We start from the raw sequence: 72,089 nt of genomic DNA on the forward strand, positions 1-72,089 counted from the left end.
TTGGCTAAGAGTTGGGAGGATGGGTTCTGTTTCCTAGTTCTGGGTGATCTTGCTTCACTTTTTTGAGCCCCTATCGCTTCACCTATAAAATGAAAGGATGAGATTAGATACTACCGAAGGTCCAACACCAGCGTCCCCAGTGCGTATAAGCAAAGTCCTCTTGGGAAGGTTGATGTATAACCCCAAGGACTGTGTGCCTACAGCTCAGAAAGCCCAAGTCCTGGAGCAGGGGTTGACTAACTATGACCTACCGGGCCAAACCTAGCCTGCACCAGCTTTTTAAAATAGAGCTTTACTGGCACACAGCCATGCATATTCATTTGCTGTTGCCTCAGAGTTGCCTTGGTGCTACAAGAGCAGAGTTGAGTAGCTCTGACCAAAACCACATGAAGGCAAAGCCTGAAATATTTACTACCTTACCCTTACAGAAAGTTTGCCATCTCCTGCTCTACATGTTTGCTGGATGGTTTCAACCAAAATATGAACCAAATCTTGCTGACATTCTTTTTTTTAAAAGACACAGTATGAAAAACTGAGTGACAATCTGAGATACTTTTATTTTAAATTACAATGCACTCCATGAGTGCCTAAACATAATACAATAATGATGAGAAACTTAGTCTGGGGAGGGAAAGGACATTTATACCTCATATAAATGGTACTGTTTTTCACTGGATGGAAAGTTTGAACAGACAGGATTTTTAGGTCATAAGAAATAAGGCCTACGTTATGTTCCAAAGAGAAATACAAATTTCTCTTGTAATTTCTCAGGTAAACTGGATGAGAGGAAGGCAGAATTAGTATCTGGAAGGAAATTAATCCTCATACTCATATACAAACCAACCCTACCCTGGAGTGGACACTTCTCAACATTTTCTCATCAACCCCACCCTCCACTCACAGAGGGGTCAGAGGACGCTTCCTCCCATCCCCATTCTCCCCCCAACACAAACACACACACACACACACACACACACACACACACACAGCAAAAGCAGGAGACACTGAACTCTGAGCTCAACAGAAAGAAGGAAAGGAGGAAAAACTGTGCGTTCTTGAAACATCTGCAGTTTTAGAATTTGCAAAGCAGAAGCATGAACCCGAGAACTAGTACTTCATTATCCTGTAGAGGGGAGAGAGTCCCAGGCGTAGAGTTCCACCGCCACCGCCAACTCCACCCAACACAGAGTCTGAAATAAGAATATAATAGGAAGTAGTAGGAAGAGAGAGAAAGACAGGAATGCAGGCCCAGCGGTCCAGGCGGGGCGTCTCTGCAGGTTTAGCAGGGAGCGTCCTCCGCCTGGTGCAGTGCAAAATAACGCTAGTTCAGCATGGGATTATCTGCCGTGTGAACGTGGGTGTGGGTGTGAGGGTGTGTGGGTGTGCATTTGCTGTTCCTTTGCCTTCCGTATCAGTTATCTGCTGCTGTATAACAAGCCATCTGAATTATTTATTAGCTCACAAATCTACGCATAATTAAGTAGGCTTCAGCTGAGCAGTCTCTCCTGGAATCATGCAACTACAGTCAGTGGGAGGGTCAGCTGGGAGCTGGGGGTCTAAGACGGCATCCCAGCCCTCCTGGTGGTTCATCTCACGTCTCAGCACGAGGCAGAGCAGAAGGAGGTGTCCGGCAGGCGGGGAAGGCAAGTCCCGATGCACAAGCCCTTTCCAAGCCTCGTCTCGAGGCATATCTGGCCCAGATTCCAGGAGGGAAGAGCACGCTTCCACTTCTTGGTGGGAGAAGAGCAAGCTCACAGTGCATGAGCTATCATACAGGGAGAGGTGTGTTTGTGCCTGTTTTGTACAGTCTATCCCACCATCCACCCTAATGTCGAGTTCACAGGGGAGTGTATCACGTATGTGTGATTTGTTAAGTTGTAAGGAAACTGCACGACATCAGACACGCCAGTTAATCTCCAGGAGCGCATTTCGTCCTCTGTAAATCCTGTTGCACAGAGGGAGATGTCTATGCAGTACCTGCCATAGAGGCCGTTGAGAGGTTTGGTTTCTGTCTGCAGATACCCATGCCTGGGGGAGTGAGCGCTTCTTGGCCAGCGGCTATGACTGGGTGAGAGTATGTGGGGCTTTGGCTTTTCTGAGCACTGAAGTTTAGTGTCTGGCAAATAACAACACGATAATCCCCAACAGATAGCTTTTCCCATCAAGAACCACATGCCACACGGAAGTGCTTGGCCTGTGAGGACCTGAAGGCATGGGGGCCCTCCAGACCTTAGTCTCTTCGAGAGGCTGTGACTCAGTCCCCTAAAGGAGGGGAACAGGGTGACCAGGCAAGGAGGCATCAACATCCTCACGCCCCAGCTTCTTCCATTATCCACTCTCACAGACTGGGGGGCCAAGGAACCATATCCCAAAGGAAAGGAGTTTAGCAGAGCGAGGACCTTGATCCTGTATAGATTCTGTTGGGCGGCTTGGGCACAGACATTCCACTTGGGAGCCAGTCACAAGAAGGGGCTGTGGCATGAGAGCCTTAGCACAGGGGCACTTGGAGGGCTTGTGACAGTTACAGGGGATTTTGCCAGAAAACTGAAAGTCACAAAGCATCAGTATTTCATAAGGCAGGGTTCAGGTCCTGGCCTCGTGGATACACAGCTGTGGCTTTCCCAAGCACCATGCCCACAGAGCTGGACCTGGACAGGGGCTGCTGTGGCTTGTGGCGACCAGTGCTGAGAATCTCAGGACCGTTCTACAGCCAGGGTGTAAATGCACTTGCTGGCAGGATGCACGCTCATAACTAAAGGGCTTTGGGGACATTAGGAGGACATGTTTATGCAAGGCTCTGGCTGGTTCCTGGATGCAACCCCAGGGCCTTGCAATGACATGTTTGTGATAGGCGCTGTGTACCTGTTGTATCAATAACCAAGATCTAGGGGGATGTTAAGTTTCTCAGTAAGTCCACCAGAGGTGCCCTCTGTAATGTCCTCCAGAAGTCTGGATACTTGAATAGAGAAAAATCAGCAGCCCAACTTGTGAAAGTCGGGTAGGTTGACCGAATTACTCCTAGGTTTCCCAGTTTTAGCCCTAAACAGTCCACATCCCAGGAAACCCCTCCGTCCCAGGCAAACCAAGATGGTTGGTCACCCGGAAGTGGGGACACAAACACAGTCATTCATCAGGATCAAATTTAATCCTGGACACTCAGTGCGTTGTTCTGAGGACCTTCTTGCAGGGGATACATTAACCAATGAAATAAAGGGCACCTTCTGCTCTGTCCAGATTAGTCCTCGCCTGGTGTATTAGGATTCTCTAGAGAAACAGAAACAATAGGATGTGTAGATATGAACACTGTTGACCCTCGAGCAACACAGGGGTTAGGGTACCAGTCCCCTGTGCAGTCAGAAATCCGCCTATACCTTTACAGTCAGTCTCCATACCTGTGGTTCCACATCCACGGAGGCAACCAACCACAGAGCATGTAGTACCGTAGTATGTATTTATTGAAGAAAATATGCATATAAGTGAACCTGCACAGTTGAAATCCATGTTGTTCAAGGGTCAACTGGAGAGAGAGAGTGAGAGAGAGAGAGACAGAGCGAGAGACATAGAGAGAGAGATTTATTTTAAGGAACTGGCTCACGTGATTGCGGAGACCGGCAAGTCCAAAAACAGCAGTCTGGAAACCCAGAGAAAAGTTATGCTACGATCTCGAGTCTAAAGGCCATTTAGAGGCAGGATTCCTTCTTCCTTGGGGGACCTCAGTCTCTTAAGCCTTCAACTGATTGCATGAGGCCCACTTCCATTATGGAGTATAATCTGCTTTACTCGAAGTCAACTGATTTAAATGTTAATCTCGTCTTTTAAAAAAATACCTTCACACCAACATCTGGACTGGTGTTTGACCCAATACCTGGGTACTGTGGGCTAGCCAAGGTGACCCATAAAATTCCCCATCACACTTGGCCAGGTGCCCGTCGAGCCAAGATACGGTCCCTTACCTGGCAGCCACTTGAATTCTGGTGGAAGATCATAGGAAGGATGTCCTCCAAGAACTAGAGGTTCCTCCTCAAGGGGGCCCTAACATCCACGTCCACACCACCTATTTTTGTAGAGAAGTTGGAGGATTCTGACAGGGCTTCTTCAAGACAGGGAGGATACCAAGGCCAGGACCAAAGTCTTTGCCAGGGCCGTTCTCGGTTTGCTTTATGGTGTTTTGAAGCCACAGCAACACTGGAATGAAAGCCCTGCTATCTCATCTCCTCCCCAGATTGTGGGAGGAATTGGAAAGCAGCGTCTCTGGCCTCTCTGAAAGGTCTGGGTGTGCTAGAGTTCGCTGGCTCTGGCTGCAGCAGTGACAAGAGGAGAGCCTGTCCAACGACTCTGCAGCAAGAGCTTAGAACGTGGCTGGTCCCTGTAGCGAGGACATAAATGGATGGCCTTCGGCCATAATTAGGTTAGACAATTACAGCACCCGTGATTGTAGACAATACACAATTTTAAAATATTACAGCTGCAATATTCTACCAACCATAGAATCTCAGCACTGGGAGGACCTTAAAATTCATCTGGTCCATTGTATCCAGCTGTAACGTTTATTAAAAATGAACTGCAACGAGCCAGAGACAGCATCATTACTTGATTGGCTCCGATTCTCCCACTGTGTATTCAGAGCAGCCCAAGTGAAAAGAATTTGTATTCTTCCAAGGAATTCTAATAGTTCCTGCCTATCGTGGTGTTTATATTCCTTCAGTCTTCTATTGCGGTCTTCCTTACCTGCCCAGTGATCTTCCCAGGTTCCCATTTGATAGCACAGATGCAGAGCTTGGGGGAGACGGAAAGAAGGTCAGGGAAGATGAGCAGCCATGAAGGAGGAAGGCAGCGTCTGAAGACAAGCAGAGGTGAGAAGCAATAGGGAAAATACGGCCAAAAATAAAGTCAGATGGGCGTGAGCTAAGGTGGCACAGACCGCAAGAGCGGAAGACAGCCAGGATCAATAACAAAGAGAGATACGACAGGAAAACAAAGGAAAGAGGAGACCAGGCGTAAGAGTAAAGGGGGTGGAAGGGACAAAGACCAGTTACGGGGCAGGGAAATGCCTCGGGAGCATGTACAGCAGAGCTTAGCCTATGTAGAGAAGCTGAGTTCTATTGGGTGACGGCAGTGCACCCACCGGATGGCCTGGGAAAACAAAGAGGTTGGCATCTTGAGCGTGAGGCCAAAGCAGAGCTAGTTCCATTCTCCTGCCCATGCCCCCGGTAGGCTGCCTCCGCTCCTACAAGCTGCCAGGCCAAAACCCCACGACACTGGAAGAAGCTGACTCTTCTCCCTCCCAGACATACAGATAAAATTTGCCAGTTTTGACGAGCTTTCCATTTTCTCCTAACGAACGTCCTCTGCCTACATCACGCAGGAGACACAATGTCTCCCCACGTTCAGTCTCCTCTGCTTAGGTTCCTCCCTCAGATAAATGAAAACATACACACATATCTTCCCAAAACATGTTCTGACATTTATTCATATCAGCCAACAGGCCACAGAAATTCTCCAAACATGCTAACCCAGCATTTCCCCCAGAAAACACCAAACTCACTCACTCTGACACACACACACACACACACACACACACACACACACACACACACACTTTCCTGAACATTGCACAACTAAGCAGCTGGTCAACCTACATGAAGATAGTATTTCAGAGAAGCTCCTGACACCCCATGAGGGAGTCCCTGGCACGGCCTGTGATGGCGTTGAACAGGTTGTATGTTGAACGCACAGTATGTCAAAAGGACAAATCATTTCCAAGAACAATGATGGAAGTAGCCCAAATGTGTGCTTGGCGAAAACCAAGTGAAGCTGGGTTTTGATCCAAGTAAAATATCAAAAGGATGAATCAGAAAAATATATATGTGGGGCTTTGAAAAGTTATTTTTCTTTGTACAGTTACAATGGCAGAGTTTCAATTTGAGTTTCAAGTGCACGAGAGATGTGTGTCAAACGATCCAGTTTGTAGCTTGTGACCAGCCTGGAGGGGAAATGATAAAAACATTGTTTTGATTATGGACCTAAGATTGTTTCAATAAACACAGCCTGGAGATCACGTTAATATCAGTTTTTTTGTGTCTTTCTCTTTCTACTGAGCTTTTAGAAAGAGTTTTTATTTTGTTTTTGATGGGGGCTTTGGAGGCTCCTGCCCTCACCCTCAGAAACTCCCACCTCCCCGCTGGCTTCTGACATACGTTAGTCCCTTCTTTGCACAAGTCCTTTGCGATGGGCTGGGGTCTAAAGCTTTTATAATAGTAGACGGTAAATCTCACTCTCAGGGTCAATCCAGGGCCATCAGACATTAGGTGACAACCCGAAAAACTGACTCTATGTGCCTGTGACTTTGGGGGATGTCAGTGAAGGAAATGGCTTTAGGAGTAAAAAGTCCTGAGCTCAGGTCCCGTCTCTGCTCTTTCTGAGCTCTGCCTCCTTCCATGTTTTTCATACAGCAAATATTACTGTCTAAGACGTGCTGCACACACACAAAGAGGAATGGGGACCGAGCAAAGGAGGCTATAGCTGTGGAGGTGACAACGCCAACAGTAAGATTTAGCGCAGTGTGATGACACAACATGGAAACACAGGCAAGGTACAAAGACTGCACAGGCGAGGAAGGAAATCCTCCCTCTGCCGGAGAAGAGGAGGGTAGGGTTTCACTAGGAGATGACTTGTGAATTAGATTTCAAAAGCTGGATAGGAGTTCAATCAGGTAAACAAGGAATGGCTGAAGGATATTCTTGGTCAAAGAAAGAGCAGACACAAAACCTCAGAGATGGGACACAGTGAGTGTGCTTGGGAAGCTCTAGGAAGTCTGCTCTCATTGAAGCATAAAGCGTATGGGATGGGCAGAAGGGCAGGGCTACAAGAGGGGATGAGAGTGAAGGGCAGGCAGAAGCCAGTGCAAGGTGCTTAGACTTGATGGTGTCCTGACAGTAGCTAATGTTTACAGAGCACTTCGTAGTGTCCAACACATGGGTCCAAACACTTTCTAAACATCATCACGTGTCATTTTTACTACTATCCTAGTGAGAAGGTACAATTATTCCCCTCCATTTACTGGATGAGGAAACTGGTCCTTGAAGAACATATGTAACTTGCACAAGGCAAAGACAGTGAAAGAGGAAGTTGGGACTCCAACCCTACTCTGTCCAGCTACAGAGTCCCTGTACCCCTCACATACTTGAGTTTATTGGATTTATTAGCAAATGGAGATCAGGATGATCTTTGCCAGGTCAATTTTGAGAGCATTTCGAGGGGTGGAAACTATAGTCCAGTGAGTTGAGAAGCAGACAATTTCAAGGAAGAAGATTAAGGAGTTAAGTCCAAGTCTTATGATCTCCATTTCTGGTTTTCTCCAACATGAAGTAGGGAATGAAATGGACAGGAAGGTTGAGGAATTCCAAGGAAGGAGGCTCCGATTCTGGAGTGGACTAACTATACCCTAGGGGAGACAGTTTGCCCAACTGAAGAAAGCAAAGAGTGCTGAACATGGGCTATAAAATGGGAATGGCACAACATGCTACCTTGTTCGGAGATGGGGAAATTACATCCAGGGGCACCCATGGGGAGAGACACCAGAGAAGAGATGACATGAGCAGAGCACTGGAGAATGAGTAGAAATAAGGGTAGAAGGAAAGGTAATTCCAGAAATGGCCAGCAGTTGAGCAAACCACAGAAGCTAGGAAACACAATATATGTTTGAAGAAAGTGAAGCTAGAACATGTTTGCTGGAGCACAGAGCTGAATTATGAAATCAGTGTAAGGAGACACAGGCTGGGACCAGGTTATGGAAGGCTGAACTAAGACATCCAACCTTTATTCAGGACACAAAGGACCACTGGAGATTTCTGTGCAGGAAGAAAGGTGATCACAGAACTACCCCAAGACCACTCACCTGGCTTCCTGGGTCAGGGTGGAGTGGAACTCCATCAGTGGAAGGTGATGAGGTCTGACCTGGGGAGGTGGCAGCAGGAAAGGAAGGGACACCCCAAGAAGTACTGTGAAAGGAGAATCAACAGCACTCCGTGACCGATGAGACAGAGTCATCCATGATGATACAAAGGGTTTGATGACTTCAAGAATGGCTATACCATTAACAGAGATGGCTGTGTGTTGTTTTCTTTCCGTAACTTTTGATTACTGTATAAATAAAAGTATTCGGTGAAGAAAAACCTAGAAACTCCATTAAGGGGAAAAAAAAACCTGAAAAAAAAGTCCATAGGGCTTCCCTGGTGGCGCAGTGGTTGGGAGTCCGCCTGCCGATGCAGGGGACGCGGGTTCGTGCCCCGGTCCGGGAGGATCCCACGTGCCGCGGAGCGGCTGGGCCCGTGAGCCATGGCCGCTGAGCCTGCGTGTCCGGAGCCTGTGCTGCGCAACGGGAGAGGCCACGACAGTGAGAGGCCCGCGTACCGCCAAAAAAAAAAAAAAAAAAAAAAAAAAAAGTCCATAATCTGATTGTTAACATTCCCTTTTGATATACCCTCCAAGTTTTTTCTTTACCTACACATATATATTTCTAATATTTTCATTATAATTAGGATCATTCCATTTTATACCTTTTTCACCTAACAACATACAGTGAACATCTTTCCCCATCAATAACTTTAATTCAGCATTATTGTACTGTTTACATAGGATCCTACCTTATGGATTTATCACAATTTACTCTATCTGCTCCCGTGATACAAAACACTCTGCACGACTCCAATTTTAGCTATGATTAACATTTTTAAAGCTGAATCTCTCTGTACATCTTTAATTATTTCTTTAGTATAAATTCCTAAAAGTACGGTTTGAAGTTAAAAAATATATAGGATTTTTTTAAAGCCCTTAGAACCATATTGCCAAACTGTCCGCCAGAAAGAAGAAACCATTTGTACTCCCATCAGCTGAGTAGAAGAGTAGAGAAGGGTTTTTACTAGAGAGGAAATAGGAACAGCTTCAGATATGTAGACTTTAAAGCACCTACAGGATGCATCGGTGGCAATGGCAAATAAGTAGTTGGCAAGGAAGGAGGCTAGATTTTAAAAGAAAAAGCAGATCCCTCCTCCTCTTTATTTTCACCACCATTTCTCTTCCCTCCCCTTCCTGTCTCTCCCCTTCCCTATCCTTCCTAATAATTCAGTCCTAAAGCTACTGCTGAAGGTGAGCAAGGTAGGCATTTAAGCAGTGGGGAAGGGACAGGTGTCAGCACAAGAGGGTGACCTGGGCCCTCGAGGGGCCTCAGAGCCCACGCTGGGCAAAGAGGCCACGTGTGCAAAAGGGCAGCCAGCACAGGTTGTCAGAGCCTCAGAGAGGTGAAGGCGGTCTCCATATAGGGGGAGCTGGGTGCTGGATGTAAGGGGAAATGGCTAACATATAGGATGACTGATCAAACAAGTAAATATATTGAGAGTTAAGGAAGCCAGGCTTTCCACTGGGCTACTGTATTAGTCTGGATTCACCAGAGAAACAGAAACAGTAGGAGATGTAAATACAGATGTAGACAGAGACACGAAGCGAGAACAAGATTTATCATAAAGAACTGCCTCACATAATTATGGAAGCTGACAAGTCCTGAGATCCGTAGTCAACAAGCTGGAGTCCCAGGAGAGCCGATCGTCCAAAGACCTGAGAACAAGGAGAGCTAACGGTGTAGGTTTCAGTCCAAGTCCGAGTCCAAAGGCAGAAGAAGACCAATGTCCTGGCCTGAAGATGGTCAGGCAGAGGGAGTGAATTCTCTCCTACTCAGCCTTTATGTTCTAGTCGGGACTTAGCAGATTGGATCAGACCCACCCGCACTGGGGAGGGCAATCTGCTTGACTCGGCCTACCAGCTCAAATGGTCATCTCCGCCAGAAACACCCTCATGGACACATCCAGAGTCATGTTTAACCAAATATCTGAGGTCCCTGTGGCCCAATCAGGTTGACACATGAAATTCACCATCACAGTTAACAAAATGGAAAGGAAAAAACCTGGAATGAACCCTATGGGCTGGAATTGGAGATGTAAATGTGGATTCACGGTCCTCAATACACAGAGAAACATAGATGTAAACACGTGTGTGTTCCCTGGCTCTTGCCTCTGAGAGGGGGCTGGGAGCAGTGACACCCCAAGAGCAGTAGAGTCATCTAACACTCAGAATTTGGGTTCCAAATACCATTTTTCACTAAAAGAACCCAGGATTGCTTAGAAGAATGGCTGATTCTGAGACAGAATAGAAAAAGTAAAAGAAACAATTTTTTGTGCCAGAAAATGAGGCAGTTTTCAAAGAATGATGGAACATGTCACAAGAACACAAGAGCTAGCTTGACAGTCTAGTACCAAAATAAATAATGATAATAAATAGCGACAGATCAAAAATACATTGAATAAAATAGGAATCCATGAGTTCATCCTGACATAAATAAGTTGATGAATAAATTGAAAGTTTATGATTAACAGTATATTTACAGAGGCTCAAAGCAACTTCCCATAAAATAGTCATTAATTATAAAGAGGGGAAAAGTGACTTTACAGTGAGGAGGTCTGAGAGATACCATCTTCATCTAGTGATTAAAACTAACATCCTCAGCAATGGGACATGTTTAAATAATATGTCCTTTAGTAGCACAATGGGAGGAACGCAGCATCACTTCTGGAAAATTCCTAGCAAAGATGCGTAACTTAAGTTTAATCACGAGGAGACGGCAGTAAACCAAAACTGAGGGACATTCTACAAAATAACTGGACTCATCTTCAAAACTGTCAAGCGCATGACGTCAAGGAAAGATAGAGGCACTACTGTAGACTGAAGGAGGGGAGGACGTGTGACTGCTTCTAGACCAGATCCTGTTGCTAAAAGAGACTTTACCAGGACAGTAAGAAGAAATCAAATGGGGCCTGAGGGTTAAATGGTGGTGATGCATCCCTCAATTTCCTGGTTTGGGCTGTGTTTTGCTTATGCATAAGAGTGCTCTTGTTTGCAGAAAATACCCATGAAAGTATTCAGAGCTGATGGTGTATCATGTCACCAACTTACTCTCCAAGAGTCATGGTGGGAAAGGTTCTTATTAGTGTTCTTACAATGTTTATGCAAGTTTGAGAAAGAGAGGTGGAGGAAGCGAGGAGAGAAAGAGACAGACAGACAGGTACACAGGCAGATGAGACTTGGATCACTCATGTGAAATGGCCAGCACTGAAGTTCATGGGATAAGCCACACTGCTGAGTCCAGAAACCGCCTTGGGTCATCCTGTCCAGTCTCTGGCCCAATCTTAACTAAGACTGGAATGTGTCTACTAAGAGCCTAATTCTACAAGAATTTTACAGAAAAACTGTGAACTGAAAATAAAAATGTATGAAAGAGTGGTTGGGGGGTTTGGTCCACTGGATAGAATCAAGAGGGCAGGTCAGGGCTTCCCCGGTGGCACAGTGGTTGAGAGTCTGCCTGCCGATGCAGGGGACGCGGGTTCGTGCCCCGGTCTGGGAAGATCCCACATGCCGCGGAGCAGCTGGGCCCGTGCGCCATGGCCGCTGAGCCTGCGTGTCCGGAGCCTGTGCTCCGCAACGGGAGAGGCCGCAGCAGTGAGAGGCCCACGTACCACAAAAAAAAATAATAATAAGGACAGGTCAAAGATTTGACTTGGAAAGCAGAGACTGTCTGGGATCCAAAAAGGTTGCGGGGGTCAGGGGGAAGGAATAGGTAAAGATAGTGATTTTGAGGCAGGGAAGGGGTAAGATGACCAGTAGAGAGAGGCCAGCTGACCTCCAGGAACTCTGGGCCGGGGTTCCAGTGGGGTGACCAGCATGAATGCTGGGATTAGTTGCTCCACCAAACTGGGAGTGGCCCAAGGAAGGCCCTGGGCTTTGTTTGCATTTACACCACCAGCGTGTGCATCAAGGCTCTGAGGGTAACAATCAGCACCAAGGTCACTGAGTAAGAAGAGGATCCACGCAGAGAAATGCTGTGACCCAGCAGAAAATCCTGCCCGTGTTCCCAGGAAACACAGCCAAGAATATTCACCGCAGGGTTACCTTTAATAGCATCATGGAGAGCAACCCAATGCACAGGGACAGGGGGATGGCAAAAAAGTGTGACGTAGTCATATATGCCTGTAAAAATGAATTAACTATGGCTACATGCACCAATTCAGATGAATCTGCAAAACGTAAGACACAAAAAATTATCCCATGTGATACTATTCATATAAAGTTCAAATGCACACGAAAATTATAAAATAGATTCATCTTACTAAATAAGCTTTCGAACTGTAATGAAAAGCAAAAGAACAGTAAACATAAAATTCCCCTGAAGGGAGAATATAACCAACAGGGAGGGCTCGGGGCGCTTCAGCATTTTGGCAACATTCTCTCTCTCAAGTTGGGTGATGGGTCCAGGAGTATTTATTATCTTTTATATCTTATATACATTATATTTTATCTTTGTATGTGTGGAAATATTTCACTAAAAATAAACAGAAGCAGGACTTCCCTGGTGGCGCAGTGGTTAAGAATCCACCTGCCAATGCAGGGTACATGGGTTCGATCCCTGGTCTGGGAAGATCCCACATGCCGCGGAGCAACAAAGCTCATGTGCCACAACTACTGAGCCTGCGCTCTAGAGCCCACGAGCCACAACTACTGAGCCCGCATGCCTAGAGCCTGTGCTCCGCAACAAGAGAAGCCACTGCAATGAGAAGCCTGCGCACCGCAATGAAGAGTAGCCCCCGCTCGCCGCAACTAGAGAAAGCCCACGCACAGCAATGAAGACCCAACACAGCCAAAAATAAATAAATTAATTAATTTTAAACATAAATAAATAAATAAACAGAAGAATTTAAAGGGGGAAAGTTCCCAAGGGCTGTCATATGGGTCTCTCCCTGGACCTTGTGAGAGCCCTGAAGATCCCTTGGTGGACCAGGGATCTTAAAAATTCTGGTATCCAATTTTCCCAACACTTTGAGTGACCTTGCAAAGTTATCTTCCTAACTGGCAGAATTTCCATCAGAATTCAGAGTTCTCCTTGCAGCAAACAGAAAGACAAACAAAAAAGTGAACATCATGAACTTTAAAAGAAAACAGTCTCTGGAGAAAAGAATCAGTCCCTGTGGGCAGTGATCTCAAAGTGACAGCAGGAGGGAAGGACGGGCAGCCCCACCTCTCCGAATGCAAGCCTGGGAGAGGCTGCAAAGGAAGCCTCAATCAGGACCGTGCAGGCTCCAGTCAAGGTGAGGAAGACGGGGTCCTGGACAAATCTGGTAACACAGATTTGCTCACTCCAGAATCATGGAACGTTTGCCCTTGAAGAGAAGGGGCATCAGCGGATGCTGCTTGGGTTTTATAAAAACCTGAAACCATTCCAGGGGTAATACGGAGATGTGCTCAAATCCCGTATGCTTTTTTCCAACTGAATTCATTCACAGGGGACTGAAACTTCTCCTCTTCCCCCCACCTCCCTCTCCACCTCCAGTGTTGAACTCAATGCAAAAGATGAGCCAGCCAGGTGCAAAGGAAGGTAAGGCTTGGGCTCTAGAGATCCCGAGGAAACTGACCACCAAGAACCAGAATCGAATCAAGGCAGGTGGTGGAGAGGCAGCTGACCACGAGCTCCAGGGAAGTCACACCAACGCCCCAGCCCACACTGAGCTGCCAGGGCATCAAGGCCCCATACTTTCCCTCTGCCCCCACCTCTTCTTTTCATTGCTAAGAACATCCACTCCAGCAGTGATGGGCCATCCGATAGTATCACACAACTGGAGGCCCCAGGATGGGGCTGAAGTTCACAGAAGACACAGACTATAAATAAATGATGAAACATGAGAGAAAGGTCAGGCTCCAGGGAACCGCTCCTCGTAAATCCTCTTGATCCCGATTACTCCATCTAGAAGCAGATTAAGTGTAAAATACTGATCTTGAACGGGGTCCAGCCAAAATTTATACAGCTTGAGGGCTTTCTGGAAGGGTTGCGTTCTTTGTAAGGAAGGAAGTGGGTTAGGAAATGCAGCGCTGGTGCAGGATCCCAGAAGGAGGGGGGATGGGACAATCTCATCAACCAAGTGGGCTCTTCCAAGCCTATGTGCAAAGGGATGATTTTTACGGTGCAGATGGTATGGTTGTTGTAGGGTACTATAATACCATAGGTCTGCTGTAACGGGTGGAGCTTATTCTAAGTGTATTTTGTGAGATGATAGGCAGAAAGACTTAGGGTTGCAAAGTACAAAGTGGTTTGAAGTTTTGGAGACAGAGAGAACTATGCATGACCTTGGCCATTTCCCTAAACCTGCTTCTCTCAGTTTCTCCCAGTCTCGGATTCTCTCATCTGTGAAATGGGGATGATTATGTCAAAGGTGTTATGAGGATTAAATTGGAAGATGCATGGAAAGTTCCTAGTCTGATTCCTGTAGCGCATTAACTGCTCCATAAATGTTATTTATGCATCAAAACCGTGATGAGAATCACCATCACTATTCCCCTGAGTGAACAATACAGCCCATGGTGTTCTGGAGGTGGTTAAGGGAGGTCACGTGGGCTATGAAAGGACTTGCCCGTTCGATGGAACTCAAATTTATTGACAGCTAACAGGGTTACTTAGAAACTGATATGAAGGAGGAAGTCACTGAGGTCTGAATAATGAGTTACAAGTGAAAGTTGATATGTGTCCTTGGAAAGTAGGACAAGATGGATGAAGAGACCAGCCCTTGAGTGCTGGGAGCATGCAAAGTCACTAAGAAATCAGTCATGCCTTCTTCCATTCAGCAAGTATTTATGAACACCTACTCTGCGCCAAGCTCTGTTCCTGGCAGTGGGTATGCGGCAGTGAGCTTGCAAGCAAAGCCCTGACCCCATGAGCTTAGAACAGAGAGGCAGGAGCTAAGGGGGGCAGACACAGGCCTAAAGACGAGCCTGCAAACAGGGGTAGAACATGGTTATCATGGGCACGTGGGCATCTGCTGAACCTCTCTGCCGTTTCCACGGAAGCCTTTGGATGGGAAATCTAGGAGCAGCACAGAGGGAAAAGTAAAGACTTTGGAGCCAGTCAGACTAGGGTTTGAGTCTTGGTTTAGCTTCACTCTGTGCCTAAGATCTCTGAGCAGAAGCATCCCTGACTTTAAAAAAGCACACTAGTAATTTCCATCCGCAGTATTGTAAGGATCAAAAATGACACGCCCAGCACTTAGTTTTCTGACTAATCTGTAATATGTGTTTAGTAAAGTAGAGCCTGTTTTCTACTAATGCAATTTGTACTTTGGGTCATTATTTCCTCATCGACTTCTGTTAGTTTTTAGCAGTGTTCCTTTGCAAATATCAGGCTGTCTCAAGTGAGGAACGGGAAGGCACAGATGTTTGCCCAGGCTTTGCGGTGCAGGGAGACGTGCAGGATAAGCGTCTGAGAGCTAGTGTGTGCTGACAGCTAGGTCCTAGGCAGAGCCCCTGAAAGAAAATTTCACCCTGGGAGGAGCCTGCATTTTTGGTGAGGAAAGACCTCCTCTTAGGTCCCAGGGACGATGCTGGGCAAGATGAGTAGTCAGAGGCACAGACGGAGCCAGAATAATCAAAGTGCACATCGGTATGGTCTGCACAGAGGGCCTGCACACACTCCGTCCCCCTTGGTCCTCAAGTTCAGCTGTTTGGTTCCCTATTATGTTGCTGGAGGCTAAGAACTGGGGGCAAAGTATTGCCTTTGTTGTTGTTGTTCGTGTTGTTTAATACTTTACTCTCTATGCTTTCAGCTTGTTCTTTTTAATTGTGGTAAGATACACATAACTTCAAATTTACCACCTTAGTCGTTTTTGAGTGTATATTTCAATGACATTAAGTACATTCACATCGCTGTGCAATTACTGCCTCTTTGGGCCTCCTGGTCTCATGACTGGTAGAAGCTGGACCCTAATGTCAGCACTCCCGCCACCCCCTGCATCCTAACCCCTGGCCCCCAGGGCTGCTCTGCACTCTATCCTGCAACCTCGCCGTGCATTTCTCCACACAACAGAAAGTGGGTTTGGGCACGAAGGTAAAGCTGAGGGTTCCTGTGCTCCTCACCTTTCATCGGGTGCACAGTCCACATGAAACTTAACATCTTTCACCTGCTGCTGACACGCATTTCCCAGGATATGACTCAAATCGCGCCCCACTTGGCTCACATCTGCCTCTCCAACTCTGCCTGACTCGGCAGGGAAGCTAGTATCTGGCAGTGGGAACATCGTCGGGTTGCCGGTCCTGGCGGAGGAAAGCAGGGTTTGCTGCCTAACATAGCAAGGGGCGAGGTGGGGTCCCCAGTCCTTTTCCCAGGGCCTTTGCTAACGCGCTGCGGGGTTTTCAGGAAGTCACTTTGTGGTGAGCTATCTGTCAGAAACAAGAATAACAAAATCGGTTTCTGTATAGCTCCTCGGTGGTGATTCATGCAATCCCACATACTCTCAGATCTTCTAGATTCAAAACATTTGAGAATGTCAACTCGGTTTTAGGAAAACAATCTGATTTTTTTTTTTTTTTTTTTTTTTTTGCGGTACGCGGGCCTCTCACTGTCGTGGCCTCTCCCGTTGTGGAGCACGGGCTCCGGACGCGCAGGCTCAGCGCCCATGGCTCACGGGCCCAGGCGCTCCGCGGCATATGGGCTCTTCCCGGACCGGGGCACGAACCCGTGTCCCCTGCATCGGCAGGCGGACTCTCAACCACTGCGCCACCAGGGAAGCCCAAACAATCTGATTTTTAATGATGACAATAGTTAATGTAGATGTAGTGCCCAGTAGGTGCCAGCCACTGTGCTAGGAATGCAGATCCCTGGGTGACCCCCCCACCTTATGGCTAAGTGGAGAAGTATCTGTCTTTCCCTTAAAGCAGTTCCTAGAGCAGGAGGCAACATCTTCAGAATGGCAGCTCTAGAAAAACAAAGCTTCTTGGGATCGCTAACTGGGATGGAGTGGAGGGAGAGGAGATCGAAATGGAATTACTAACAAGAGAGGGAAGAAGATACACTGGGGGGTGGGGGGAGGAAACCACAAGGCATGCAGATGGAATGTAGTTCCCAAGAGTTTGAGGGAGTTTTGATGGTCTGGGGGAGAACTTTATGAGGAAAACTTTCCCTAATAAAATGAAAAGACAAACCTCATGGAGGAATTTACTGCTCATAAACCAACGTCTGGGAACCTCGCCACGGACAGTGGGACCAACCTTGCTTCCCTCAGGCCTGCTCTCCCATGTCAGTGGGCACTTGTTGGCTAGTTTTGTCTCTGAATCACAGACGGAGTGATAAGTGGTCTCCCTGAAACATCCTTCAGCCCCATCTCTAAAAGGACCCCATTCTTCTCTTCCCTTCTCTGTTTATTTTCTCTATGCCCAGAAACCAAATCAGAACCAAGGAGCAGACTACCATAGAAAACCAAGACTCTGAAGACTGCCCTGTGGCTTGCCATCAACTAAGAAGGCCACAGAGGATGGGGTCTATGTCCTGTGCCCAGGCTCCGCGTGACCCATGCCAATGACTGAGCCAACACCATCTCAGCCATCCTAATTACCAAAAGGAATCCTCTTGCAAAACCATGATATAGTTCAAGAAATGGTTCTTCCTCCTTTGATGATAAACCACTAACGCTACTCTTAGCCTACATCTTACTCTATAGTTTTGGGAGGGCTGCTCACGAGATTCTGGATTTCACGTCTTAGAATCCCAAGACAGGAGGCAGTGTTGTACAGTAGTTAAGAGAGTACTGGGTCTGCAGTTACACTGCCTGTGCTTGAAATCTCTCTCTGTCATTCACGATCTGTTGACCTTGAGCAAGAAAATTTTCTGTGCTTCAGTTTCTTCATCTGTAAAAGGAAGAGAATAATCATACCTACCTCATAAGATTGTCATGAAAATTAAATGATATAAAACCAGCACACTGTTTAGCACAACACCTGCCATACAGGAAGTGCTCAAAATAAGTTAGCTACTATCACATTATTTTAGAACTTGAGAAATAAAAGGCACATAGATCAGCCCTGCGTACAATGCTTAATGGCAGAGGGACCGACTCATCTGTTCCCCAAGCTGAGTTAAAGGCTTTTCTTGGGTCCCACTTTTTGACCCCAGGCATGCTTAGTTTACAACAGAGTAAAATCTATTATTATTATTGGCTCCCGATTTTATAAGAGAACTTCATTTCATGTTGATTTCATTTGGTAATAATTATTTTTAAAAGGCTTTAGCTTTCATGTTCCTTGCCCTTATCACCTCTGGCATGTAAGCAGAAGAAGGCAGACTCAAGAGCTAGGGACGAAACACTGAATTTCTGCAGATGAGAACATGGGAGCCAGAGAGGTAAGGTCACATGTCCAAAGACCCACACTCAGTCACAGAGCAGGACGAAACCCTGGTCCTGTCCTTCTTACATTATTCTAATGAATTTGTTTCTTAATGGTATTCTTTAAGGTATGTAAGGAAGTATTCGTTAAATGAATACACGCTTCTCTCATACACATAAATGTGTGTTTTGCACAGTTCATAGTTTCTTTAACAACACAGATGTACGAAGCCATCCGTATAACATGTGTACTGCTGACCGAGTACAGTCCTTAACTAACTATGAACATGTCCGCAAAGCCCTCACAGTAACTGCTGGCCGACTCTCTCAGCTGCACAGCCTAGAGAAAGGACTGAACCCACCACGGCTTTCCCCACCACGAAGTCGGGTCAAGTCCTCCGATAACTGCAGGATCTGCTGTTCCGGAATATCCCTTCCCTCCGATGGTCTGGCTTAGCTCCAGGCCACGTCGCCTGGGAATGAGGAACGGGATTCCAAGCCTTGCGCACAGCTGTGCAGAGGGCCGAGGGGCCAGGGCTTAGTTTTCTGTCCAGTGAGAGGATCCTGCTGCAAAAGATGAACCTGGCTTTCTCTCCAAAGAACTGCAACTTCTCTCAAGCCCCAACTCTCCCCAAGATGACCAAGGAGGCTAGAACAAGCTCCTGAAGTTTCAATCATTTGTTTATTAAACAAGTCTTCCTTGAGATCCTATTACATAACAGGCACTAGGGATACCCTGGGAGGGGAGGGGCAAAACCAAACCAGGTCAGAGAAGGGAGGCTATAGGAGCAGACAGAGACAGCCCCAGGGCCAGGTGAGATTATGAAACGATGAAATGTCTTAGCTACTATTCTCCATCCACTCCCACCCACCCCTGCTTTGTACTGTAAAGAGTTCCCTCCAGTTGCTCTTTGCCTTTTGTCTCTTCTCTCATCAAAACCTGCTTCCTAGGGGAAAAAACTTGATTTTTCATTCATTTATTCAACAAATATATGTTGAGCACCTACTGTGTACCAGATACTGCAACAGATAAAAAATCAGTCATTTACAGCTTCTCTTAGGAGTGTTTGCATTTCAAGTCTTTTGAACTTTTTCTCATACTTTTTATTAAGATACAATTCACGTATCATAAAATTCACCCTTTTAGAGTGTACAGTTCAGTGGTTGTGTATTCACAAAACTGTACAACTGTAACAACAATCTAATCCCAGAATATTTTCATTACCCCGGAAAGAAACCCCTTACCCATAAGCATTAGCAGTTATTCTTCAATCTCTCCTTCCCCCAAGTCCTAACAACCACTGATCAACTTTCTGTCTCTATGGATTTGCCTTTTCCAGACATTTCATACAAATGGAATCATACAATAAGAGATCTTCTGTGTCTGGCTTCTGTCACTGAGCATAATGTTGTCGAAGTTATCCACGTTGTAGCATGGGTCAGTAGTTTGCTCCTTTTTATGGCTGAATAATATTTCATCGTATGGATATACCAGGTTTTATTATCCATTCATCAATTTTTGAATATTTGAGTTGCTCCTATTTGGGGCTATTATGAATGATGCTGATATGAACATGTGTGTACACATTTTTGTGTGGATACATGTCTTCAATTCTCTTGGCTATATACCTAGTAGTGGAATTGTTGGATTATATGATAATTCTATGTTTAGCTTTTTGAGCAACTGACAAACCGTTTCCCAAAGTGGCTGCACCAGTTTACAATCTCACCAGAAAGATATGAGGGTTCCACTGTCTCTACATCCTCATCGACACTTGTAATTGTCCATTACTTTTCTAATAGACACCCTGATGGGTGTGAAATGATACCTCACTGTGGTTTCGATTTCCATTTCCCTAATAACTAATGATGTTGAACATTTTTTCCTGTGCTTATTGGCCAGTTATATGTCTTCTTTAGGGAAATGTCTATTCAAATCCTTTGCTCATTTTTTAATTAGGCTGATTGCCTTTTTCATTGTTGAGTTGTAAGGTGTTTTTTTTTTATTATGGATACCAGATCCTTATTAAATATATGATTTGCAAATATATTCTACATTCTGTGGGTTGTCTTTTCACTTTCTTGTGACTTTTGAAACACAAAAGTTTGTCATTTTGATGAAGTACAATTTTCTTTTTTTTTTCCCTTCTGTTGCTTGTGCTTTTGGTGTCATATATAAGGAACCACAGTCTGACCCAAAATGACTATGTTTTCTCTAAGAGCTTTACAGTTTTGGGTCTTACGTTTAGGTCTATGATCCAGTTTTAGTTAAGGATGTGGATATATGGTGTGAGGTAGGGTCCAAATTCATTCTTTTGCTTGTGGATATTCAACTGCCTCAGCACTGTTGGTTGAAAAGACTATTCATTCCCCATTCAATTGTCTTGATCAATTGACCATGAATGTAACAGTTTATTTCTGGATTCTGAATTCTATTCCTTTGATCTATATATCTCTCCTTATGCCAGTACCATATAATCTTCATCACTGAAACACTGTCATAAGTTTTGAAATTGAGAAGTATGAATATTCCAACTTTTTTCTTCTTTTGCAAGATTGGGCTATTCTGGGTCTCCTGCATTTATATATGAATTTCAGGAACTTGTCAATCTCTGCAAACAAAAAAAGGCAGCTGAGATTTTTATAGGGATTGCATTAAATCTGAAGACCAATTTGGGAACTATTGCCATCCTAGCAATATTAAGTCTTCCAATCCATAAATGCAAGGCATCTTTCCATTTACTTAGGTACTATTTAATTTCTTTCAATAATGTTTCATAGTTTTCAATGTACAAGTCTTACTCTGCTTTTGTTAAGTTTACCCCTAAGTATTTTATTATTTTTTTGATGCTTCTGTAAATGGAATTGTTTTCTTAACTTTATTTTTGGATCATTCATTGCTAGTGTATTAAAATATAATAGATATCTGTATTTTGATCTTGTATCCTGCAACTTTGCTGAATTCTTTTATGAGCTCTAATAGTTTTTTGTGCATATTTTAGGATTATCTATATACAAGATCATGTCATCTACAAATTGAGACAGTTTTACTTTTCTCTTTCTAATATGAAGACCTTTTCAAGGCTTCTTCCTTATTGTGCAATGGAACATTTTATCCACTATAAACTAACTTCAGGCATCAAGAAGGTATGCCCAATGAGGACAAGAATTTGTTTTGCTCCCTGCCATAGACCTGGCATCTAGATTCATTCCTAGTATCTAAGAAGATTTCGATGAATATCTGTTGAATAAACGAAATAAAAAGTAATGGGACAGTTTTGTCCAGAACTTTTCCCCACACCCTAAAATCACATCGGCAGAGTGTGGCTTATTCTATCCCTCATATATATTCACTTATAATGCCTATCAGTGCCTGACAATTAATGAGCACTCAATAAATACGTGTTTAATGAGTGAATGAATGAATAAATAATGTAAGGCCTGACGTATGAGAGCACATGATTAAGATGGTCACACCTGGCATAGGAAACGCCATCTGTCGAATAGCTTAATATGCCATCGATTCCATCTCAGTGTATGATAAATAATGTCCCCTAAGATCACAGTGACAGCAAAACTCTTGTCACTGGAATCCCAACAGTTCTATGGTGGTTGTTAAACCTTGTTCCCACAGAATGATACTATTATGTAATTCCTTTTATTTATACCATTCCAACAGCAGCTCAAAGACTCGGCTGGGGCAGGGCAAGGGATGACAAGCCACCTGGGCTGGCTGCACAGCCCAATCTGCTGGCCCTTCCCCCTTGCTTCTTCCTCCTCGACTCTCGCCCAGGAAATACGTTAGGTACATCTGGAAATGCAGTGAAAACACTTGGCATGGACACCATGTGAAAAGTCAACAAGGCCCAGGCAGGTCTGGGGCACAGAGGGTAGGAGGTTGGGGGGCCTTGCCTACTTGTCTCATATTCCCATTCACTCTCTTCTTTTAAAGAGACCTTTGTTGTTCCTATTGTCCCAACCCCACAATCCCAGGCTCACCGTGTGTTAAAGACTGAAATCTATACTCACCAAATATGCATTTCGTTCTGTTTTACTCGGGCAATTATCATATAATAATTGCATTGTTATTGGAAACATACTTTAAGATTTTAATCACCATGAAGGAGATTTATAGCTATTACAGACTTGCTAATCCTCAACAAGTATGTTTTTAATCAAGTTAGCATTTTATAAACAATAACTGTCCCATTAATTCTGGGGTGGATTTTGTAGCCTTGACGGAAAGCACTTCAATTGATTTGTTTTCCCTGGGACTCTTTAAGTTACACTTTAAATTTGGAGATTAATACAGGGGAATTTTTCAGACTTCAAAAAACAAGACCCAGGAATAGGGCTGAGTACAGCAGTGACAAGAAAGAGCAGGCAGCGTAGAGTAGGACAGGAAAAGTCTGGACTAAGAATCAGATCAAGGCCTAAGAGTGCTTCTACTCCTAATTAGCCCTGCGGCTCTGGCCAAGTACTTAACCTTTCTTAGCCACAGTTTCCTCATTTGTCAAATGGGGATAATCATACTTAGCTGGGCCACACATTTTTATGGAGGGAATCCGATATGTGAGTGTAGGAGAAAATGCTACAAAAATCATGCAGTACTACAGCATGGGGTCTAAGGAACCCAGCTCGGCCCTGCACTTCTTAGCAGAGCCACCTTGGACACATCATCTGAACCTCAGTTTCTTCATCTGTACAATGTAAATAACAATAATAATTATGATGATAATAATAATAGTAATGCCTATTTCTCAACGATTTGTCACATTTAGTGAGATGATGCATAAGAGCACTCACAGAAGACCTAGCACATAAGCAGCATCAAAAAGCATTCTTTTCCCACTGTCCGTCCATCAGGAATGTACATACTTTCCTAAGATGGAATCCAAGGCATGTGGGAAACTTCAGATTCACGGAGTCATCTCGTTTTCTGCCAGAGAGAAACAGGCCTGCCACAGTGGAGACACCACCACACCACCACCTGCATTTTTCTGATTCCCAAGCCCGTTCCCCTGCTGTCGCGCCGTGTCCCCCACTCCTTGACTGGGAGCCCTTTATAAAAGTTCCAGTTAATACGCGCTTGACAGGCTGGCTGGGAGGCCTGTCCCTGGACTCAGGAACTCAGAGCATGCTACACTTGAGAGCTGGTTACAGTTCTTGCAAAAGAAGGGCAGTAGGGAGCTGGAGATTTGGGTCAGCAGAAAACTCCTTAGTAGTCAGCATCTTTCTAAGGAAGAAAGAGACAGCCTGGGAATGACTAAGCAAGCGGCTATTCACTGTCGGCTCTGGACACAGGGGTGCCCACAGACAGCCAAACCCTGGGGTCAGGTCTCTCTATATCTTTGCAGAGTCTTCAGACCTCACGGCAAACCTTGAAACAAACAACTTCACCAAGCTCCCTACACTGAACAAGAAGGCGGGAGGAGCGTGTGCACAGAAATCTGGACCCAGTGGACCAGGACAGAAGAGCCCCCACCCCCACCCCCACCCCCCCCCACACACACACTCCTCTAGGGACAAGCACGAGAGAGATTAGCTACATAAACCAGGCAGGCTTGTAAAACAGCTGAAGAATTAAATACTCAAGAATGTTTTGGCCAAGCTGCTGACCCATTCCCTCCCCTGCAAAGCCCAGGGAAGGAGAGGGAGGTAGAAAGAAAAATAAAGAACCAGGGGAAACAAAACCAAATTATTAAGTCCTTTTCATTAAATAGATAAACTCCATCTGACAGGCCCTCCCCTGGAGTCCTGAGGTACCATCAGTCCTGGGAAATGACTCGGGGCTGCGGGGGCAGGGGGGAAGGAAAAGACACACAACAGAGATTCCTTGGTCTTGACTGGAGTGAGAGAGGCCATTTAGTCAACTCCCTTCACTCCAGTCAGATTCAAACAAGAACTGGGACGTGGATAGAGAAAGGGAGGATGAGCAGCTTGGTGACTGGACTGGACCTTGGAACTGGGAATCAGTCAGTTTCACGTTGGGCTACAGCCCTGACACATCTACCTGTGACGTGATAACACCCAGATCTAAATGTCAGACCCACATCTCCAGCCCCTACTGCCCCTCTCTTCCTGGAAGCATGTAATCAACCCAGTCACTGCATGTCCCCCTTCACTCCCCACCCATATCCACCCGTCCTTCTGCATCCCTTCAGCTAATGACATGCTTCCATCATGAATGACCAGCCCATCAAGCTAAAAACTTCTGCCACCCTCCTCTCTCCCTTCTTTCTCATCCCCCAGATCCATTTGGTTACCGACTCCTGTCCTTTCCACTTAGACACATCGTCCAAATCAGGCCCACCGTCTGCAAATCTGTTACCACCAAACAAAGTCAGGACCGCGTCAGGATTGACTTTAAGTATCAATCCTCTGATTCGCTTCTCTACCATCAGTCTCTCACATTCCACGTCCTCTGCCACAATATCATAGATGGTATTGTACTAAAGAAAAAAAAATCAAATCAGACCAGTTCCTGATGAAAGACCTTCACCAGCTCAGTGCTGCCTTAGCAAGGACCACACCCCCGCCAGCCCTTCACAATCTGACCCCTACCTTGCTCGGTGGCCGTGTCTCCCACCCTCAAGCCACAGTGCACCCTATCATGACCAGGGCAACCCATCCCCTCCCATGATTTTGGGCTGATTTTGTTCTTCCCCCCCTGCCTGGGGTGTCCTTGCTTCATCTCTGCCCGGTGACCCCTTCCTCATCTCTCGAGGCCCAGTTCTAAAGACATCCCTTCCGAAAACTGATAACTAACGAGAACCTGCTGTACAGCACAGGGAACTCTACTCAGTGCTCTGTGGTGACCTAATGGGAAGGAAATCCAAAAAAGAGGGGATATATGTATACGTATAGCTGATTCACTTTGCTGTACAGCAGAAACTAACACAACACTGTAAAGCAACTATACCCCAATTTAAAAAAAAAAATGAATAACAAAAATAAAGACATCCCTTCCGTGATGTCTTCCCTGGTGTGCCAAGACAAAGCTAACCCCTTCCTCCCCCCTTTGCTCATTTCACTATTATAGCACTTATCACGGGTTTGTAACGATCCCTTCCTAAGTGTCCCACTAGAATGTGAGTTCCTCAAGTCTGCTCCTCACGGTTTATTCACATTTGCTTCAGCATGTGGCCTTTATAGGCACTTCTTCGATGTTTTACTAAACACATGAACAATAGGCACATAAATGATGACCAAGCAAGTTGGCAGCAAGGACCCGGATAAACCACCCCCCTCTGTGGGTCTTGGTTGCATCATCCCTGCAACGAGGAAGTTGGAGCTCTAAAAACCCCATCTAGCCCTGACATTACACGATTTTATGAGTTTTCGCTGAGAGATATCGGTGACTGGGCTTCTCCGTGTGAGAACCGAAGCTGAGAGCTGTAAATACATAAAGCAGTCGAGAGCCTTCTGTAAACACGGAGGCACAGGGGCCCTCAAGGGCAGACAGGTTTATGCGGAGGTAAGCCAGACGTCTTCATTAAGAGCACAGCAGTGCACAGCATCCAAACATGATACGAGAACTTGCAGTCTGATATGCCTGCAGAAACCCAGCCCCAGTCCGTCAGAGGAAAAAGGACAGAAGGGGCCAGGAAGGGACAGAAAGTGCCTACAAGCGGGTGGGAAGCTGGGCGACGGAGCACGGGAGGCTGAGCAGCCACGGCCCTTCCCCAGCACAAAAGCTGTCCTCTCCCACCCGATCCGCCGCAGGCAGAAACCTTCCAAGGTAACCAGACCGTCCTACCCACTCCCCCCAGGACCTGCGTTAACAGAACCGGCGCCTGCGCTGCTGCTAGCTCTGCTTCTCCCACCTGGAAAGCCTCTGTGGGCCCCTCTGCCCACGTATCCAGTGCTCACGTTCTTAATGCCCACCCTGTCGTCCACCCCAACCCAAAGTGACGTCTTCCTTCTCCTGGAATCCCGTAACAGCTCAGCTGCCTGGCTTGACCAGCAGCTGTGTACCAGTATCCAGCGTAACACAGCACTGACAAACAGAAGACATTCAGTAAAGGCTCTTCTGGGTGAATGACCAGAGCTAAGGGGGCCTACAGAGAGGCATCCCTGCCCTCGAGGAGAACTCCGATGTAGGGAAGGAATAGCTCAGTGGAGGAAGAGCTGTTAAGACAAGTATTCACAGGAATACACCAAACCGTAGGGTTGTTGGTTTTTTGGTTTGGGCTTGTTTGGGGGATTTGGGGGGAAGCTTTCCTACTACCCACGTCCTCTCCCCAAATACTCTACAAGCTCCTTGTGGACAGAAACCAAGTTTCATCTTTCCTCGCACATATACACCAAGTACATATTTATTGACTGATTTTCTGCATAAAGCCAGGATTACCTAAAAGAGAAAAACTACAGAAAAAGTAAGTGGAGGAAAAAGTGTCCTCAGAGAGGCTTCACCTAAACGAAGACAACTCAGGAGCTCGGTTAAGACTGAAAATGTTTGTTAGGCTGCAAGGAAAAGCATGGAAGAAAAACACCGAGAGGAAGGAGAGCAAATGGACAAGGGACGTTGGGGGAGGATAAATAATCATTTCAAAGAAACGCGGGGGTCTAGTTAAAAATGGACACATTTAGCGTGGACGGTGGCAGGTCACACAGCGCTGGACACATTATGCATTTCATTTCAGACAGAGTCACTTTCCTGTGGGGAAGACTGACGGGTACCAAAGCAGGTTCTGTCAGAAAGTATTCGCTGGTCACTAGAAGAGGGAGAAGGTTCTGGAGAAACAAACCTAATCATTTCCTTCTTTGAATGATGGAAGAGCTGGGCTTTACACACACGGATACAGAAGCCCAGAGATGCTTGAGAATGAACAGGAGACTCGCTGATATAAGTAATTTCATTCCTATGGCTCGGCTCAGGAATGCTGTAAAGGAGGGAAGGGAGAAATGAGGGGAAGAGGGACGAGAGGAAGCAGGAGGGCAGGGAGGAGGGAAGGTCCACCGCCCAGTCTGGCTGCACCGTCCATGTCTCTCCTGTTTCCCCTCATGTCCTTTCCAAAGCTCTGCAGAGATACTGCCCAACCTACCACAGTGAAATTTAAGAAAAACAGAAGTACGTGGGGTGTAAAACCTAAAGGAAGAACCTCAGAATCCTAAGAACCACTGAGTTAATGGCCTCCCTTTAATTTTCTTCACACTGTGGAAAACAATACGCCTTGTTTTAATAAGATTACTGTGTCATATTTCTTGGCAGGCCTGGCATCGGGGAAAGGGCCATATCACCAGCACGGATTAACGTTCTCTTCCTGTGAAACGCAGGAGCTGTTTTTTTAAGGTGGAAACAATACTATTCTATCTTCACTACTTGTCTGGAACATGAGAAGAAGTGTCCTTATAAGGACGAGGAGGGAGGCAAATAAGATGGGCCAAGGTTTTCTTTCTGCCAAAACTTTTAAACCCAAAAAGATTGATTAAGTGAACATCAAAGGCAAACCAGAGAAGGGGAAGGAAGTCAGAAAAACTTCAGACAGAGTTATGTACGGAAGACAGGCGTAACCCTAATCACTTTCCCTTAATCACAGCGGGAGTGCTGTGCCTGGCTAAGAGGGGATGCTTACTGGGGATGGAGGGATGGAAGGATGGAGGGATGGATAGGTAGGCGGATAAGTGGGTGGGTAGATGGGTGGATACAGGGGAGGGATAGGTTGATGGATGGGCGATCTGCGGGAATTAGACCCCTAGGCCCTAAGAGGGTCACCTTCCTAAATCACTACCCAGTCATAGGGCCAAGTCCTAAGGGAATTATCTCAGATAACTGCTTACGCTGTGATACAAGGAAGAGCAGTACTTCAATTACCTTTAGATGTGTTTTTTTAATGGGTATATATACACCTAGTGCCATAAAAAGGTTTATTACCTTTGACTCAGTAACTTCACTTATGAGAGTTTATCCTAAATTTTTTTCTCAAAAGAAGAAAAAGTTATTTGCATAAAGGTGGTTTTAAAGCATAATCTATAAAATTTAACAACCATAGCAACCTACAAATATTAAAGTAAATTATTTCAATTCTATAGACTATTAGCCATAAAATAACGAGAAAAATTATGAAAAAACATGGAAGAACGCCTATGGTAAGGGAAAATTCAACACTATATGTACATGTTTAAGGAGCATGTGTAAGTCTTGCAATCACAAAATATAAATAATAATTTCAGCTTTGTATGTAACCGTGATCACAACTATGCAGAGGTATACCTGCATGTCAAGAGGCTGGAAAGAACCACCCAAAAAATAACATCAGTAAATAGGTTAAAATGGTAGAATTCTGGTGAATTATATTTTTTAACTTAAAATTTATTAAAATAGACTTGAGATATTTAATTCACTTTCACGTAAATAATATTTTCAGAGGAAAGAAAAGTAAGAAAAACATATTTTAAATGATTACCAGAGTTGCCCCAACCAGGCCCTAGTTAGCTCAGCATCTTACATTAAGTCACTGGGGAAGAGTCTAACGGTGAGGAGGGAGGAGGGGACATCTCTGAGCAGAGGACACTCTCAATGGAAGGGAAACGGGGAAAAGATAATATAAGTCTATGCAGGAATGTCTCTGAGAATCAGAGACTCCTGTCTTCCTCCTTGCCTAGTTCTCTCCCTCCATCCTCTCTTTACCTGCCCTCCTTCATGACATTTCTACCCAGACACAGAGCTGGCAGCCCTTCCCAATGCTCTCAACATTTTATTCTCACGTCCTCTACGACTCCATGCCCACAGCCTGCAATACCTCAGCCTTAAAATACCGAGCATCTTAGTGTTCTATTGCTGGGTAGCAAATTACTACACACCTGGCCATACAAGACCACACCCTTTTATTACCCCACAGCCTTCGGGCATCAGGGCTCCGGGCTCAGCTCAGGGTCTCAGGAGGCGGTGATGGAGGCTACAGTCGGGCTGCATTCTCATCAGGAGGCTCAACTTGGGAAGAATCTAATGCCACTCATTTAGGTTGTGGGCAGAGGTGGCTTCCTTGCAGACGCATGACAGGGCCCCCGCTTCTCACTGGCTGTCATCCTGAGGCTGCCTTCAGGTCCTGGGGGCCCCAGGAAGTCCCCGCCACGTGGCACCCTCCACAGGCAGTTCCGTGTTTGCTCCTTGGAGACCAGCAGCAGTCTCCCATTCTGGTCCACCTCCCACCCTGACTCTCCCTCATCACCACCGCAGCTTCACGTAGACCTCTGCCCCTCAAGACGCTCATATCTATCTTGGCTCCACTGACAAGACTTCCAAAGGAAGCCACACCCTCCTGTTCAGGGAGCCCCAGGGATCTCCCCTTCGTCCCTCCCTCTCGTCAAGCTCCTTTCTTCCCTGGGCCTTCTGCTCTGCCCCTCCCCCTCTTCCCTCCGCTCCCCCCCCCCCGCCCCTCCTTTGCCGACTAGCTCCGCCTCGGTCTCAGTTTCCAGGGCACTTCCTCAGAGAAGCCTTTCCTGATCCTCAGACTAAGATGTCATAAAACGATTAAATAACCTTTTAGTAATTCCGGGTTTAATGCTTACTTGCTCTACAGTAAGTCCCCTACATACAAACGACCTCCGTTCTGAGAGCGTGCTTGCAAGTCCAGTTTGTTTGTAAGTCCAACAAAGTTAGCCTAGGTACCCAACTAACACAATCGGCTGTAGAGTACTGTACTGTAAAAGGTTTATAATGCTTTTCACACCAATAATACATAAACAAACAAACAAACACGAAAAATAAAGAAAACAGTTTTAATCTTACAGGACAGTACCTTGAAAAGTACAGGAGCACCAGCTACATCACCGCTGCTTTTACGCTTGCTTCCAGACATCCTGGGCTTGAAATAAAGATACTGTACTACTGTACTCCATACAGTACCGTAACGTACACAAAAGCACAACCACTTGTAGAGGATGCACGCACGTGACAATGTACACCAGACACGTGAACTAACTTATCTAATCGGACATGCGAACGCACGTTCGCATCTTTGAAAGTTCGCAACTTGAAGGTTCGTATGCAAGGGGCTTACTCTATTGAGTTGTAAGCTCTATGGAAGAAAGAAAATGTCTCCACCTTGCTTGTTCCCTGCTGTAGCCCTGGTGCTTACTTCCTTCAGTGCCTGGAGCACACCAAGCACTCAGTGGATTTATGATGAATGCATTAATTAATACTGTGTAGGCAACATCTCTGAACCTTCCACCCAAGCCTCCATGCTGTGACTTCTGAGGCTGCCACCCTCCTGAATCTTCTCTCCCCAGGTTGTCAGCAGTGTCTTCCTAATGGCAAAGTCTTCCCACCTCTCACCGCTACCTGTCTGTAGCCCCTAGCACACGGACTCCTCCCTTTCTCAAAGGCTCTCCTAGCCTTGGCTTCGGAGCCCTAAACTCTCCTGATTCCCTTCCTCGCCCTCTCATCACCCCACCTGTGTTGCCTTCGAAGATCATCTTCCTCTTTTAGAATTTCTGCTTCACCTCCATGTGGAGAAAACCCAAAGCCAGTACCCTGACCGCATCTGAAGCTGGCAGCTGGATCTGCAGCCTCTGTAGCTTCAGTGATTTACCAACTGAACTTGAACTCAACCTCAGAAAGCCCCCTCCCCTTCCTTCCTTGGTTCCTCATCTCTGTTGTCTGTTAACGTCAACATCACCTGAGTTCAAAGCCTCAGAGTGACCGTCAGCAGCTCCCGGCCTCCCCCCAAGTCGTCTCCTGCACCCAATCCTTCCTCTCTGCCCGCTTGGCACTCATTCCTCCTCGTGTGCATCCCAACAGCCTCCTAAGTGATGACCCCCACCTCCAGACCCAGAGGACCGCTTACCAGGTGTCTTTCTAGAGTACAGTTCTGGTCATGTCCCTCCAACACATGATAGTCCACAGTGACCATCATTTGCCTAAAAAAAATCCAGACTCCTTATATGACCTTATGTGGTCCCCACGACCTTGCTCCCAGGGCTCTTCCTCACCTTGCCTCCACCCTCACCTGCACTCTCATCTCATCTCCCCAAGGGAGTCACTGCTTCCACAACTGCTCACCTCTGGGCCTTCACTCAATGGGCTGTTCCCTGCTCGTAAAAGGCAAAACTAAAACAACAAATAAAAGCACCTGCCTACCCCTCCAGGGCCAATTCAAATCTGACTTCCTCCAAGAAGACTGCAGGTCCAGAATCTGCTCTTTCCTTTGCATTCCAGCCTCAGCCTGTGCCACTGCTGGAGCACCGTGCGTGGTTTTGTAATAACCCTTCGGGCATGGCTAACCCCTACCACTAGACTGTGCTTCTCGGAGACCTGATCGTCTCCATCTGTGCCGTGTCTCCCGTGCTGAGCCAAGCCCCGGCCCAGAACCGGTGTGCGATAAAAGGTTCTTAAGTTGAAAGACCAAGGTTGGCCCAGCGTGAGGCTCCCTTTGCCCAGGTCCCGAGAGCTGCTCCCGTTAGTTTGGAACGATTCAGGCTCGCCTCTACCACAACTCTTTACCTCGGCAACTACAAACAGGAAATCCAGGGGGATAGAAAAGCAAGCTCTCAGCCCAAACCTCCAGCTGCCTTGTTAAAATGAACAAGCAGCAGAGAGAAACCTGTGGCTTAGGAGTTGGGTTTCTTATTGTTATTACACACACACACACACACACACACACACGCGCGCGCGCGCGCGCACACACACACACACACACACACGGTATACTTTTCCCAGGAATAAGCTGGCTTTAACAAGCAGCTGAATGAACAAATGGAAGATGAGAGGCAGAAAGAGATCTGGGGGCTAGAGCACAGAACCAGTGGACCTTTTTTAAAACCCCCATGAGGAGAGTGGGGTGTTACAGTGGGCCTGACTGTGCCAGGGGGTGTCAGAGCCCCCCAGATAAAACGAAGCCTCAGAGCCAGGACCAATCAGAGACAGCACAGCTTACACAGGTCACACTGTAACTGCCTCTCTCTCCTCTACATGTGTTCAAATCCCAACCGAGCGTCCAGCACAGCAGGTAAAAACGGGGGCTGTGCTGGCGTCGTGGGTCTGTCCCTTCCTAGGGAGGGGGGTTCCCTGTGTCTCAGGGCCTCTCTGCTATGATGGGAATAGAATCACAGTGCTCGATTCTCAGGGCTCTTAGGCTTACAATTTGGGTTGGCCAAAAGGTTCGTTCCGGTTTTTCCATAACATAACATCTTATGGCCTTTTGGCCAACCCAATAAGTGAGATAATATACGTAAGCAAACAGTTCAGAGCATACTCAAACCCTCCATCCATCCATATTAGGGTTTTTTCTTTCTTTTTGGCATGTCCACTGCACGTCAAACACTGCTGAGTGAAACTGAAATTTAGATTCTTATGTGGGTGTGACCTGTCAGGGAGAGCTCCCAGCACTTAGACGGGGAGGTGACGGCACCAAGCAGGACCGACACGGAGGCCAGGGGCAGTCGTGTGGACCCGGGGGCTGGGCTGCTGCAGTACTGGGTGCTCCCACCTTTTTCTCCACCACCTTCGTTTCCTGGGAAAGTCCAGTTGCCCCGGGCCCAAGGCATCCCCCATCTGTCAAGGCAGGGTCGGCCCCAGAAAGAGTTATTGCCAAACTGCCGTGCTATCCCAGTGCTCAAACTGAAAAGAGAACTGTTCTCAGCAGGCTGGGCCTGTGAACTCTTTTCAAACTGCGTCCAGCTAGGGAAACTCCGTTTTCCCACTGGTGTTTGCCCAGGAGGCTGACACACACCCCGGATCCCCTTCTACCCTCCTCACCATCCTCTCCTGCTTCTATGGACGTCCTTGGCCTTCAGCCGAAATCAGGGGTGCGCTGTGCACATGTAACAACCAGCTGTCGTGTGCCGCTTTCCGTGGTGTAAGTGCTCTCACCACGGAGTTGGGAAGAGATACCCTCCGTCAGGTCTTGTGACCCCACGAGCCGGCTCCAGGACACGGAGCCCTCGCCGTGCCCTCCCCTCCTCCCCCATGGCCCTGCAGTCCTATCTCCAGAGGAGCTACTGCAACTGCCTTTATTCTTTCTACCTCCCTCATTTCTTTCAGGTCACTGAAAGCGAATCATCCTTTGGAAGGCAAGTCCTAGTGTCAAGGAATCTAGGTTGTTCTCAATGCTAGGAGCGTCCAGGACGGCCACGTACAGCCACTCGGCCACGCAGGGCACAGCTCCACCGGCACCATCCACGGGGACTTTAATGTGAATGGTAACCCCAAGATTGGTGCGGAATGAGGGGCCTGGGAGTGTCTGCACTGCAGTGAAAGGGCGTTCCTGAGTTAGGGGCAGAACAGAAACCACAAGGCTCCCCAAGACCCCCATTCCGGGGCGAATTCTTGGTCTCAGCATTATCTCCAGCTGCCGGAGACTCTAAGCAAATTGGTGCTGGGGGGTCTCGGCAGGTCACATTATCCTGTCCTCTCCAAAGAAGCACTTAGACATTCACCCTAGGAGTTGCCTCTCTGCCAACCTACTGAATCAGTTCATTTTTTAATTGATTCAACAAACAGAGAGCATCTCCTAGGTTCCAAGGAAATGCATTGAACAGAATAAGAAGTTCACAGCCTAGTGGGTGACCCAGACAAGCAAGCCAGCTCTTTCTCATCACATTGAGAGATATGTACACACCAGGAAAGGAGCATCACCACAGGTAAATTTACATCTGCTAATAGCGACCATGTATTGAAGGCTTACTCTCAGCCAGGACTCTGCTAAGCATCTCCTCGATGTTATTTAATCGCTACAGCGATCTTATCAGGCAGATATTATTATCCCCACTCATGCATGAGGCTTTAGAGGCCTGGAGACATCATGACTTGCCCGAGGGCACAGAGCGATGAAGTGCACAGGTGGGTCTGGCTACACAGCACTTGCTCTTGAACTCTGGGCTACACCAGACCCCAAACTGTCTTGCAGTTAATGGTGGCTAATCTCTGGTCAGTTAAGGGCCAAATCTTTCTCTGTATCCTCTGGGGGCTGCTGAGCTGCAGACTAGCCAGAGGGACCCAGAGAAAGAGACCCTCCAACTACCCAAGGAACATGCGGTCCAAGTGTGGAGTCGAACAGCCACCAGGCCACTGCAAGTCACCCCACTCCTCGAGCCCACTTCAGATGCTTCCTTGGAAATTCTGACTCTGAGATCTTAAATGGCAGCTCAGCGCTATTTCTGAAAGCACACATGACAGCCAGCAGACATTTGGTTTTCTTCTTCTTAACAGGCCCTTGTTTCTAAAATGGAAAACCTGGAGAAACCAGTGGAGTAGAGACAAGGTTTTAAGTTGAAGGGAGAAGGGTAAAAAGGAAGAGGGAATTTCACTCCTGGAGAATCATTCTGCCAAGCCAGACCCCCTCAGATGAGGCAGAAGATGGAATTTGGGGACACGATGACCTCAGGAAAATCTCCAGGGACTCCAACTAGCCTGGTTCCAATGACACTTAACAGCTCATCACCCTTGCCAGCTCTGGACCCAGCTGAGTTTGGCCTTTTGAAGCCCTGCAGAATCTAGCCCACTTGCTTCTCTTCCTGATATGCAGAGATCTTAGAAAAAGTAGCCAATCCGATTCCCCTCGGGTAACAAAGCAGGATTCAAGATGTAGGGAGAGAGGCTCTCTCAGCTGTCTAAGATCAGAAAACAAGTCCATGGCAGGCTTTGGAAATAATAGGACTAATTTCCCCGGGCTTTGATTTCCACAGCCAATCTAAAGAAATCCAGGCAAAGGATCCAGGGCCTGAAGCAAACACACAGTCCAAAAAAAAAAAAAATGATTAAGAAGAGAGCTTGTGCGTCACAGCAATTGGAAAAATCAGGACATGACAGTTTCTTCAACGTCTGTCTGGCTGCACAAAGTAACACAAGTCTTAAGACTTCCTTCTCCATTCCTTCTCCTGACCTCTGAGCCTCAGGTATCCCGGAAATCCTGTCCCACTTCAAGTAGCTAATAGACCTAAGAGTTTTCTTTTCTGAGCACAGAGAGAGTGGGAATAAACACTAGTGACTGAGAAACCGTGGGCAGGACAAGGCAAAATTCCAGGTGGACTTGTGCAACGGAGAAATGTTCCAAACTCTTCTCACCGGTGATGCTTCTGATTGAACAGGGCCCACACCACAACATCCAACCATTCCTGTGGTCCGCAGGCCGCGGTTGCTTGGACGGGGCCATCAGGCCCTGAGCCAGCCAGATTGTGGAAGTGAGTTCCTCCTGGCAGTAGGATTCCCTGAGCTCTGCAGCCAAAAGCCACGTGGGGACAAGGCAAATCCAAATCTTGGCCCCTACCTGGAAGCCACAGTTCACATCGGAGACTCAAGGAAGATTGCCCTTGGGCCTCTGGCCAGCTCTGACCCCTGTGGCTGGAGCCCTCAAAGAAGGTCCCTGGATGGCAAATAAAAGACTTTCTTTGGGATTCACAGTCTCTTCAAAGGATGTTCTCTCTGGTCAAATAATACAACACACATTTTTCAGGGAAAGGGAGAAAGCAGAGGCTGGGGGCAGCACCCATGAACGCCCCCAGGCCTCCTCTTTCCCCCATCACCTTACGGCAGAGGAGAGAAAACCTGGGCTGGCCCAGGCCCACTGGGACGAGGGTGCCCAACAGACGGTGCCCAGGCTCATCCTGGGCACATCCCCAGCTGGGACACCCGCCTGGCTGGGCTGCCCTCCTTCTAACCCTGTTTGTCTTATTTTCTCCAAAGAGCCCCCGGACAAGGAAGAGACAGTTAGAAATCACTTCTTTTCAGATCTTGAAAATGAGGCTCCTAAGGGTTGCTGAGTTAGGGAGGAAGGGGAACATTTGCGTCTCTCCCCTTCACCCCAGTGGGTTCCTAAATCTAGTTGCCAAAGAGGTTCTGAGGACTTGCCGGTTGTTCTCAGATGCCTCGTTCACCAGCCCTGAGCCTGAGCCCAACTCGATCAGCCCAACATCTGGAGAAAGCTCCTGTCCAGAACCTTCTCCTCTTCTTAGTGGAGGGAGTCTGGGGACATAGGAGTCCCTGTCCCTACAAGAGACTCATTGGAAGCCTGCAGATGACTCGCTCACAGGAAGAACATCTTCCTCCTTTTAGAACCCAGGGTCCCAGCTCCCAGATCTGCGCTCCCCATGTTTCTATATGCTATTCTCATTTAGTTTTAACTTCAATTTTCTTTTTTCTCCCCATCAACTACAGTCTAAAATCCACTGCAAGGTCATGCCCCAGGAGACAGAGCTAGGAATCCAGCAGTGCTTATGGAAGGGCCTAAGGACTTGGGGTTCCAGTGCAAGTGGTGTTTTGAATTTAAGTTGGTTCCCCTCCAGGATTTGGCACAGAGTGGTCTAGAGCAGGCTTCTCAGGATTTTCAAACTAGAATGCGGCAGGTGAGACTGACAAGCCAAGGTGGGGGAATCCAGAGCTATCCCTGGAAACCCCAGGAGCGTTGATAGAAAGCCTTCTCCAAAAACCACAAGAAAAGGTGACCAGAGTGAGCAGATCACACTGTGCCATTAACTGCTTATATGACTATCAGCAAGTCACCTGTTGGAACCTTAGTCTCTTCATCTAGAAAATAAGAAAGAGATCGGGGAATCTGGGGTTAGCAGATGCAAACCAGCATATATAGGATGGATAAACAACAAGGTCCTACTGTATAGCATAGGGAAATATATTCAATATTCTATGATAAAACATAATGGAAAAGAATGTAAAAAAGAATTATACATATGTATAACTGAATCACTTTGCTATACAGCAGAAATTAACAAAACACTGTAAATCAACTATCCTTCAATAAGGCTAAGAGCTACCGAGAGCAGGAACTCCATCTTTACGGCGTGCTGTGTTAATGTGCTGTGTGCTATATGCAAATGTATGGTGACGCATGCTTCAGGATGGCTCATTCCTCCCGGCAATTATCTCACACCTACTCACAGGGCCCTGTGCCAGCCCAGCTGGGGACACAGCCATGAGGAAACAGGAAATCTCTCTCTCAGGGAGCTCAACCCAGCTAGAGAGAGACAGGGCCCTTCATGAGCAACAGACACAACTGTTCTCGGCGCTCTAACGGCGGGATAAAGAAGGTCCAGAGGAATCGCTCAGAGGGACATACCAGGAGTCGGGGAAGAAACGGAGTATAACCAAGGTCTCAATTTACGGTTGTGGTTTGGACATGAGGGAAGGACAGTGGAAGCAGAAGGCACAGTGACAGCAAAGGCGTCCTGGAGTCCCGGGAATGTTCGTGGAATGATGAACGTGGGTGAGGGCCAGGGGCAGGACAAGGAGAGGGACACCAGGTTGGCAGGACAAGCAAGGAGAGAGCTGAGGGCCTTGAACACCAAGCTGGGGAGAAGAAAGTGTTCTCAAAAGACAGCGAGGTTGGCTTTCGTGCTGCCTCCACGTTTGCCCTCCCTTCAGCCTCCCAAACCTGATCAGATCCCAGGCCGTCACGTCCCAGGATGAAACGAGCCCAGCCTGCCAGCCCTGTGCTCACGTGACCTCAACACCAAAGAGTGGCCAGGTCCAATCAGAGCATCGCCCACCGCACACTTGTCTTTTCACATGAAACTCTAGACCATGGAAGGCCAAAGGCAGCGACACTCCAGACCTCTCCTCCATGGGGAGGGGCTCTGAGCCAATCGCCCCTGTCCAGGGCAGTCACTGGCTGGGAGGGTAGAGGTCCAGGCTGTGCCGGGACACTGCCTCCCGACTTGTTCGTTTTGGTACATCACACATCACAGACACAGCACTGAGGCCATCAGGATGCTCCCCAACCCCGCCGGGTCTCCTGCTGAGCCAGCTCCAGCCCAGCCCCAGGGGAAGGATGGCGACGGGGCTGCCAGTCAGCTTCTCCTGCGGAGGCGTCTCCCCCATGCACTGAGCAGTTATCTCTAAGGGTGATTAGGAAATAAAACAGCTCCTTTCCCATTAGCCGCAAACTGGCCCATTTGGGCCCTGAGACAGCCCAGCTCCAGGAAACCCGGGCTCAGCAAACGGCTCAATTAGAGCAGGTGGTCTCCCCACCCCGTACGTTCTCCTTCTGTCTTTTCTTGTTTGGGGCAGCAGAGCGGGGCGGGGTTGGGGCGGGGGGGCGCCTTGAGGTTGAACTTGTTGAAAGTGCAAGGGGAAGAAAATTGTTCTCATCTGAATACACAGAGTCAGCTGTTGCCAGAGGGTGAAATCTACCCAGGGTGAGCTCCCCTTACAAGCCAACGCGGTATTGGGCCACAAGGGGCTCTTGAACTTGGGCCAGCGCTATCTGGGTGACCCTGGAGACGGCTGCCAAGTAGACGGGATGCCCCGAAGGGAGGCGAGACAGCAGGGGTGGGTAAGGGTGCGGGCGGCGGGGAGATCTTGGCCCACACTTGTGTTGCAGGCATTCAACACACACCAGCCCTCCGTCCATGTCAGTGAGGGAGGGGGCAGCGGACGGGGGCACCTGCACCACAGATCCCAGTTCACAGGGCCTGTCTCTGACCCCTCAGCCGCGGGGCTTGTGGGTGGGATCTCTGGCTGCTGCATCTCCAGGATTTCTGGGAAGAAGCTGATGTAGTGAACGGGTGCCCTGGATACTCCCGGTGATGTGACATCCTGAGAACATGCCCCAGCTGCTTTGGGGTCACCCAACCCTACCAAGCAGCCTGGCTGCCCCAGAAACTCAGAAAACTTTTCCATTCTGAGAGTTACAGCAAATGGGCTCTGGAAAAAGAGAGCAAAAGGACAAATGTGAAGGGAGGAATGGGGAGGGATGGGGAGTGAGTGAAAGCAGAGAAAGGAATCTACGTGGTACCCTAGAAAGAGCACTAGAATGGTCCAGAGACTGAGTCCTGGTCCCTGCGCCTTTTAAACTAGCCCGATTGATAACTTCAGGCCAGACCCTCACTCTCCGGTCCAAGAGGGGAGCTGGGCTATGTTACCTGAGGTTCCGTCCAACTCTCAACTAACACGTGGTGAAACCAAAACACAGGAGCAGTACCTCCAACTCTGCCCAGGTCATGGAGAGCGTCATCCTGACCCCAGATGTCCCTGGCGTCTGCTCCAGGGATTGAGAGAAAAGTGCTCTTCTTCTAAGACCTGGAGATGCTGTTGCACACGTTAAGCCAGGTAAGCCAAATTACACGGAAAATGCATTTTCTGCACTGGTGGGAAAGTGTGCAGAGAAATAAAGACTCAGACAGCAGCGTTTCTGCTTCAAAGGGGCAGGGAAAACCGAACACGGCAGGCCATTGACCGACAGCAGTAGAAGCATCCCTTGCACTGAGGCATCTTCGAGGAAGAAAGGGGCAACCTGCAGAGGGACATTCGCACTGTTTTTCCCAGTGGGGCCAGCTCTACACCACAACCGCCACTCCTCCCGTTTACGTGGTGCTTGACACGTTCCAAGGCTCAGCATGCGTTCGACTTTGCTCCAACCTCAAAGCCCCCAAGTAAAGGAGGTGGCAGCAGTGTCTCCACACGGATGAGAAAACCAAGGCTCGCAGGTTAAGGGACGTCCAGCGCTTCCTCCACACCTGCAGCATCTCCCATGAGGCTCATCTTTGGGGGCCAGTAGAGGACAGGCAAGAGCAGAGGGGAAAGCAGTTACAGTGCCAAGGACTGGGGAAAGGAGCCTTGGGTTCCATTTCAGGGTGTGTTTTATATCTCCATTTCTTAGTATCCCCTCCCAATTCCCCCAACTCTTCAACATACATCAGAAATGTCAGTGCTTTCTGGTCAGCATGTAACAAACTGCAGACTAACAAAAAATGCATAGAACAATGAGAAGGGATCATCTAATCTACCCTGTCATTTTACAGATGGGGAAACTGAAGCCCAGAGAGGTAAAGTGACTGGCCTAAGGTCACACAGCTAGCTAGCAACAGAGCCCAGGTTAGAACCTGCTATTCCTGACCCCTGACCATGCCGGGCAAGTCAGAACTCCCGGCCGATGGGAATGACCGGGGAAGGACCTGGGAAGTTCCAAACGCAAGCGGTCCCTCTGTGCCCTTCCCCCCTCCTGTCTTGAGGTCGCACCCCCAGGCCCATATGCTCCACATCAAAGTTGGAGGCTGAGCCAACAAGCCTTCCTCTCATATGGAATGACTCTGATATTCACGTCCGAGGCTCTCATTCCAACTGAAAACCTGATGCCAATCCAAATACAGCAGGCTAATCAGAAAGCTCTTGGTTCTTTCCCCTTGTTTACAGAGCCACACTGGAGGCCTGAGCCCCTCTGACATAACTACACAGCTGGTGCTGGGTAAGAGCTTCCCCCAGAGTGGCGAGGGAGGCCTCTCTGAACTGTAAGGGGTCTCCCTGCCTCTCTAGATCATCGTGCGCTCCTTCCTTCACTCCACAATCACGTACTGGGGTCCACTGTTTGTCAGGCTTTGGGCTAGGAGCAAGATCCACAACTGCGGGTGAGACAGAAAACCACCTTCGAGGAGCCTTCCTTCTAGCTGGGAAGCAAGTGACATCTACATTTTCTGGGCAAATTCTGAGTCGAAGGGAATCAGTCGAAGGGAACTTTTTGGATTACAAAACCCAAAGCAGTGGCATTCCAGCCCAGCAGGTCAAAGTGACCTGGCATCTCCAACTCAGTGACGTGAGGCTGTAAATGTATTACGGACAGGGGATTTGGCCAGTTATCTGGGGGAGAATTTATGGAGCAGGCAGGTCTCAAACAAATCTTGAGAGAGAAAGAGGATTTAGAAAGATGGAGCCTAGAACCTATGGAGCAAGGGAGGGGAAAAAGAAACTAGTAGGTGGGCACTCACCATGCTCTGCTGTGGTCAGCGGGATGTACGAGTCATCTCGACCCCTCTGCCCACACTTGTGTGAAGTTGCCATCACTGCTCCCATTTCATAGATGAGGAAACTGAGGCTCAGAGGGACTACTATCCATGATCACAGTTCTGTTCCAGGCCCGTGTGAGTCCAAAGCTCACGCTCTTTTCACTGCACTGTGCCCAGGGAGGAGCTGAGAGGAGACTCCGGTGCTGATTATCAAAAACTACAAAAAAGCAAAAGACAGCTTAGTTACAGAACCTGCAAAAAGGTTTGCAGTTTAAAACAGTCATTTGTTCACAGTATTTTTCAGTGACTGTAAAGCCATGCTTGTCTTATCATCACCATCTCCATCACCAATCATTCTGATGAGACTGTGTAATGAACGAAAACCACCTGCTAGATACTGAGCCAAGTTATGGTTCAATTTCATTCTCCCAATAATGGGTTTACTTGCACGATTACTGTCCACATATTACAGATGAGAGAACTGAGGCATGGGGAAAACTCACCCAAATTACACATCTAGGGTTTCCCCGGTGGCGCAGTGGTTGAAAGTCCGCCTGCCGATGCAGGGGACACGGGTTCGTGCCCCGGTCTGGGGAGATCCCACATGCCGCGGAGCGGCTGGGCCCGTGAGCCATGGCCGCTGAGCCTGCGCGTCCGGAGCCTGTGCTCCGCAACGGGAGAGGCCACAGCGGTGAGAGGCCCGCGTACCGCCAAAAAAAAAATTACACATCTATTAAGTAGCATAGCTGAGATGCCAGCCCAGGTAGCCTGACCCCAGATCCCATAGTGTCAAGCACACTGCTTATTCTTTGAGATTCTACCTGCACGAAGTTGGGGGTCACCTCACAGATGTCACAGAGACAGAACACATGGCAAAATGTACAAGGAGGAAAACCACTGATCTGACTGGGCCACGTGAAGTCATGGAGTGGTCCTTGTGGAGGCACAGGACACTCCATAGAGACATCAGTCTGAGATGATTTATGGAGAGAATGGAGTTTCAGGAGCTGCAGGAGGAGGAGGACAAGGAAACCCAGGTGCAGCGGGTCCCACAGGGACAGGACGCACAACCTCAAGGCCACAGCTCTCGCAGACCCAGCCCTGGGCCCAATTCGGGCTCATGCCACACCTCCCAAGCACCCCCAAAGGCAGCTGCGTCCCTACGGAGTTCCTCTGTCCCTACCACGTGACGGGTGCCAGACACCGTATCCTTCACGGGAGGAAATATATCTCGGAACCCGATCTCTCGTTACAGGACACGCCGCTGCTTCTATAGGCTGTGAGTGGAGCCCCACGGACCTTGTCTCCCCCAGCCCCCCATCACCTCCTCCACTCCCAGCTCTCCGCTTCTCCATAAATCATCAGCCCAACGGAGCCAAGTTCAGCTTCCCACTTTTCAAGTCTGAGGGCATTTATTCCTGCTGATAAACTGGATTTAGACAGCTTCGCAAACCCCCGACTGTGGCCAACATTATGAAGGTGAAATATTCCTGGAGCCCCGTCCTGTCAAGGAGAAGAATGTACAGCACAGGCGCAAACTGGCACTTTTCCCACCCGTTTCTGTTCAAGGGAGAATTACTTCTGTCAGGGACTGGAGCTGTGCTTGAGGGTTGGCTAGAGATATAAATCAGGATTATTACATTGGTGCTTCCCACCAAACTCCCAGAGAAGGAAGGCGGCCCTGCAGGCCTCCATCACAGCCTGCGGCTCCACCAAAACAAATAAGGCCCTGGGACCAAACCTGACCGCCACCCCGGCCAGCGCACGGCCGAATCCAGACTGTGAAGACGGCCGCGCTCCCCACCAGTTCTGCAGACTCGGGAGGACGGCTGGCATCCCTCGTGTCCTTGTACAAATCCAGGGGTCACGGTCCAGAACCCAGGCCACCCTGCAGCATCTACTGTTTCTCTTTTTTTCATTCTTTCTTTCCGTCCTTCCTTCCCTTTCTCTCTCTTTTTCTTTCTTTTCTCTTTTTCTTTCTCTCTCTCTCTCTCTCTCCCTCTTTCCTTCTTTCTCCCTTCCTCTTTTTCTCTTTCTTTCTTTCCTCCTTTCTTTCTTTTTTTTTTTTTAGGATTCTAGCCAAATCTTGCTGTGGAGCCTGTGTCAGACATCAGGAAATGGCGCTCATCAGTAGGATGTGCTAGACTGAAAAATAAAACTGGTGTGATGCATGGAGGCAGGAGGGGAGCGCCGCCATCAGCGCCTCCCGTTCCTAGAAGCCGCGTGCAGACACCCAGCGAAGCTGGGGCACGCGCAACGCCACTCTGAGGCCCACGAGGTTAGAGAGTAGCACAGGGAGGCCCAGGGCTCTGACTCCCAAGCCCACACGCCCCACAGGCCGTGCTCCGGGAAGCTTCCACTCACTCTCAGACGCTGCCCCCCTGCCCTGCAGTTTCGTCACGCACGGGGAGGCCCCATGACTGACGGAGGCCAGGTGAAGGGACCAGAGGGCCCGGGGGCCTCCAGAGTCACGTGTATCCACCTTGGCCTCCCCTCCCTCCACACCCATCTCGGAGGCGGGGCCAGCGTCACCAGCTCCCAGAGTGAGAGGCAGGCAAGTCCACCAGACCACTAGCGGGCGTCAGACAAAGGGACAGTAAAACGGGACGCAGAGAGGGCTGCACGGGCTTCATAACCAGGCAACATGGAGTCCGATCCCCGCACCCCGCCAAGTACCAGCCGTGTGGCCCCGAGCAAGGTACCTGCTCTCCGTGGGACTCAGTCTCCTCGGCTGTAAAATGGAGAGAGGACGCCCCCGCGCAGGGTCAGCAGGTGCCGCCCCCGCTGCTCTTGGAGTCCAGCCGGGAAAACCAGCCCCTCCCCCCGACCTCAACTGGGCTACTCTGCTTGGCCGATGGACCTGCTGAGTAGAGTTGGAGTAGAGTTGATGAACAATGTTGTGTTAGTTTCAGGAGTACAGCAAAGTGATTCAGTTGGTACACATACATGTATCTATTCTTTTTCAAGTTCTCTTCCCATATAGGTCAGTACAGAGTAGAGTAGAGTTCCCTGTGCTCCACAGTAGGTCCTTGTTGATTACCTATTTCATATACAGCAGCGTGTACATGTCAACTTGATTTTAGTTCCTCCTTGTAAGTCTTGCATGGTGTCACTCCCCAAAACCCTGGATCAGTCCTCGGAAGCTAGCAAACTCCAGACCTGGCCTGGCAACCCCAGCTCAGCACCTGGCTCGGGGCTCCTGCCCCACCTCCTCCAGCCTCCACCCCGCCATCAGCATTGCCTCTCTCCTGGCCGCCCCCAGCAGACTGCCAGGTCTTCCCGCCAAGCACCCAGACCCTGCCAGTCCTGAGAAGCTGGGATGGGAAAAGATACTTCTGTCTGCCTCACAGAGGTTGTTTTAAACAGGAAAAGTGACATATTACTATATGCAAATGCTATTAAATTCTGAGTACAAGAATTTATTACACAAAATGCGTTCAGTCTGCTCTGTTTTGTAATGACTTTTCAGATAGCACATACGTTCAGTGTACCCTTCGAACTATACGATCCATTTCACAATCACTGAAAATGTTTTCACAGTTCATCTCCCACTCCAGACCCTCACCCTACTTCCCCAGAAATAACCACTGTTAACAGTTTTTTGTGTGTCCTTCTGGAAATTTCCTGTTCCTCCATAAACACGTGCCCAATTGTTACACAAATGAGAATATATTGTACATTCCACTCTTTGCCTTGCTTTATGTCTTACTTAAAGTTACACTTTAGAGATTGTTTTCATGACAACACACACGGAGCTGCCTTATTCTTTTTGATGGCGGCACGGGGTTCCATGACTTGGATGTCCTGTAATTCACAATCTGATCTCTAGGGATGAACACTTGTGTTGTTTTCAGTCTCTGGCTACTAGGAACATTGTGAGAGTGGGTCTCTAGTTCACGCCCGTCTGCCCATATGTGTCAGTGTGTCTGCAGCATAAATTCCTAGAATTTTGAAATCTGATGGTGTCGGGTTGCTTCCCAGTGCATTACACACGTTTATGCTCCATTTATGCTCTTAGCAGCGGGCTATTGCTTGTTTCTCCACTTCACCAACATTTGTTACCCTAACATTGTATATCAAAGTAATGCATGCAAAAGTCTTACAAACTGTGAAGCTCCATGTAGATCTGAAAAGGCACCCTGCTTGCCACCTCTCCCGAGAAGCTTTCCCTGATTTCTCACTCTCCAGAGGGACCGCCTCCCTCCTCTGATCTCACACAGCACCGTGTCTGCTCCTTCCTCTCTGTGCACGTGCGCTCCTGTTACTGCGGGTCCACAAGTGCTGGTCTTGGCCCATCGACTCGACTGTGAAACAGAACTAGTTGGCTCAGTTTCAACCTCCTGCAGCAAACTTTACACGCTTGCACAAAATAAAAACTTGCAGGGTTAAATTTGGATCCTACCAACCCAAGTTCCTTGGGTTCTGACTGAGGCTGGCCGTGTTGGGCAGGGGAGGGTCTGGGATTACTGGAAGACGTCAGGGTTCCCTCCACTGCACCCTGCAACGTGCTGTTGGTATCCAGTTGTTTCTCCCCTAGCCCGGGGTTTCTTGTGAGAGTCAGACCGTCTCTGATTTTTTACTGGGTCCAGAGTGTACCTTCCTAGGTATGTGAGCCCTGGCAAGAGTCCCATGCTAGACGTATGCTTAGCAGCTGGTGGCTTTACCCTGGGGGTGGGAAACAAAGAGAGTGAATGGTTTTTTCCCTTTACTCCATGCAGCTCCACAGGTAATGCAGGCAGACCTCTGTGAACTAAAATACTGCTGCCATATCAGTAAACAAAGGATGTTGCAGCCGTCAAGCCATCACATGACAGCCTCCCCAGGTGAGCCCTGAGGAAACTCAGTATGGGACAGGATGCCCACCATCTAGAGGTCAACTGCTGCAGCCACCCCTGACGACAGTGCACCTGAAGTGACTCAGGATGTGAAAACGCAGGATACTGGCCCCAGACAGCTGAGGTGCACATCAAAGGAATGATGCCAGTGAGCCCAGACTTTGCATCGTCCCATCCATATAAAAGTGCGAATTTCATTAACTTGAGATGTCTGGTTTTCTTTGATTAACAGTAATCGTTTGATGTTCCCACTACCTGGTCTTTTGTTGCAAAAACTCCTAATATACATCCTGACACCCCCTCGCCTGTTCAGAACAGTATCTCAGCATTGTCTGAGATGCTGCCTCTCAGGCTTGAGGTCCTCGGACTGTCCGCTGAACGAAACATAACTCTCAACTTTTAGACTGTGCACCTAAGGAGAGTGAAAGCCACGTCCTGCCCAGTCCCCCAGCTAGCAAAGTCCAGAACTAACACCACCTCAGGCCTTCAGGAGAGCCACTGCTAATACACCAAGATGGACAGAGCCCTGGATGTGGAGTCTTCCTGCATGACCCTGTGACCCACCCCTGCCCTTGTCTCCTCTTCTTTAAAGTGGGGACCACGTTCCCCAGGGCTTGTGGTGAGGACGGGGTAATAACGAATAGCTCTTCAGAGTTTAGAAAAGTTTTTTTGCAAACACGTTTCACTGATAAAAATGAAAACACAAAGCCCACATCAGGCCCAATTCCCAGCCACCCTGGTCTGTAACCCCTAGCCCGCCCCAGTCTATTTTCCCAATCCCTAAGAAGGGGGGTGGCGAGCCTGGAATGTCGCTCCCCTCATCTCACAAGTGGATCCAGATGTGGCAAGCACTGGAGCCACCTGCACGTGTGCACCTGTGCCCCTCCCCTCCCCTCCCAGGTCCCTGGTGGGACCACCCGCTGCCTGGCTTCAGGGCTGTCTGGATGGCCGCTGAGGGGCTCCAGCTGGGGGGGCGAGGGCCCACCTTTTTACTCCCATCAGCCTCTCTGACAGCAGCAGGAGGTCAGGTGGTGACAGTGCTCAGCAGTTCTGCCCAGATCCCCCTTCCCCAGCCAGCGCCCATTTTCCTGGGGTGCTCAGGGACCACGTCAGACAGATCAGAAGCGTCCACAGCCCTCCAAACACAGCCCCCGCCTCCCTCTGCCCTGCCCGCTGAGTTCCCCAGCCTGGAGATCTGGTCCTGGAGGAGTCAGGTCGACCAGAAGAAGCCACGAGGGTGCATCACAGATGCTGCTGCCCTGGGCAGCCTTGCAGTCACTCTGTTTCTCTTCCTCTGTCCTCTACCCTCTAACGCTTCACGCTTTTCTTCCTGTCTGTCCACACTCACTGCCCCTCCCTTTGTTATGCTCCGTGTCTCAGTGTCACTTCCTGTCTTTGTGGATTTCTCCCTTCCCCTTTCTCTTTCTCCCACTGCCCCACTCTTTGTCTCCCAGCTACTCCATCATTTTCTGACTTTCTGAGCTTTGGGAATAACTGTGTTCCAGGGCCAAAGCAAGACCTTGTAAACCCTCATGTGGGGAAATTCAGCCTCTTGCTGGGGGGTTGCCATTTACTAAGAGGGCGGTTGGGATGCCTGGGTCTCGTGCATCAGTCCGGGACTCAGAGCACATCCAGCTGACTGCAGCCTGTGAGCACCTCCTCCCAGCACCTCTCCAGCCTCGTCTGCCTCTTACTCTCTCCACACAGGGAAATGCTGTAAATCCTCTCTTCCTTATTTCCCAGACCCTCAACACATCCTTTACCTCCAAACCCTGCTCACAATGCTTTAACTCCAGTTCCAGAGCACAGTGAATCAGGAAGGGTGGTGATGGTAAAACACCATCACCTGCCCAGGGAGAGAAAACAGACCTGCCCAGGGAGAGAAAACACACCTGCCCAAAGAGAGAAAACACACCTGCCCAAGGAGAGAAAGCTCTGTCTCAGAAGAGAGGGAGTTTAGCATGATTGGATGTTTCCAACCAGAGGGCAGAAGACAAGCTGAGCTGTCAGAGAGAACCAAGCATGAGCTGGAGAGAGACGTGGGGAGCAGGACAGGGTTGGTCTAGGTAAACTTCTAAATCTTTGAGATGTTTCTGTACCTGAGTTTCCATATCAGGAAGTTGTGAGGCCCTGGGCTTGCTATCATAAGCTGCTGTCAACCCTCAGGGATTTTAAGCTCAGATTCCCATGGTCCCCAGTTAATCTGTCCCTACAAGAAGGGCCACTTCTAAGCTAGAAATTTCCCTCCCTGCCCCCTGCCCCCCAAACACCTGTACTTTTTCTGGCCAAGCCAGCTCTCTCTCTCTCTATTAAATGCACACTGGACATGGGGCTTGAGGGGGGCGACGCTTTGGGTTTTTCTTCATTCTTCTCCTTTTCCCTGTTACAGCACTTTCAGGTCCATTATCTCATTCTTCTTGAGAAACTCACCGTGTAATTTGAAAGTGAGGAGCTGCTAGCCCTGAAATGAAGACAACTCTCTTGGAGATGGAGCTAGAAGGTTTACTCCCGAGACGAAAGCCGGCCAGAGATGCGGAGCTGGGCGGTGCGCAGCCGAGTGGGGCGGGGCTTACGGAGGAAAGAGGAAGACAGCTTAGAGCAAACAGCCAGGACAGGGTGGTCGTGGGGTTTCTGCTTGAGTTGCTCTGTATCGATGGACCGAGACCCCAAAGGAAACTTCCAAGAGGGAGTCCCTTGGCCTTTTGTTCACTGGACAATAAATCCTTCACCACCCCTCCTCCCTTGACCCCCTGCCCCCGCCCTACAATGCAGAGCCTCCTGAAGCAGCATTTACTGTTAGGAAGAGAGGAAAAGGAGCATGTGGCAGGGAGGGGCTGACTTCCTCTGCACAGCCACTGCTGCTTCCTCAACGCAGACCGGGGCACAGAGTGGTACTTGGCAACCAGCCTTCAGCAAGCTGTACTTTCTCATGGCGACACTCAACGCGAGGCTCCCCTCCCAACACCATGTACCCCTCTGACAGGGGTCTACAGTTAAAGTCTTCTGAGTCAGCAGTTTCTGTTGGTTTCATTGGGATCTTAAGAGCCTCTCGGGCAGTAGAGATGTCTCTTTTTGTTTTTCTTGCGGTACACGGGCCTCTCACTGTTGTGGCCTCTCCCGTTGCGGAGCACAGGCTCCGGACGCGCAGGCTCAGCGGCCATGGCTCATGGGCCCAGCCGCTCCGCGGCATGTGGGATCTTCCCGGACCGGGGCACGAACCCACGTCCCCTGCATCGGCAGGCGGACTCTCAACCCCTGCGCCACCAGGGAAGCCCTGAGATGTCTTTGTTTTGATGGAAGAGGAGACAGGAGCAGGATTCAAATAAAAAGGTTAGTGTTGATTGAAAAGTTTAGAAGCACTGACTTTGGAGTCAGAGCAGAAACTTTCAAGTTCAAATCCCTTTTACTTTGCTGTGAGATTTAAAGCATATCACTTACACATCCGGAAGAGATTATAATAAGGGTAATAAGAATGCCAGCCTCATAGCACTATGATGATCCTGTGAGATACCACATTTGAAGCATTTAACACAGCATTTGACACAGTCACTGGTCAATAAATGATAACTGGAAAAAAAAAAAAAAGAAAGTCATCGTGTACCAGAAGAAAAGCTCTTGTCTATCTGTTCCTGGGGTCAGTGGCTGGGGAGAGTTCTAGAGTTTTTGAGGTCTTCCCCTGGAGTCCTAAGATACAAACGGAACATGGGTGGAATTCCAACAAGGAACCCATTCTTCTCAGACCACCTCTTTATCTTCAATCTTAGACTATTCATAGAGACTTGAAAGTAGCCCCACCAGTGTTTACAAAAATTAGCCTCTGGTTCCAGGAAAACTTTAATTTCTTTGACTTCAAAGATCTTTGAAAGCAAAATTGACCTCCAAACAATAAAATGGAAACATGGTTTGCAACAAAGATAGAGTAAATACCTGTGGTCAAAGTGATCATTGTTCAGAAACATTCTCTCCTCTCTTCGTCTCCAGGAACAGAGGATGCATCCTTGGCCCTGGGCTTTTGACCAATGGGAGGTTTGCAAGTGCAAAGTAACCAAGGACGAAAGAAGCACTTATACAATTGAACTTGTTCTCCTGTGCTTCTGCCATCACCTTGGAAAGAACCTTCCAAGCTGGCCTGCTGGTCCCACAGGGATGAGAGACCCATGGAGTAGAGCTGCTCCAATAGGGTCCAGCCTGTGTCCGCTAACTCAGAGAGGCACAAGCTCAATCAAGCCTCATTGTTGTACACGATGTTGTTGATTGCTATGGACTATTACTGAAACAACAATTTAATGACATAGAAATTGATATTTACTGGCATAGAAATGGGATTCTGCTACGACGAAAAGCTAAAATATATGGCATTGGGCTTTGAAACTGGACAGCAGGTGGAGGCTAAGAAAATGGCAACTTGTGTTGTACGGCGGTGAAATATTTGGTAAAATTACATCCAGCAGTAACTTGGAGATTGAAAAAATATATAATGAACGTGTGAACTTGGGCAGCATGTTGAAAACATGCGTTGACTTCTTTAGCGCTACATGATATTATAAAAAGAGAAAAACTTTGAAATAACTGATCAATTTGCACTCAGATTTTAGAAAGAATATAAATAAAACAACTTATCTCCAGTCTCTCTACCCAGTAAAATTTCTCAAATTAAAATACAGCCTATAACAGATTAAATCGCAGCACAGACCAAATATACAAAGCAGCCAATATAGCATGGGGAGCTCAGGATAAAGACCAAGGCAAGGGTATGACAGCCTCTGTTAGAACCTCTACAATAATGAAGGTGGTGCCAATTCAGCCTCTGACCTGGAGTCTAGAGATCATAGGACACGGTCCCTGTGGGAACCATGGAAATGCCCCTCTCATGTCCCCAGTGGTAGGAGACTAAGTGGCTGACAGCACCAGCTACCAGCCTCTGAACTCCACCCCTACTGTCACTCTGAGGCTACACGTCCCACTGGCTGTTCCCAGCAAACGGCAGAGATTCTCAGCAGGCCAGCAACTAGAAGACACGGGGCACCTCTGACAAGCCACCTTGGCTTGAACGCTCCCCTGGTGTCTCTCTTAGAATTTTACCGCAGACTGAGATGCTTCCACCAACCTTCCCCTCTTTCCTCCACCTTCACCCAGGGACAGACCGATACTACAGGCTGACTGCTCCCCCAGCCCCCTCCCCATTTTTTCTCATCCTTACTGACATCTGCTTCTCTGAAGACACTGCTCGCACAAGTAGCCCCAGGAGTGGTCCAAGAAGAAAAAGATAGGGATTGGGTACCGGATCCCACCACCACCATCCTTTTTGGTAGAGGAGGCACAGATGGTGTCTAGCACAAGATGATGGCTCAAGTCACTAAAGATTTCACCAGTGGTGCCCTAGGGAGCATCCCAGTAGGAGGAATGCTGTGGCATTTTTAAAATATGGACGGGATAATGCCTACAAAGACAGCAGAGTTAGCTAATTACTGCTACGTTACAATGTTGCCCTGCAAAGCGATGGACACCAGGGCCACTACCATTTAATGGCTATGTGTGTGAGCTAGGGGGCCACCGAGGGAGCCCCCAGTGAGGACCTTGTCCCCTACAGTGGACAAACAGACACAGCTAAGTGACAGGCTCAGTGTCCGTTAGAGTTACAGAGCTCCGGAAACGGAGCTCCAGAAGCATTTCAATACTCAGCCAGTGGGTCTCTTCTGCAAAAGGGAGATCCCTGGTGGGCAAAACGTGGGACCCTGCAAAAACGGGGATGTCCTGATGGACAATGTTGGCCCTGCAGACTTCCTGTCCTTCCAGAGCCTCAGGCCTTGCAGCGATGGCCCAGCCTTCCCTACAGACAGCTAGCACTTCAGCAATGGACGGTGCTCCAGGGCCCTCTTCCCCACAACGAGGCGATAGGTGCCCCCTTAGAAGCTGACCCCATCCTCTCTACTGGGTGCTGGGACAATAACTAGAGTGAAGTTCAGCTCTGTGACTCTACCAGACATGTTACATACGCTGTGTCCGAGAGGGAAGGGAAGAAACCATCCACTGGAGGAACTGGAAGAATCAGCTGCCTGTGCAGCAGGCCCCATGGGACCACTCCCCGGCTTGAGCTTGAAGGCACTACTTCAAAGCGGCCAGGACGCAGCTACAAAAATTGCAATCGCTATGTTGTGCACCTGCAACTAATACTACAGAATATTGTAAATCAACTATACCCCAATTTTTTTTAGGAAAAAAGGAAGAATATTGGATTATTGGTATGTTCATATCAGTACATTGGGACAGACCAAAACATAAACGAAGTGGCCAGGATGTAAGACCAGGTAAGCAAACACTGACTGACTTCGGGGCACTCTCTCTGATTAATGGATTTTACACCCCAGAAAGGACCACAGGGAATGGGGCAAACAGCTGCTGGCATGGCTCCTAAGACCAGGGAAAAGCAATGGCCACTCAGCAAACGGAAATGCTCCAGCTGCTCTGGCAGACACAACAGAAAGGCAAGAAGAGGCTGGGGGAGTGGGCGTGCTGGGGTAGACAGTACAGACTATGAGGCAGAAGCCCTGCTAAGGCATTATGTCCGTTCCTATAGAACCCAAAGACCATTCTTCCCCAGGCCACTGATCACTGAGAAGATTAGAGGGGCCGGGATTGCTGGATTTAGCAAATATAGGATTTCCAGTTAAATTTGATGTTGGGAAAGGCAGTCACAAAGCTGGACTTCTTAATATCCACAGGAAGGACAAAGCTCCCAAGAAATAGAGGCAACAAGGGTGCTGCTGAATATCTATAATCCCAAAAAGTCACCACTGGAGGAGCAAGAGGTTGAAGGCAGACGGTCACCTCAAATAAGAAACACAACCCTTTGCAGGATCACTCGCTCCACAGGTGCCTGGAACCACTGACCGGAGAGATGACTAGATTCCCAAGAGGAAGGACCCTGCAACTCCATGGCAAATACATACCCTGTGGTTCCCCAAAGGGTCTTACTGCCATTTGCTCAGGTGATCGTATATAAGGGAAAGGAAAGAACCAGAATTCTCCAGGACTGGTGAACAGAGGGCCCTAGCTGACATCAACAGCCACAGACCCAAAGCATCATAATGGCTCCCCTGTTAGAATGAGGCCTCTGGAGCCAGGTCACAAACGCAGGCCTGGCTGAGGTACAGCTCACAGAGGCCCTGCGTCCACAGACTTGCTACACACAGTCCCCAGGGATATCGCTGGAGCTGGGATACTTGGCCGATGGAGAAACCCTCACAACCGATCCCTGGCTCACGGGAGAGGAGCTATCAGAGTTGGAAAAGCTCACTGGGAACCTCTGAATCGCAGCCGAAGTATCATGTCCGTGGGGGGACAGCAGGATGAGTGTCAGCATTAATGACCTACAAGATGCTGCGTCTTTGATCCTTATAGTATTTCATTTAATTCATTAGTCGGGTCCCTGCAGAAACCAACAAGCTACGGAGAGTGTCTATAAACACCACCGGCCTAAATGTGTAGGAACTGCCGTTGCAGCTGCTGTGTCCAAAGTGACGCCACTGCTGGAGCAGATTAACAAGACCACAGGGCATGTGACTACTGCCTTTGCAAATGCATTCTTTTCCACCCAATTTAAAAAAGAGGATCAGGGACTTCCCTGGTGGTGCAGTGGTTAAGAATCCGCCTGCCCATGCAGGGGACACGGGTTTGAGCCCTGGTCTGGGACGATCCCACATGCTGCGGAACAACTAAGCCCGTGCGCCACAGCTACTGAAGCCTGCGCTCTAGAGCCCGCGAGCCACAACTGCTGAGCCCGTGTGCCACAACTACTGAAGCCCATGCACCTAGAGCCCGTGCTCTGCAACGAGAAGTCACCGCAATGAGAAGCCCGCGCACAAAAACGAAAAGAGTAGCCCCCGCTTGCCGCAACTAGAGAAAACCCGCGCGCAGCAACAAAGACCCAATGCAGCCAAAAAATAGATAAATAAATTTATAAATAAATAAATTAAAAAAGAGAATCAGAAACAGTTTGCACTTGTGTGCGGCAGAAAACAATATTCCTTTACAGATTCTCTACAGGGCTGTGTGAACTCACCCACCCTCTGTCACAATATCATCCAAAGAGATCTGACTGCCTAGACAGCCCACAGGGTATCACACTGACCCATTACATCAGCAACCCCATGCTTGCTGGGAAGACAAGGCAAGAGGCACGGGGAAGACACGTGCACTCCAGGGGTGGCTTATAAAACCTACGAGGATCCACGGATCAGTCACTTCAATTAAGTGTTTAGGGTACAAGAGTAAGAAGCATCCAGGATATCCTTCCACAGTAAAAGATGCATTGCTGCATCTTGCATCCCCACCACAAAGAAGGATGCTCAGTGCCTGGTAGGTTTCCTTGGGTTTTTTTTTTTTTAAGATTTTATTTATTTATTTATTTATTATTTTTTGTGTGTTGGATCTTCGTCGCTGCACACGGGCTCTCTCTAGTTGCGGCGAGTGGGGGCTACTCTTCGTTGAGGTGTGCGGGCTTCTCATTGTGGTGGCTTCTCTTGTTGCAGAGCACGGGCTCTAGGCGCATGGGCTTCAGTAGTTGTGGCACAGGGGCTCAGTAGTTGTGGCTCACGGGCTCTAGAGCGCAGGCTCAGTAGTAGTGGTGCACGGGCTTAGCTGCTCCGCGGCATGTGGGATCTTCCCGGACCAGGGCTCAAACCCGTGTCCCCTGCATGGGCAGGCGGATTCTTAACCACTGCACCACCAGGGAAGTCCCTTCCTTGGGTTCTTAACACAACACATTCCACACCTAGAAATGTTGTCCTTCTCCTTGTACTGGATGACATGGGAGGCTGCCAGCCTGGAGGGGGGTCCAGAGCAGGAAAGTTCTCTGCAGCAGGTCCAGGCCATGGTGCTAATAGCCTTGACACTTGGGCCATTTGATCTGGCAGACCTTGTGGTGTTGCTAGTGGCAGCGTTGGGAAAAGATGCAGCATAATAGATATTACAGTGAGCTTGGTGGGAAAATCACCATGCAGTCCTTCGGGATTCTGAAGTAAGTCTACGCTGTCTCCAGCAGGGATTTATAAATCATTCAAGCACAGTCATTAGCATATGACTGGGCCCTGGGAGAGACAGGATGCTCCACCACAGGACACCAAGTGACCACACACTCAGCGCTGCCCATTATAAGCTGTGCTCCGTCAGACCTACCAAGTCACAACACTGATGCTCCCAGTGACAGTGCCCCTAAACCAGAAAGGGCGTTTCAGGGACTGAGCTTGAGCAGGCCCAGAGGGCATGAGTAAGCTGCGTGTGCAAGTAACCCAGATTCCACGCCGCCCACCATAGCTGCCCCAGTGCCCCAGCTCCACCCACAGCTCCCACCATGCCACTGTACGGCTTCCCGTAAACCCAGCTAAAAGAGAAAGAAAAGCCTCAGTCACTGCAGCAGGCTGAAAATGCGCCCAGAGCTGTGCAGACCCTAGGCCATCGAACCTGTGAGTGCCACCTTTTTGCTCAGCTTGTTTGAGGTAGAACTGACAACTAAAATTGTACTATATTTAAAGTGTACAATGTGATGAGTTGATATCCACATTCATTGTGCAATGATCAGCAAAATCAGATTCATTAACGTATCCATCACCTCACATAATCACCGTTTGTTCTTTGTTAGTGAGAATACTTAAGGTTTATTCTCTTAGAAAATTTCAAGTGTCCAGCACAGTATTCGTAGCTATAGTCGCCATGCTGTACATTAGATCCCCAGCACTTATTCATCTCGTAACTGAAAGTTTGTACCCTTTGACCAACCTCTGCCTGTTTCCCCGCCACCCCAGCCTCTGGCAACCACCATTCTGTGAATTCTACCTTATAAGGCAAACGAGATGTCGTGGATGTGATTAAGTCAAAGATCTCGAGATGAGAGGTTTCCCTGGATTACCTGGGTGGGCCCTGAATGCAATCACTAGTGTCTTTACATGAGGGAGGCAGAGGGAGGTTTGACCAAGATGAAGAAGGCAACGTGACACTGAGGCAAAGTGCTCTGCGGCCGGCTCTGAAGGTGAAGGAAGGGGCCGCGAGCCAGAGAATGCAAGAAACGCAGCTTGAGATGCCGGAAAAGACCAGGAAATGAATTCTCTCCTGGAGCCTCCAAAAGCAGCACCTCCCTGTCAACACCTTGACCGCAGACAGCTAAGAGTCATTCCAGGCTTCTGACTGCAGAACAGTCGGAGAATAAATTTGTGTTGGTTTGAGCCACTAAGTCTGTGGTAACTTGTTACAGCAGCAAGGGGAAACTAATACCGTACCCTTCTTATCTGCCCTTGGATCCCAACCGCCATGCTGTGAGGAAGGGACATGGAGGGGCCCCAGCCGACAGCCCCACTGAAGCATCAATGCCGGACATGGGAGTGATTCCAGACCCAGGCCTCCAGGCTTCCAGATGAGGTTCCAGAAATCATGGAACAGAGACAAGCTGCCCCACTATACCCTGTTCAAACTCTTAACCCACAGAAACCAGATTTAATTATAATTGTTGTTTTGAACGATTTCATATTTTGTTAGTTTGGGGGTGATTTGGTACAGAGCAGTATATAACTAGCACATTATTAAAATCTGATGCTAAGGAAATAATCTAAGATCAGACAAACCTTGGCAATAACCTAAATGCCCAGCCAAAGTGGCAGCTAAATGAATGTTTACACCCCATATTATGGAATATTACACAGCCAGAAATAACACAGTTTTGACAAATCGTTTTTGAGGGGAAAATTACTATTTTTTAGCATATCCTTGAAAAAAAAGTTACTGGTTTTTTTAAAAGCCAGTAGTGTTAAAGAGTGCTTATTTCCATATATCCTCACTACCCAACTCCTTTTTGCTGAATTGATAAGATGGCACTGCATTTTTTTATTTCATATTATTTATTACTGTGAGGTTAAATACTTATCTGAATGTATATAAGTTTTGTGTATTTCTTCTTCTGTGATTTGAATGTTCATAATTTCTTTCCCATTTCTATTGCAGCATTCACTGCTTTTCTTACTGGCAAAAATTTCTCTCCGTTCAAAATATCATTCCTTTCTACGTATATTGCAAATTTCCCCCAGTTGTGTCATTTGGTCTCTGATGCTCCTCTTTCTTTTTAATTAAGCCCAAATGTTGTGGGCACTAGGATCTGATATATGTGCTATGCGAGTTGCAAAGGAAGCAGCACGTGTGGTCTTTGCCACTGAAGCTCTTAGGATGTGACTGAGGGAGCCAGTCATATGTACATGCTTCCTCACCAGGAGGAAGCCTCTAAGCCAGCATATAACATAGTTGCCTAAAAATAGAATTTTGTGATCAAACAGACTGAAGAATTACTAGGATAAACAAATTCCAAAATATTTCTTTACCATAGGACATCTCAGAACCTTTAGTATTGTGGCTCTTCAAGGGTGGAGGGTGCATAATGACAGTATTTGAGGTTGGGATGGGCTTCCTGAAGAAGGTGGAGATTGAACTTGCCTGTGAAGGCTGGGGAGGCTTAGGCTAGGCAGATGGTACAGGGAGGGGCCCAGGGGAAGGGGGAAGAGGCCATGACTGACACAGATAACATGGATCCCCAGAAAACCGATTAGAAGAGGACAGAGAGAGAAAGACAAGGCTCTCGCATCCACCTTGTTCTCACTTCCCGTCTTTTTTTTTTTTTTTAAATGGCTGCGTTGGGTCTTCGTTGCTGCACACGGGCTTTCTCTAGTTGTGGCGAGCAGGGGCTACTCTTCATTGCGGTGCGCGGGCTTCTCACTGCGGTGGCTTTTCTTGTTGTGGAGCACTGGCTCTAGGAGCGCAGGCTTTCAGCAGTTGTGGCACGTGGGCTCAGTAGCTGTGGCTTGCGGGCTCTAGAGAGCAGGCTCAGTAGTTGTGGCGCACGGGCTTATTTGCTCCGTGGCATGGGGGGATCTTCTCAGACCAGGGCTCGAACACAGCTGTGTCCCCTGCATTGGCAGGTGGATTCTAAATCACTGCACCATCAGGGAAGCCCCACCTCCTGTCTTGCTTTATGCTTTCTGCCCAGTTTCTCTACAGGAAAAGTGATCTGGGCCTATTTCTCTGGCCCCTGTGGTTTGTATCCTGGAACCTGCAAGCCCTTAAACCCTGTGCCATGGGGAGATGCCCACACAGACAGGGTCCCTGAGGAGGAGGCCTGCCTCCTGATGGCTCTGGGCAAGATTTCCTTGACAGACTTAGCCCTACGCTCCCTCCCTTCCCTTACATCCAGGTTCAGCCACTGAGTTCTCTGGCACCGATGCCTCTGAAATATTTGCAGAATGTTCTCCCACGCCCCTCAGTTGGTGCTGAGGTCAAGCCAGCAAGTTCTCTCATTTAGGTTTCCCTCATCAATCATGCTCTCCCTTCCCTTCAACGCCTCAGTGGCCCTTGCTGCCCAGGCCTCTGGAGCCTTCTCAAAGTTCACTAACTCCTGCTAGTCTCCAGGGAAGGATCTGTTCCCACCACTGGCCTCTGAGAAACCCAGGGTGCAAAGCCCTTCCCTCGGAGCTCTGATAGCACTTCTCCACATCCAGACCAGAGCAGCAGAGTGAGCTCACCGGATGCCCTGAGGTCACTCTCTTAGCTCCCGACATGTCCAACCCTGGATACAGGGAGAGGGAAGGGGCCTTATCATTAGGCGGGGAAGGGGGTGGGGAGTCAGGACACCTGGGCTGCATTCCCAGCTCAGCTTGCACAAGTCACCGAGTCTTTCCTGCCAGGACACGACTCCCCTAACCACACACTGCCCGGCCCTCGGGCTTCCTATAATCACGTCTAAATGGGCATCTGTCCATGGTATCTGGGGAGCTGACCTTCAGGATGAACTTGGGCACGGCAGCCCCCATCGCAGGCACCTCTTTCCTGATGATCACATTTGAGATCCATCTTCTCTAATCCCAGCATCCCACACAGGAAATAACTCTGAGATACCAGTATGAATTGAACACCAGGTCCTAAACTCTGAGCTGGTCTCACCCAGATCTAATCCTAATCCACACCTCCTCTTAGCCAGAGACTTGCTAAACTGTCCTGCTAACACTATGCAAAGTAGGGGTCGTACCAATGTTACAGAGGAAGACCAAAGTCCAGAGATACTCAGTGTAATTTACCAGATTCACACACTAGAAAGCAGCGGAGCAAGGGTTCCAGGGCACGTGTCTGTAAACCCAAGCCACCCTGACCTCAGAGGGTATAAGAGGCAACCAGAGGACATTCACAGCTATCATGCATTTTGGAAGGTGAATGGGAAGCTATTTGACTTGGAGGTTTTGACCGTGTTTCCCCAACCTATTTTATGGACCTCCTTCCACCCTATTTTCACTTGGTATTATTAGGAGACAAAAATAAAAATAAGTTAAGTCATTTCAAAGTCTGCCTAGAACTATTATACTTGGCCCAGGTGCAGGAGAGAAGGCATCTCAATACGGCTACAACCAATCTGTTAGATGGTCCATGTGTTTTGACCTATTTGCCGTATTTGTTCAAGAGTCCAGTTGGTAAGACTAAACCTTCGGGATAAAAACAGCCACAACTGCCAGGGGTGAAAGACAAAGCACAGTCATCAAAGGCATCCGAAGATCAGGGAGCGTACGAGTCGCCGAGAGAATGAACGGGGAGGAGAGCAGACTCTGCCTTCAGCAGCTCGCCGTCTTCTAAAGCTGTGGTCTTGGGGTCCCCTTCTGACGTAAGGAGCCCTCAGCACCTGTCCCCATTCTGATGGTGGACACGAGGCCCTTCCACTCTCCGGGGGTGGGCAGCAGTCCGTGCCTAGAGCCACCCCAGCCTGGCCCCAGGACCAAGTGTGTTCATCACGCCTCCAGGCAGCTATTGAGTGCACAAGAGTCCCTCGGTTGACATCACACTGGCATTTTTTATTCTCCCTGAGACCAGGAGCTTCTGTGCGCACAGGGCCCGCCTCCCCGCTCCCCAGGACATTTTGATCCTCCTCGCGTTTGAAATCTTGTTGGCTTTTCAACACCCTCCCAGACAACCAGGTTCTTTTCTTTACAATAACCAAGCTGTTCTCCTGATTTAGCCTCGGTTCTCTCCAAAAACTCTGACCAAGAAGAGTTCAACGGGGCAGATCCCAAGAAAACAACAAAAGCATCACGTTCAGTGGGTTGCTGGCTGGGGTGAACATGGAATGCCTTCCACAGGCTCAAAAACATCGGTTGAAAGAAAGAATGAATAAGTGAGTGAAGAGCTAAGAGGAAAGGGTAAGGTGGTTTCTTCCACAGACAACTGGTCAACCCTGAACTTGCAGAGTGGCCTTTGACTCCATCCTCTCCTGTCCCCTGACTCTCCCATAGCCAATGACTTAATCTCTCTCACAGTCATCCTCTCCTCTTCATCTTCTCTCCTGCTACCACCGCAGTTCGTGTTATCTCACAGCGGGTCTAGGTCTGGGCGTCTTTAACTGGTCACTCTCTCTCTGCCTCTCCTTTCAGTCCCTCCCATCCATACTGTATGCCACCCCCAGCACATCACTCTGACCACGGGTTAACTGCCCAGTTCAAAAACAGTCAAAGGTTTCAGTGCTTAATTCACAAATGTCTTGTGTCTCCTGCGAGGTCCTCTGTGGTCTTTCTGTCTCTCCGTTATCACAGCCCTAGGTCAGCAGGGTGTAGTGGGGAACATACTGGATAAGAAGTCATGGGCCAGGGTTGTAACCCCCGTCTGCTCTTCATAGCCATGTAACCTTGGCCAAGCCACTTTAACTTTCTGGACCTAATACTCTCACCAGTAAAATGAGGAAATTGGGTCTCAGGATCTCTGGCGTATCTTCCAATTATAACACCTGTGATCCCAGGAAAATGATCACTTCAGCCAAACTGTCTCTGACTCATAAATATTCCTTTTACTGTCCTAACTTTGTTCCTCTGAACATGTCTTTGTCCTGCTTAGAATGGCCTTCCTCTCCTCCCACCCAAATCACGCACATTCTTTGACCCTCCTGAAATCCCACCTTCTCTGAAAGCTTCCCTGGACCATCAGAAATGAAAAAATCTCTCCTCTTCTGCCTCAACTCCCATCACACTGATGGTGCCTATCACACAAGCCTCAAATACTATGACTACTTCATGTGAACATACCTTGTTTATCTTACTACACGGTACTGTGGTGTACGGGGAGGTGTCTTAGACCCTCCATACCCTCGTACCCCGCAGGCAACCCACAAACAGGTGACAATGATTTCTGGAAGAGGAGGAACCAGGACCAGCAACCAGGAAGTCTGGACTCTGGTCTCCAGTGATCTTAAGCACTCCACCCGTGTACACCTGAGTCTACATCTGTAAAATGAACGCTTTGGATCAGGACACTAGCCCATCTCTGAGATTCCTCCCAGAGCCAACACTCTGTGACTTCCTGATAAAGAACTGATCAACCCTTCTTGGAGTCTCACTTTTCCTTATCTTCAAATCCTTTTGGTCTGGCTCTTCGGCTGAGCAATGAAGGGAGAACTTTGAAATAAGGTGCCTCAGTCTCTCACTCAGCCTCAACTACTTCTGGAATAAGTTGGAATTCAACTGTAAGGAATGGCCACAATGTGGATTTCCAGATTCTTAGCTGGTTGAACTATTCCTTGGGAGCAGACTCTATTTACCTAGAAAAGACCTGCTATTCGGCACTGAAAGGCTTCTTATTGTTTTCCTTACCCTTAATGCTGCTTGCGGCCACCCATAACTTTAATGCTAGCATCCTAATGACAAGAGTTTAATAAAGTCCCAGAATATCACCCTTCACAGATGGGCTCTTACACAGAAATCAGCATTCAGTTCCTGATGGTATTTCTGGAAACATCATTCCATAATTATTGTTTTCAGTTAGAGATGGGAAGGTGCTGGGGAGCTTTAAAAACCAAAGACAACATCTTTATCCAGAAAATAGAAGAAAACTGGACCATGGCAATGATACATTTCACCAGCTGATGGGACTGTCATAATAATCTAGTGACCAAAGAATTAGTAAACTCATCCTCATCCCCTGACTTGGGACCACATCTTCACACATTCACTACGTCTCACCACACCCCAGCAGTGGCTTCTTCATTACATCATTAAGACAAGACATTGCACTGTGTCAAGATTTTACAGACATTAGTAGAATGTGCTGGGGGGCGGGGGGCATTGGTAGGGAAGGCAATGGCCTATAAGAGGAATTTCTATGCTAAGTGGCTAGCTCTGTGCTGAGTCATCTGCTCCTTCCCGCCCTGTAATAATAACAACTGTAATAACAGCTATCATTTATTGACTGTGAGGGGTGCCAGGCACTGGGCTAAGGGTTTCACTGCACACATAAGGTGGGCATTGTTGTCATCCACTTCTAGAGACGGGAAATGAGCTTTAGAGAGAGCTAAGAGCCCAATCTCACAGAGTAAGCAGCAGAGCCGGAAGTCAAAACCAGCTCTCTGTGGCTCCAAGCCCATGGTTGTAACCACTTTGAAACACATCCATACTCATATATTTTTGGCTTCACAGGGCGTCCCAATCCAATCTACTTGCTTGGAAAGCACAGACGACTAGGATCACCCCATGCTTGTCTTAAGTAGTTTCTCAGCTCTTCCTGGGAATTTAGCAAGAAACTTTAGCCAAGGTTCCTCAAGGCCACTTAGGGATATGAAGTTTGATTCTTTTCTTGATTTGGGGGAAAGGATCATTTCCCATCAGTAATACCAACCTCCTCCCACTTCCCTGCTTAGTCCCATAGTGAAAAGGAAAGAGAACTGGTTATCTTGGAGGGAGGAGAAAACGGGTCCAAGTCCACAGGTTTAAATACCTTCTGTCCGTGCAGCTTCCTGTGAAGTGATAAGGGAAGGCGAGGTTGGGAGGGGCAGTGAATCATCCCACCAAAGGTTCTCTTGTCTGCAGGAAGAATGTGGCTATTAACACTGAACAGCCTGTCTCTTCCAGAAAACAACGGAGCTCCACAGAACCACTGATTCCCTTTCAGGTGTCTTCTCCCGGCTGTGTGACCCAGCCTCGTGACTGAGATTCAAGCTTTTGCGCCTGGCCCAACAGTTGGCACCCATGCCAGTCCAGAGTGTGGACCTGGTCCCAGAGCCCGTGGCTATGTATGGTGCTCTGAGCTACCCTTCGATGAAGAAACCAGAAAACCAGAAGGACTTCAGGAAGAATCCCCTGGTGCAAAATGGACAGTTAAACCTTAGAGATGGCCCCAGTCTCCCCCATTAACCCCCACTTCCCAGGCTAGTCCCAAACTGGGATTTAAAGCCAAAGCAAAGGCCTTCATTAGGCTTCCCATGACCTGGGCTCTAAGGACCTTTTTTTGTTGTTGTTTTTGTTTTTGTTTTTGTTTTTGCAGTACACAGGCCTCTCACTGTTGTGGCCTCTCCCGTTGCGGAGCACAGGCTCCGGACGCGCAGGCTCAGCGGCCATGGCTCACGGGCCCAGCCGCTCCGCGGCATGTGGGATCTTCCTGGACCGGGGCACGAACCCGTGTGCCCTGCATCGGCAGGCGGACCCTCAACCACTGCGCCACCAGGGAAGCCCTCTAAGGACCTTTGATCAGAGTTCTTAGTTTGATGAGAGTCATCAGGACTGACAGCCAAGTGACACTTGTATTCCCGTTAGACCACTGCTCCCTGGGTATGCAGTGCCTTAGGACTCTTAGAAGGCTTGCTGGGAGTGTGATTAGTGAGGCCGAATTTGGGCATTCCTGGGTGCCTTCCTTGTCACCATACCATCAACCTTCAACTGAGGCAGGAGATAGATGGACCCCAGGATGAGCAGCTGGAGTTTGTCCCCTGTGGACAGATACTCCAAGATGAAGATAGGAAAGGCTGAGCCCTGCCCAGATAAGAGACAGAGACCACATATTTCTCATTCTCGAAGTCAAGGAGACCTTCCTGACTGACTATACATGCACAGAAAAGCTCCTTGGAGGTCAAAAGGGGAGTGACGTCAACCTACCCATAAGGCTCTTCGATGGAATCCATCTTGGCTAAGAGATGGGCATACACATGGGAGGACCCTGAGATAAACCAAATACGGGCTCAGAACCAGGCAAAGCAAGACTGGCCAAAGGAAACACAGAAGAAATTCCCCATATAAGTGATTTAAACTGCCACGAGGGTGCGACTCTCTCTGAGTCCACCCGTGTGTCTATCCACACGTACTATTTTCCTCCTAATAAACACTTTAGTTGTTTCACTACTTTCTATCTTTGTGGGAATTCATTTCTGCAAAGCCGAAGGGCCAGGGCCTTGTCACTGGTCACTGGTCTAGTGGCCAGGATTCAGCACTCTCACTGCCACGGCCCGACCTCAATCTCTGGCCGGGAACCGAAATCCTGCTTCAAGCCACTGCGGGCCAAGGCCACCCAAGATCACAACCATCAGCGAAGCTTCCCATCACATCCTTACCTCGCACTCAGGATAACTGTGTGGGAAAATGGGGTTTTTAATGCCTAAGTCAAAAAGCAATTCAGCAATATGAGGACATTTTAAGAACACTTTAATCTGTTTATTTCACTCATATTTTCCTTTTTTTATGCACGTGCAAGAGTTATCTGTGGTTTTTTTAAAAGCCTATGTCTAAAAAAGTCAGAAAGAACGTTTTTTAAATAAAATAAAAATTCTAAACAATGGGCAGAGGCCACCTTAAATTATACTTCAGCCCCCAAATCACACAGCTCATCAATGACAAAGCCAAGACGGGATTCAGGGACTCCTATTCCCAGTCCCAAGGTGGTTGTGTTTGTGGCTCCCGTCCACCACGGGCCACACTGGTCTCCACAGCAGGTGTCACTCAAGTGCCACCTGCTGGGCCCAACCCTCAGCAAAGGGGACATGGAATGTCTATGAGTGCTTCCTGCACTCATAGACTGGAAAGAAGAGGCCCGGCTGGCCTATGGGCTGCAGAGGAAGCTGGCTCAGCCCCTAGAGCTGTGTTCCCCCTCCCCAATTCCCACCCTCTTTCCCAGGAAGGTGTGAGTCCCAAGCTGCACTACGGCTTGTCAGAGAGAACAGTACTCACCTGGGCAAACAGAGAAAAAGACAAAGAAAAGCACTCACCTCTAGGACTGCTTGGATGCCTCCCAGAGAGGGAAGGAAGCCCAAGATGTCTAGGGTGGGGCTGAAGGACTGTTAGGACTTCAGCCAAGGTCAGGCTTGAACTTGGCTGTCCCCTCAGGACCGGGGACATGGACCCATGGCTGTGGCTGTAACTGGCATCTTAGGACTTGCCGTCCATGGGCTGCTGTCATGAAAATCTTTGGAAATCTTAACCCGTTTTTTGGGTGACTTAAGGACCGTGAGGGGAAGGGGAACAGATATTGCTTTGGAGCCCTGCAGTGGTCTGGAAAGACCAGACTGAGCTAGAAAGTTTTGGTGGTCAGAGTGAAGAACTCTGGAGTTTGGGCCCACGGTTCAGAGAGCCTGGTAATAAAACCTTCAAAGCCATGGGAACAGCATCGAGGATCATGAATTCTGCAAACGATCCTAAAAGCTAGTCTTAGCTTCACCATTTATTTGCCATATGGCCTTAGAAACTTAACCCGCCTTCTTCATTTGAATATGGGGATAAAAATAAACACTTGAAAGGTGTGTTGGAGGACAAAAATGAACTTATATACATAAAGTAACTTGGCTCCTAGCAGGTGCTCCCAAAATATTTGTTCTTTCTTCCAAATCTTGAAGATTCCACCAGTGTTATGTTTTAAAACATCTTTTGAAACAATAGAAACCATTGTAAAATTGTCAGGCATTTGGCCCTAGAGGCTGTGAGACTTGCAGGATGTAATCGGATATCATTTTAATAACTGTGTGAGTTGTGTGGTCCTACTGCTCAGGAAGAATATGCAAAGAAGATAGAATTCCATCAACATCAGGGCTCATTGGAGCTAAATGGAAAAGAAATTACTATATCCTAGACAAAGGAAAACGAGATCAAGTCAAGCCGTGTAGCAGCCTGAGTCGGCTGCAGGTTTCCACGACTAGACAAAGCTTTAGTGGAGTAAAATGAATGTAAATTCTTAACACTCGGGACATTACAGGTCCCATCAAACAGGGTAAGTGCCAGCGGTAAGTAGTCGTGTGGCCACACCAGTTTGTACGGTCCTATATACAAGACCAATAGCTCGTAGCATTATAAAGTTCCTGGTGTGGGCTACAGATGGGGCTGGCAAGAATCCAGGTTAAGATCCTAGCTAAAATCTCCAAATTCTCCCGAAATTGCTTGGAATGGCATTATTATCTCCTTAATGGGTATGCATCTTTTAACTCTGGGGAGATTTAGAACTAAGAATAGAAATGTTTAAGAGAATCAAACTTAGAACATTAATATTTATGTATTAAGAAAAAAATCTGTGCCTATTTGGTAGTATAAGTATGTGTAACATTCAAGACAACTTCCTTGAACTATTATAAAATATACCTATACTGAAAGTTCCAATTTTCAATGTGTGATTGATTTAGACTTGTATAAGTTTAATTTTTCTGCGTTTATATACAGTTTTGGAACAGTTAGTGTACTTAAGGACCGCCATATATTTAAGTTTATTTTATTAAATTTATAAAAGTTACTTAGAATTTTAGAAGGTTTATTTTGTTAGGATACTGAAGGACATCAAAATGAGTTTAAAATATTCAATGTATACATGAAGCTTTAAAAGCTTAGAGACATTTATGTCTACAAATGGGCCCAATTATTAATCAAACACCTCCTTAAAAGTAACTGACAACATTTGATAAACTTATAAATATAATACAATTTATAAATTGAACTTTAAGGTAAAACTAGGTATATAACTTTATAAATTATATAGTAGGTATATAACTTTAATAAATTAGACATTAAGCTTTAAAAACCAAAGAAACCTCTGAATAATATTTTCTACTTATAAAATGTTTGTAAGGGCAAAAACAATAAATAAATAAAAACCTTCCACTTGGGAAAAAAAATACAAACATAAGAAAGAAATTGTGAGCAGAAGCAAGAAGAGCTACAATCCTGCAGCCTGTGGAATGAAAACCACATTCACAGAAAGATAGACAAGATGAAAAGGCAGAGGGCTATGTACCAGATGAAGGAACAAGATAAAACCCCAGAAAAACAACTAAATGAAGTGGAGACAGATTCTTGTTCCAGAAAAAGAATTCAGAATGATGATAATGAAGATGAATCAGGACCTCAGAAAAAGAATGGAGGCAAAGACTGAGAAGATGTAAGAAATGATTAACAAAAACCTAGAAGAATTAAAGAAAAAACACCTAGAAGAATTAAAGAACAACAAACAGAGATGAACAATACAATAACTGAAATGAATAATACACTAGAAGGAATCAATAGCCGAATAACTGAGGCAGAAGAACAGAAAAGTGACCTGGAAGACAGAATGGTGGAATTCACTGCTGAGGAACAGAATAAAGAAAAGAATGAAAAGAAATGAAGACAGCCTAAGAGACTTCTGGGACAACATTAAACGCAACAACTTTGGCGTTATAGGGGTCCCAGAAGGAGAAGAGGGAGAGAAAGGACCCAAGAAGATATTTGAAGAGATTAAAGTCAAAACTTCCCTAACATGGGAAAGAAAATAGCCACCCAAGTCCAGGGAGCGCAGAGAGTCCCAGGCAGGATAAACACAAGGAGAAACACACCAAGACACATATTAATCAAACTATCAAAAATTAAATACAAAGAAAAAATATTAAAAGCAACAAGGGAAAAATGACAAATAACATACAAGGGATCTCCCATAAGGTTAACAGCTGATTTCTCAGCAGAAACTCTACAAGCCAGAAAGGAGTGGCATGATATATTTAAAGTTATGAAAGGGAAGAACCTACAACCAAGATTACTCTACCCAGCAAGGATCTCATTCAGAGTTGATGGAGAAATCAAAAGCTTTACAGACAAGCAAAAGCTTAGAGAATTCAGCACCACCAAACCAGCTCTACAACAAATGCTAAAGGAACTTCTCCAAGGGGGAAACACAAGAGAAGAAAACGATCTACAAAAACAAACCCAAAACAATTAAGAAAATGGTAATAAGAACATACATATTGATAACTACCTTAAATGTGAATGGATTAAATGCTCCAACCAAAAGACATAGACTGGCTGAATGGATACAAAAACAAGACCCATATATATGCTGTCTACAAGAGACCCATTTCAGACATAGGGACACATACAGACTGAAAGTGAGGGGATGGAAAAAAATATTCCATGCAAATGGAAATCAAAAGAAAGCTGGAGTAGCAATACTCATATCAGATAAAATAGACTTTAAAATAAAGAATGTTACAAGAGACAAAGAAGGACACTACATAATGATCAAGGGATCAATCCAAGAAGAAGATATAACAATTGTAAATATATATGCACCCAACATTGGAGCACCTCAATACATAAGGCAAATGCTAACAGCCATAAAAGGTGAAATCGACAGTAACACAATAATAGTAGGGGACTTTAACACCCCACTTTCACCAATGGACAGATCACCCAAAATGAAACTAAATAAGGAAACACAAGCTTTAAATGACACATTAAACAAGATGGACTTAATTGATATTTATAGGACATTCCGTCAAAAAACAACACAATACATTTTCTTCTCAAGTGCTCATGGAACATTCTCCAGGATAGATCATATCTTGGGTCACAATTCAAGCCTTGGTAAACTTAAGAAAATTGAAATCATATCAAGTATCTTTTCTGACCACAATGCTTTGAGACTAGATATCAATTACAGGAAAAAAAAAACGGTAAAACATAAAAACACATGGAGGCTAAACAATACACTACTAAATAACCAAGAGATTACTGAGGAAATCAAAAAATACCTAGAAACAAATGACAATGAAAACACGACGACCCAAAACCTATGGGATGCAGCAAAAGCAGTTCTCACAGGGAAGTTTATAGCAATACAATCCTACCTCAAGAAACAAGAAACATCTCAAATAAACAACCAAACTTTACACCTAAAGCAATTAGAGAAAGAAGAACAAACAAAACCCCAAAGTTAGCAGAAGGAAAAAAATAATAAAAATCAGATCAGAAATAAATGAAAAAGAAATGAAGGAAACAATAGCAAAGATCAATAAAACTAAAAGCTGGTTCTTTGAGAAGATAAACAAAATTGATAAACCATTAGCCAGAATCATCAAGAAAAAAAAGGGAGAAGACTCAAATCAATAGAATTAGAAATTTTAAAATAGAAGGAACAACTGACACTGCAGAAATACAAAGGATCATGAGAGATTACTACAAGCAACTCTATGCCAACAAAATGGACAACTTGGAAGAAATGGACAAATTCTTAGAAAAGCACAACGTTCCAAGACTGAACCAGGAAGAAACAGAAAATATGAACAGACCAATCACAAGCACTGAAATTGAAACTGTGATTAAAAATCTTCCAACAAACAAAAGCCCGGAACCAGATGGCTTCACAGGCGAATTCTATCAAACATTTAGAGAACAGCTAACACCCATCCTTCTCAAACTCTTCCAAAAAATTGCAGAGGAAGGAACACTCCCAAACTCATTTTACGAGTCCACCATCATCCTAATACCAAAACCAACAAAAAAAGAAAATTACAGACCAATATCACTGATGAATATAGATGCAAAAATCCTCAACAAAATATTAGCAAACAGAATCCAACAAGCCATTAAAAGGATCATACACCATGATCAAGTGGGATTTATCCCAGGATGCCAGGATTCTTCAATATACACAAAGCAATCAATGTGATACACCATATTAACAAATTAAAGAATAAAAACCATATGACCACCTCAATAGATGCAGAAAAAGCTTTTGACAAAATTCAACACCATTTATGAAAAAACTCTCCAGAAAGTGGGCATAGAGGGAACCTACCTCAACATAATAAAGGTCATATAAGACAAACCCACAGCAAACATTATTCTGAAGGGGGAAAAACTGAAAGCATTTTCCTCTAAGATTAGGAACAAGACGAGGATGTCCACTCTTGCCACTATTATTCAACATAGTTTTGGAAGTCCTAGCCACGGCAATCAGAGAAGAAAAAGAAATAAAAGGAATACAAATTGGAAAAGAAGCAAAACTGTCACTGTTTGTAGATGACATGATACTATACATAGATAATCCTAAATATGCCACCAGAAAACTACTAGAGCTAATCAATGAATCTGGTAAAGCTGCAGGATACAAAATTAACGCACAGAAATCTCTTGCATTCTTATACACTAACAATGAAAGATCAGAAAGAGAAATTAAGGAAACAATCCCATTCACCACTGCAACAAAAAGAATAAAATACCTAGAAATAAACCTACCTAAGGAGGTAAAAGACCTGTACTCAGAAAACTATACGACACTGATGAAAGAAATCAAAGATGACACAAACAGAGAGATATACCATGTTCTTGGATTGGAAGAATCAATATTGTGAAAATTACTATACTACCCAAAGTAATCTACAGATTCAATACAATCCCTATCAAATTACCAGTGGCATTTTTTACAGATCTAAAACAAAAAATCTTCAAATTTATATGGAGACACAAAAGACCCCGAATAGCCAAAGCAATCTTGAGGGGAAAAAACAGAGCTGGAGGAATCAGACTCCCTGACTTCAGACTATACGACAAAGCTACAGTAATCAAGACAATATGGTACTGGCACAAAAACAGAAATATAGATCAACAGGATAGAAAGGACAGAGATAAACCCACACACATATGGTCACCTTATCTTTGATAAAGGATGCAAGAATATACAATGGAGAAAAGACAGTCTCTTCAAAAAGTGGTGCTGGGAAAACTGGACTGCTACATGTAAAAGAATGAAATTAGAACACTCCCTAATACCATACACAAAAATAAACTCAAAATGGATTAAAGACCTAAAGGTAAGACCAGACACTATAAAACTCCTAGAGGAAAACATAGGAAGAACACTCTCTGACATACATCACAGCAAGATGTTTTTTGACCTACCTCCTAGAGTAATGGAGATAAATACAAAAATAAACAAATGGGACCTAATGAAACTTAAAAGCTTTTGCACAGCAAAGGAAACTATAAACAAGACAAAAAGACAACACTCAGAATGGGAAAAAGTATTTGCAAACTAATCAACAGACAAAGGACTAATCTCCAAAATATAAAAACAGCTCATGAAGCTCAATATTAAAAAAAAATAGTAACAAAAACAACCAAATCAAAAAATGGGCAGAAGACCTAAAGAGACATCTCTCCAAAGAAGACATACAGATGGCCAAGAGGCACATGAAAAGCTGCTCAACACCACTAATTATTAGAGAACTGCAAATCAAAACTACAATGGGGTATCACCTCACACCAGTTAAAATGGGCATCATCAGAAAATCTAAAAACAACAATTGCTGGAGAGGGTGTGGAGAAAAGGGAACCCTCTTGCACTATTGGTGGGAATGTAAATTGATACAGCCACTATGGAGAACAGTATGGAGATTCCTTAAAAAACTAAAAATAGGGCTTCCCTGGTGGTGCAGTGGTTGAGAGTCTGCCTGCCGATGCAGGGGACACGGGTTCGTGCCCCGGTCCGGGAGGATCCCACATGCTGCGGAGCAGCTGGGCCCGTGAGCCATGGCCGCTGAGCCTGCGCATCCAGAGCCTGTGCTCCACAACGGGAGAGGCCACAGAGTGAGAGGCCCACGTACCAGAAAAAAAAAAAAAAAAACCGACTAAAAATAGAATTACCATATGACCCAGCAATCCCACTACTGGGCATATACCCAGAGAAAACCATCATTCAAAAAGACACATGTGGACTTCCCTGGTGGCACAGTGGTTAAGAATCTGCCTGCCAATGCAGGGGACATGAGTTCAAGCCCTGGTCTGGGAAGATCCCACATGCCGCAGAGCAACTAAGCCTGTGCACCACAACTACTGAGCCTGCGCTCTAGAGCCCGTGAGCCACAACTACTGAGCCCACGTGCCACAACTACTGAAGCCCGCATGCCTAGAGCCTGTGCTCTGAAACAAAGAGAAACCACCGCAGTGAGAAGCCCGCGCACCACAACGAAGAGTAGCCCCCGCTCGCTGAAACTAGAGAAAGCCTGCGCGCTGCAATGAAGACCCAATGCAGCCAAAAATAAATAAATAAATTTATTAAAAAAAAAAGACACATGTGCCCCAGTGTTCATTGCAGCACTGTTTACAATAGCCAGGTCATGGAAGCAACCTACATGCCCATCAACAGATGAATGGATAAGGAAGATGTGGTACATATATACAATGGAATATTACTCAGTCATAAGAAGGAAAGAAATTGGGTCATTTGTAGAGACGTGGATGGACCTCGAGACTGTCATACAGAATGAAGTAAGTCAGAA

This window comes from Grampus griseus (assembly GCF_964374135.1).
Source record: "Grampus griseus genome assembly, chromosome: 8".
Lineage (NCBI taxonomy): Eukaryota > Metazoa > Chordata > Mammalia > Artiodactyla > Delphinidae > Grampus > Grampus griseus.